Raw genomic sequence first — 60,948 nt, 5'->3', positions numbered from 1 at the left:
GACGGAGACATCAGAGAGAGGGAGAACTCAGAGTGAGGGAAGGAGAGAGAGGGAGACCTCAGAGTGAGGGAGAGGGAAGGAGAGAGAGGAAGACCTCAGAGTGAGGGAGAGGGAAGGAGAGAGAAGTAAACCTCAGAGTGAGGGAGACCTCAGAGTGAGGGAGAGTGAGAGAGACCTCAGAGTGAAGGAGACCGCAGAGTGAGGGAGACAGAGGGAGACCTCAGAGTGAGGGAGACAGAGGGAGGGAGAGAGAAGGAGACAGAGGGAAGGAGAGAGATGGAGGCAGAGGGAAGGAGACAGAGTGAGGGAGACAGAATGAGGGAGATAGAGTGAGGGAGGGAGACCTCACAGTGAGGGAGACCTCAGAGTGAGAGAGGGAGACCTCCCAGTGAGGGAGACCTCAGAGTGAGGGAGACCTCAGAGTGAGGGAGAGGGAAGGAGAGAGAGGGAGGGAGAGGGAAGGAGGGAGAGGGAAGGAGAGTGAGGGAGACAGAGGGAATGAGGGAAAGGGAAGGAGAGAGAGGGATACAGAGTGAGGGAGAGAGAAATAGAGTGAGGGAGAGGGAAACAGAGTGAGGGAGAGGGAAACAGAGAGAGGTAGAGGGAAACAGAGAGGGAGAAGGAGACAGAGATAGAGAGGGAGAGAGGGAGACAGTCAGAGTGAGTGAGACAGAGGGAGACAGAGAGACAGAGGGAGAGAGGGAGAGAGAGGGAGGGAGAGGGAGAGAGAGAGGGAGGGAGAGAGAGAGAGAGAGTGAAAGAGAGAGAAAGAGGAAGAATGAGAGAGAGAGATCTGTGTGTATGCTGGGTCTGGTGGCTCAGTGGACGAAGTCGTCCGCTGCAGGGACCTGTGATCAACCTCATGGTCACAGTTTTGTTTTGTTGCTCTAGCCCCTCCCCCACTGACCCTGCCCCCACCGGTGCAGCCCTCGGACACAAACCACACTGTAAATTTGGCCCCCAAGAGAAGGATTGTGAGTACCCATGCTCTAAACCTAACCCTAAATTCTACACATAACCTAACTCTAACTATTAACATATTCTTATTGTCATAAACAAGGTATCCATTATTTATTACTTTTTAAATTTGTTTTGAAGTTTAATTTTTTACTTTTTTCCCTTCTTTTTTGGTAATCTACCCTTTATTGTATCTTTTTTTAACATAAACCCATAATCATCCAGTGACGCCACACACTTGCAACCATCACACTCTTAAATAGTTAAGGTTAAAACCTGACTTAAATTGCACTTGGTGGTCCACCCTTACAACCACAGCAAGCAGTGCACATGTAGAAACAATACGCACCCCTTTCCTTCTGAAATACAGCGCTTTCAGGAAGCAAAGAAAGTTTGCTGGGTCTTACAAAACCCTAAAACAAATAAATGCTGACCTCTGCGCGTGAAACATCTTGGTGAAAATCAACATCAAGTACCACTTCCTACACCAGGAGACATGCTAGAGTGCCTCGAGGCGCGCATGTGTAGTTTGCAGCCAGTAGTGACTCAACAGTGTGACCAGGGCCGGCTTTAGCACTGCTGGTACCTGGTTCGACAATCTTTTTTGGCGCCCCCCCATGTCCTCCTCCTCAGATCCTCTCACTAGCACCCGGCGAAAATGCCCATCTCTGATGTACATTTCATTGGTTTAAAAGCGCTGGTAAAGGCTGGCTTTACTAATTCACTCAACTATCCAGATAAAATACATATCTGTTCTTTGCAGCAGGCTATTAACCCTCTGTGCTGCTTTATGTTGAGTCAAAACTGTCACTAGACAAAATTCTGATCTCTCTCTAGCAGATCACAAGAGTTCTCTTTACATTTTTATTGGTGCCTGGAAGCTGGATGCACAAGGAGCTCCGCAGCAGGTGCTTTTAAATCGTAAGTTATTGCCCCTTCCTACTCAGCGCCCACTGCGGCCACACCAGGAGCACCGCCCTAAAGCCGGCCCTGAGTGTGACAGACATCAACTGGTGAAGTAGAAAAGGAACGAACTTAACGTTGCTCTTTGGCAACAGCTTCCAGCATCGTCTGAATATTAAGCTCCAAACATGGTTTGGCCACGTTTCTTCCTCGACGGATTGCTGAAATCACCTTTCGCTATGAGGAAATTTGCATAACTGAACTTCAGCCCTAGAGGGATTACGACTTTACTTCCCCTTTCTGCAGCTGCCGCCTCCATCCCTTCAGACGTACTCCCGAGAGTGTGGGGTCCACGGCCGGGATGGAGCCTGAGGTGACGTACGCGGAGCTGAAGTTCCCTCCGACAGCCCCGCCGCCAAGGAAAGGACAGGGGGCCGCGGTCAGGACAGCAGGTAGGGGGCGCTGCAGACAAGCTTTCATAGGGCCTCTGCATGAGGACTTCTGTAGAGGGCCTGCCACAGAACAGCTATACGGTCACAGCTTTAGGATTTCTATAGGGGCACTGTAGCAGATATTGTGTGGTGTCGCTCATGATTTCTGTAGGGTCGCTGCACCCTTGCTTATGTAGGGTCACTATAACATGGCCGCCGTCTATGAAGTTATCTTCATTCAAATGGCTGGAGTTGCTTTTTCAGGGTGTATGAATGATAAAAGAAAGAGCACATCTGTAATGTCACAGCTGCAGCTCTTCTGAGGGTAACTCAGGTAGTTCTTTAAGGGCACTGCAACTGGTCTTTTGTTTTGCCACGGCAACAGTACACCTCTTTCCTAGTTCTTATATTTGACAAAGGTTTGAAACAGAAAGTCTTCTTGACTCAATATTCTTCTGGGATGTGTTAGTACATTTCAAACTTAGGACCTTATTATAAGTTTGGGGGTGCGGGTGAGAAGGACCGCCCGCTCCGCTCCCGCACTACCAAACCCATGTTTGAACCGCCCGCCAGATTAGGGGTTTTCTCTTGTCTAGTTCTTTGGCTTTATCACAGCAGTGCTCATGACATAGGCACCGCAATGGGAACGTCAAAATCAGTACCTGCGTCGGACTGCTGCAGTCCATGCCGTTCAGGTACTGGTGGGCCTGCACACAGGGGGGCACATGGTGTAGGGCCCCATTTGTTTCCTATCCGCAACTCTTTTCATGGTGGTCAGACCACCATGAAAAGTTTGGCGGTAAGGAAACTCTTAAAATGCTTGGTGGGCTGCAGTGGCCGGCCAAGCATATTGCGGCCTCAAGACGGCCGCAACCCTCCCAGGAATCTTTGATCCCTGTAGGTTCCAGTGGTCCGGGGTGGCCCGACTGCCCTGGTCCTAATAAGGCGTTCGGGAGACCGCCACCGCCATGCTTCCGGGAGTCTGGCAGTCCGTGGACCACCAGACTCGTAATAAAGCCCGTTGCGTAATTGTTGAACAGCACTGACAGTGAGGAGGAGATGTGGCTAGTAGTGACTCGAGCGGTCGACATTGGAACATGGGGAACCAGGCTCAATTCCTGGCGTCGGCGCAACGTTCTGCGACTTCAGGCAAATCACTTAATTTGCCAGTGGCTAGATTAACAAGCTTTGGAAATGCAATAGGTCTCGCATTAGGAAAGTTTGAGCTATTGGTATTGTAAATTACACTTTTTTTATTTATGTGTTGGTTTTGAAAGTAGCAAAATTAATAGCTTTGTCAGTTACAATGCCAATAGTTTTAACTTTTGCAAATGTGTCACCTATAGCATTTGTAATGCAATGTGTGTTGTATTTACATGACTTAGATGTCTTGATATTACAAATAACAATGACTTTTCATTTTGTGACTAATTAATACTTAAATAAAAGTTATTGTAATTTATAATGGCAATAGCTTAAACGTTTGTAAATAACTTTTGTGAAGATTATGTTCAGTGTATTTTATTGTGACGAAAATCCAAGAACATTGCATTTGCACCTACACACACACAGAGCCACACACATATAGATGTGGTGGTGGTGGATCTGGGGGATATGGTGGTGGTGGATGTGGTGGTGGTGGTGGTGATGGTGGATGTGGTGGTGATGGTGGTGGATGTGGGGGTGGATTTGGTGGTGGATGTGGTGGTGGTGGTGGATGTGGTGGAGGTGGTGGATGTGGTGGTGATGTGGTGGATGTGGTGGTGGTGGATGTGGTGGTTGTGGATGTGGTGAAAGTGGTGGTGGATGTGGTGGTGGATGTGGTGGTGGAAGTGATGGTAGTGGGTGTCGTGGATGTGGTGGTGGTGGATGTGGTGGTGGATGAGGTGGCGGATGAGGTGGTGGATGTGGTGGTGGATGTGGTGGTGGTGGATGCGGTGGTGGTGGTGGATGTGGTGGTGGATGTGGCGGTGGATTTCATGGTGGATGTGGAGGTGATGGTGGATGTGGTGGTGGATGTGGTGGTGGATGTGGTGGTGGATGTGGTGGTGGTGGTGAATGTGATGGTGGATGTGATGGTGGATGTGGTGGTGATGGTGGATGCGGTGGGGGTGGTGGAAGTGATGGTTGTGGGTGTGGTGGATGTAGTGGTGGTGGATGCAGTGGTGGATGAGGTGGTGGATGAGGTGGTGGTGGATGTGGTGGTGGATGTGGTGGTGGTGGATGCGGTGGTGGATGTGGTGGTAATGGTGGTGATGGTGGATGTGGTGGTGGTGGATGTGGTGGAAGTGGTGGATGTGGTGGTGGATGTGGTGGTGGATGTGGTGGTGGATGCGGTGGATGTGGTGGTGGTGGTGGATGTGATGGTGGATGTGATGGTGGATGTGGTGGATGTGGTGGTGGATGTGGTGGTGGATGTGGTGGTGGATGTGGTGGTGGATGCGGTGGTGGTGGTTGAAGTGGATGTGGTGGTGGATGTAGTATTTATTTATTATTTATTTAATGGTTTTGTAAAGCGCGTAGTAACTCCGAAGAGCATCCCAGCGCTGATCTGCTTCTCCAGGGGTTTTAGCCAACCAGTGGGATTATATTTGCGGGAAAAGGAAGGTTTTTAGGGTCTTTCTGAACTGGAGGTAGTTCGGTTCTGGTGGTGGTGGTGGGTGTGGTGGTGGTGGTGCATGCGGTGGTGGTGGATGCGGTGGTGGTGGATGTGGTGGATGTGGTGGTGGATGTGGTGGTGGTGGATGTGGTGGATGTGGTGGTGGATGTGGCGGTGGATGTCATGGTGGATGTGGAGGTGATGGTGGATGTGATGGTGGATGTGGTGGTGGTGGGGGTGGTGGATGTGATGGTGGATGTGGTGGTGATGGTGGATGTGGTGGTGATGTGGTGGATGTGGTGGTGGTGGATGTCGTGGTTGTGGATGTGGTGAAAGTGGTGGTGCATGTGGTGGTGGAAGTGATGGTGGTGGGTGTGGTGGATGTGGTGATGTTGGATGCGGTGGTGGATGAGGTGGTGGATGAGGTGGTGGATGAGGTGGTGGATGTGGTGGTGGATGTGGTGGTGGTGGATGTGGTGGTGGTGGATGTGGTGGTGGATGTGGTGGTGGATGTGGTGGATGTGGTGGTGGTGGATGCGGTGGAAGTGGTGGATGTGGTGGTGGATGTGGTGGTGGATGTAGTGGTGGACGTTGTGGTGGTGGTGGATGCGGTGGATGTGGTGGTGGTGAGGGATGTGGTGGTGGTGGATGTGGTGGTGGATTTGGTGGTGTTGGATGTGGCAGTGGTGGATGTGGCAGTGGTGGATGTGGTGGTGGTGGATGTGGTGGTGGATGCGGTGGTGGATGTGGCAGTGGATGTCATGGTGGATGTGGATGTGATGAAAGTGGTGGTGCATGTGGTGGTGAATGTGATGGTGGATGTGGTGGTGGTGGTGGATGTGGTGGTGAATGTGGTGGTGGATGTGGTGGTGGATGTGGTGGATGCAGTGGTGGTGGTGGATGCAGTGGTGGTGGTTGTAGTGGATGTGGTGGTGGATGTAGTGGTGGTGGGTGTGGTGGTGGTGGTGCATGCAGTGGTGGTGGATGCGGTGGTGGTGGATGTGGTGGTGGATGTGGTAGTGGTGGATGTGGTGGATGTGGTGATGGATGTGGCGGTGGATGTGGCGGTGGATGTCATGGTGGATGTGGAGGTGATGGTGGATGTGATGGTGGATGTGGTGGTGGTGGGGGTGATGGATGTGATGGTGGATGTGGTGGTGATGGTGGATGTGGTGGTGATGTGGTGGATGTGGTGGTGGTGGATGTGGTGGTTGTGGATGTGGTGAAAGAGGTGGTGGATGTGGTGGTGGAAGTGATGGTGGTGGGTGTGGTGGTGGTGGACGCGGTGGTGGATGAGGTGGTGGATGAGGTGGTGGAGGAGGTAGTGGATGTGGTGGTGGATGTGGTGGTGGATGTGGTGGTGGTGGATGCGGTGGTGGATGTGGTGGAAGTGGTGGATGTGGGGATGGATGTGGTGGTGGATGTGGTGGTGGTGGTGGATGCGGTGGATGTGGTGGCGGTGGTGGATGTGGTGGTGGTGGATGTGGTGGTGGTGGATGTGGTGGTGGTGGATGCGGTGGAAGTAGTGGATGTGGTGGTGGATGTGGTGGTGGATGTGGTGGTGGTGGTGGATGCGGTGGATGTGGTGGTGGATGTGGTGGTGGTGGATGTGGTGGTGGATATGGTGGTGGTGGATGTGGTGGTGGATGCGGTGGTGGATGCGGTGATGGATGGGGTGGTTGTGTATATTGTCTAGAAGCCTTGTATCAGCAGAGCTGGGCATTATTGACATAACAGCAGTGGCACACAGGTTGGTAACATGCACGTGACCTGGTGACCCTGGAGGCGTGAGTGGTAGGACATTGTTACACCCCTACAGTGTGCGTCTGTGTGGTGTGTCCTGGTGCGTGTCTGTCCGTTTTCACGTGCATTTATTCTGGGAAGGTCTGTGTGTCTCTGTCAGTGTTTGTTAGAAAATGGTTAAAGGGACATCTGTTGTAGAAGTGTTTGTGTGTTTGCGACTGTTTTCATGTGAATGCGTGCCTGCGGGTGTTTATCATCATCTGTGGGAGTCTCTTTGCAAAACGACATGTATGTTCGTGTGTATGTGTGCTCGCACGTGCCTGCGTTAATGTGAATGTGCGTGCTATTGTGTGTAGTGTGTGTGTCTATATGCGTGCGAGTGTGTTTCTCTGTATGTGTCTGTGCGCCCGCGTTTGCACCATTGTGTGCGTGTCCGTGGGCGTGTGTGCGCAGGTAACGGCTTGCTGTGCACACGGTACACACTAGAACAAGTGTTCCCCTGGAGTGTAAAATAAATATGTGTACACTCTTCGCAAATATCCGTCCCGTTTGTCCAAATGAAGCCCGCTATTCGGGTGTATTTTGGGAAAAGGACGTTTCCTGGGCACAGTCTGCAGACGTCTCCCAACAATAGCCCCTTTGCTTTAAAAGAAGACAATGACAGACGCAGTGCTTATCAGGAGAGTAATGCTGAAGGTAGACAGGGGGACGATCCATATGGCTGAGTGTGCCCTGTAGGACATGCACCAACTTACCAGACAGAAGCCCACAACATGGGAGAGGGAAAAAAGAGGGAAGATATTCTCTCACTGAAATAAGAAAAGCTAAAATACAAGGTCCAAGCTCCTCTGGTGTGGTCACTTAATTGTGCACTTCCCACCATATGTTCCCAGAGTAAAGATTACCAGTTAAACAAATGTTCCGCAAAGCGGACCGCCCAGAAAAGCCTGCTGAGCTTTCCTGCTACTCTATCTACCCACAGCTCATTGGAGATCCAGCCCCATCAAGGAAAATCCTTGGAAAATATGTCACTCATGAAAGCGGATTTTCTGGATAGCTTGGCCACATTGAGGAGAGAGCTTAAGGAGGACCTAAAATATTAACTATAGGACCTGAAAGACGACCGAATCCTACACTAGAAAACTTCAGAATGTAAGTAGATTTATTGAGAACGAGGATAACTACCTGGGAACTGAGATGGAGAACCGCGTCTCAGGATGTCACGCTACGGATCATGAATTAAAAAGGCTAGCAATGACTTTGTAAAATGTGCTAATAAAGCGTTAAGAAATAGAAAACCACTCATGGAGAGAGAACATTCGCAACAGAGATTCAAATTAACAACAGCCTGCTGGAAGCGCATACTATTTGAAGACTCGGGGCTCCCGGACACTTGAGGCCATTGCTGTGGGGAGGGGGGAGGAGAAATGCGACATGGCGGGCAGGGGAGGAGGCGGAGCGGGGAGAGGGTGTGAAAGCAGCAGGGGCCTTTGAAGTGAAGCTAAGCTTCACTTCAAAGGTGTGGGAGGAGTGCGGCTGACGGAACAGACGGCGATTTGGTGGTGTGCACGCGCATTTTAGGTCAATGCGCTTGCGCATTGACCTAAAAGCCACGGGCACAGCACCAAATCGCCCAGTTAGGTAAAGTCTGTTTAAGACGGTATAGTCTCGCCTCTTCAATGCGCTTGCGCATTGAGAGGCGAGACCTAAAAATGTGTAATGTCTGGTTCTCCACTAAAGCGCTGTAATAACCTCAGGGCCAGTTTTGAGATACAAAAAAGAGCTCAATATGTTAAGGTGTCTTTTCATTGTGGGTTTATTAAATCATACAGTAAAAATAAGAAAACTATCTCAGCAATATTAATCTATATCAGATTCTCTTTCTAATGTTTCACTGTGCGTGCTAATAATAATAATGCATAGGCATTAGTGTGTTAGTATCAAATTGTAAGAATCTCACGCATATCTTTTAGCCATCCTGCACCATGGTACTAACTGTTTGATTAATAATGAAAACCCCGAATGTACATTTTTTGGGAAGTAGCCACAAGAGCTGGCTATCAACTTCTCTTTGTATTTCCTGTTTAGATTGGGTTTAAAGTTCAGAATACAATGGGGCAGTTATACAAGAAACGAATGCAGAGCTGTGCTGTGTTAGTTTCGAAGCACGGGATGCAACATATTTACAACAGTATGTCGCATCTCTGTGCTTCCCCCTGCGCTGGCGCACAAACTGCTGCCATGGGCCAGCGCAGGCACCCTTGAACCATGGTGCAAGGATGACTGCGTCGCGGGGAGATTGTTTTTGTGCAGGAAGAGGCTCCTTCCTGCACAAAAACAATCAATTGAGGTGATTTCCTCTTCCAATGTGTGCTGTAGAATGCAGCGCGCATTGAAAGATGAACAAACGAGGAGAAATGAAAACATTCCTCCATGTTGCACCTCGCTACACCACCCCTAGGGTGGCGTAGCATTCTGACGCATTTCCAGATTTACAATTTCTCGTAAATCTGAAAATGCGTCAGTGGACATGGGTGTTGCGTTGGAACACCCACAACAACACCCATGTCACACCCCTAACACGCAAAGTGTTGTGTGAACAGGGGTGATATTTACAAGCACAGGTTAAGTCACGCAGGGTGATTTTACCTGTTCTTGTAAATATCACTTAGCAGGCTGCGCCTCTGGTGCGTCACGCAACGTGATGCACCGACGGAGCAAGGGGCTTGTAAATCTGCCTCCATGTCTTTCATCTCATGACTTTCCCACAACTACTCAGGAGACATTCTGTTGGTCCTTGACCTGTAGGGTCATTGTGAGAGCAAGGTCTACATGTGTCATGTTTATGAAGGAGCAGGGACAGCTGACACATGTCACTTGCATGCCTACATGAGTACATGTTTAGAGGTGTTGTGTTCATGGGCACATGTTTCACATGAGTAGTTAACGTAAGTGTAAATTGGTAAACCGCACACCAGGCTAATCCCAGTTGTTCACATAATTTCTCATTTCGGAGTGCGATCCTGGTACATGCTCTGTCCAGTGCCACTGAGGAACATTCCATAGTGAAGATGAAGCATCAGTCCAAGGATGCAACCACCACTAATTCAGATGAAAGAATCATCGTAAACCAGAATTTATGCAATTTAAACCATTTTATTCAGTTAATCCTCGTTTTCTTGTTTATTATCCAGAAATTAGTCATTTTAATTTTCAGATGCGTGTACAATGCTAGTCCATGCATTTTCAACAGCATGTCAAAATTACCAGTTCATCAAATAACGTGTTATAAACACAATGCATTCCAGGCATTTCGCTTTCCTCAGAGGTCCTACCAACAGAACATCCTAGTTTTATTGAAAAACTGTGAAGGGATGGTTAAAATATTTTAAAGGAACATATGCCAATCCTGTCCTACTCAGGTCGACATGTTTCAGCCCTCAGTTGGCCCACAAAGGAGTCTGGATCTTTCCTCAGCACCAAAAAACCCTATGTGACCCTATGTAGTTCCCTTAATCAAAATGGTCATACACGCACTCCGTGCCCACACATTCAATGCCAGATCACTAATATCTGGTTACGTCAATCAGGAAGCTTTTCCTTCTCAGTAAAGGGTCCCTAGCTATGGGAATCTAACACCTTATGGAGGATTGGAGTGGGGAAGCCTTGTAGTCACACATGGAGTGATTGTATCACCATTTTGATTAAGGGAAATACATATGGCCTATCAATAAAACTAGGGTGTTCTTTTGGTTGGTGACAGAGATTTTTAAGTAGATCCCTCTGACTCTCACTATACTTTCCCTCAGTTTGTTGGCAAGGGTCTGCCTTCCCATCAGAAAATGCTTTGGCGGGGGCGGGGTCGCCAATGATGAAGCCCCCGGAAGGGAGGGGGGGGCTGTAAAGCCTTTTAAAACATATTTATTTATTTATTTAGTTATTTATGGGATTTTTAATGCACAGCTAATACCCTAGGGTGTCTAGGCGCAGTAAGATACTTTAGGATACAGTGATCAGCACACAAACTTATTGATTGAAGAGCCAAGTCTTCAAGGCCTTACGGAAGCAAATAAGAGTTGGGGCGGTTTTGATATGTGAGGGGAGAGAATTCCACAATCTGGGAGTTGCTACCAGGAATCGTCTGTCACCCCAGGTGGTAGTTCTTGTTCGGGGAACAGATAGTAGACAATTAGCTGCTGATCTTAAGTTCCTTATAGGGGTGTACACCTGAAATATGTCTGTTGGGTCCCATCAGTGGAACTCCGGGATATTTGGTCCACCTGTAATAGAGGAATTTCTCATACGGCAGGGTGGCTCAGCCTCAAGTGAGGGCTGGTCTGACGAGGGCACATGAATTTTTTGGTTTTTGGCTGTTGCAAGGGAGAGCATGAACTCCTGCCCTATAATCTGCCCTACTTAATTGAATGGGCACGCGCATTAAGAGGATTCTTTATAGGCCTGTTGTGGTTAGATATGGGATTAGTCTCCGTTTCGTAGATTTCCTCCTTCGCTCGCCATCTTAATCCTCCTCACTAGCTCCCGATAGCTAAGGGAGTTCTCTTCAAATCATTTTGCATTTACCATTCCTCCTAACATAGTTTAGGCCTGCTCTATCTTCCGAATCGTCTTCATCCATATTCATCAGTCAGATCCATCCTGTCCAGAAATTCCAGATGTTCCAAAGCCTTAACAATCCTTGAACTTGTACTGGCGACCACTCATTATCCTAGTTGCTGACCAAACATTAGAACTCCCTTCTTCTCAATCTTGAAGCCATTACTAACCATCTTCTCTAAAGTCATCAACTATAAACTGTAACACTTCATCATTCGTCAAGCAACAGCTTAGGCTCCTGGCTTTCCAGATTACCCATGTTATCGCTCTGTTCTGCATCTTCCTTTGGGGTGGATGATGTCGGGTCTTCACCCAGCCCATCTGAGTGCAGTCAACCACCAGCGGCGGGTGCTAGGCGGTATGAGGGAATATTTGGCCTTGTGACTTTACTCCAAACCTGTGCAGGTGAAATGTGAATTCTCTGTGTGTTGTGCTTGTGCATTTCTGATTGTGTGCCTCCAGTTGTCCATATTTATTGGTTGATGATGTGGCTGCATGACCCTGTGTTCCCAAACCCCTATGTCTCCCTATTCCTATGTGTTCCTGCTTCTCTGCCTCCAGTGCTCCAGATTGTGCAGTCACATGGATTCTATGTCTCCGTTTCATTTGCCCCTATCCGTTTTACACCTACCACTATCCACCTCCTATCACTCCATTTCATCTGACCCAAACCGTCACCATCACTGAGTTCTAAGTCTCTGTATCCCTATCCTGATCTTTGTCTTGCCATGTCACATGGGGCCAGATGTACAACCCTAAATTGCATGCGCAAATGGGTTAGCGACCAGTAAGCACATTCAAAAACAAATAGGGCCATGCACAATTCCTATTTAGCGAGTCGCAATTTTTTTGTGTGTCGCTAAATAGGAATTGCGACAAACTATTAGGAAGGGGCGTTTCAGGGGTGTCTCTTCTTAATAGCGAGTCTCTACCTCATGTATGAATGTTTTGCGTCCTCAATTGCGGTCGCGAAACACTCTCAATTTACCGCCCCCTTCAATAGGGTGGTAAAGCACTTACAAATGGGAAGGGGTCCCCATGGGACCCCTTCCCCTTTGCAAATGCAGGGGGTAAATATTTTTTAGGGGCAGGCAGCGGTCCCAGTGACTATCTGCCCTTAAAAAATGAAACAAATGCTTCCAGTTTTTCAGGGCGTTTTCCTGGGCGGGGCTTGGCCTCGGTCAGACGCCATATATCAGACGTGCCAGGCTGAGCTCATTCCCCTTCCCGGTTGCACCAACCTGGCACGAGTAATACGCCCTTAAGGTAGGCACTGCCACTGACACGGGATCTCCGGAGCCGGTAACCCCCTTGTTTTCCACCACCTGCTCATTTCGTTTGTTAAGCTCCTTCCAAACGCTGCTCAGCAAACTCAGACTTTCATTCCGGCCGAAGGGTACAGGGCCGGGACTACTATTCTGAGGTTTTTTACTTTGAAATTGTGACTGTTTGTGTAAAGCCTCGCCGCCTCTCCCTACAGGGGGCATCCAGTCATATATCACTCCTGGCCAGCTCCAATACCGCCTCGGCCTTACATGGCTCGTCACCACGGCATGGTGGTACCCTGTATGCACGAGCATCCCGTAATGCACCTGCACCTCCCAGCATATGTGTGGGTAATTTCGCTCCATTCCTCTTTCTTCTGACTGTTAATAACCTGGTCTGGCACAATGCATACATACGTACCTCCTCTTTGCCTCTAACCATTCAGCACCGCTCATGGTTTCCTACATGTTGAACCAACAGGTGCCTGTCCTGCTTTCCTTTGTACCGTTGTCTATTACAGGACCTCACCTCCCTGTGCAATCGCTCTGATCTGGGCTGGAACCAGAGTTCTGAGCAGTGATCTGCTCTTCACCAGATATATGCTCTTTTAGCATACATATTCAACTCCAATTCAGCTGTATTTCTATGTATATGTATGACTGCAAACCAGGGTCAACCTTCCTAATATAGGGTTTGGAAGCCACCTCGAGTGCATGGGCCGAGGGTGAGGCGCCATGAGCTCCCCCGACAAAACGGGTAACCATCACAAATTGATCATTTGTATGAATTGCATAGCCACATTTACACTGATATCACATACATGTGGCACTTAGCTGAAGGAGTGTGTGTGGAATGTGTAAAACGTTATGTTTTTAACACTTGTCTCTCTGCAGGGATGACGCTGACCAGCAGAACATTTATTTTGTTCAATAACCTACTAGCTGGTTGTATCCTTTAATAACCGTCTACTAGATCAGTATGTGTGGTTAACTCACTTAATTTTTGCACTTCGTTTTGGTCCTGAAGAAAGCCACGTACCACTACGGAGGGCATCAAGGCTGACATACCAGGGAGTTCGTTTAAACTTCACTCCCTCCACACCCGGCTCATCTGAAGGTTTTAGAATACCTCTTAACTACATTGATAAAACATCCCTGAGCTCCTCCCTCTCAGTGAGGGGGTTGTAGCCCCCACTACGACTAGGTTCGCAGTACGAGGAGGTTACCAATGATGAAGCATGCCACCCACGGGTGGGTGAAAGAAACCGTCCTATAAAAGAGCACTCCCCCTCTTCACTTTATACCCAAGGATGCTTTTTTTGTGTTGCTATATAGATTAAGAAATATACACAGAATTACGAGAACCCGAGCCGAAGTCCGGACTCGAACCTGGCTCCCCAGTTCTAAATTCGGTAAACTGGGAGGTGGAACAAGATTACGCACAGGTGTGCCATGGGCATGAGGTTAAAAGAGTTTCGAGGAACCCTAAAATCTGTTAATTTATTTACCGGTGTTTTAAAGGTGTGACAATCTTTTTATCACTGGGATGACAGAGCTTCTGCCCTTGAAAGGCAATCTCTGCCCTCTGTCCACAATCTGGATTGGATATCGAAATAGAAGGCAGATAATCTTAAATGAAATGTTTTTCTTTTTATTAAATAGATTGTAGTGCCTTCACTTCCATCAGGCAGTTCAGCCTTTTCTGCCAACATTGTCATATCATATGGGTTTTTTTGTGTGTGATTTTCTTTTACATTTTTTTGCAACATTTCTGTACATATTTTCAAAATGTCTTCCAGGGATATTTCATAGCTCCCTCATTCAAGGGGGTGTTATATCAGGTCATAACACCACATGTTAGAATAAAGCAGAACAGCACGATATTACACAGCAGAGTATAATATAATGGAGCATCATATATTTCGAAGGGGTACTAAAATGTGAAAACTATAAGTGTCAAAATCAAATAACATTAAAATAGAATTAATTGGACCAGGCACTAACAATGCCACGTTTCACACCTTACAACCTGGGCATCTTCGCCCACCCTGCTGAATGTAGTATATCAACTAGTGAAGATAGGTCAAGAAGGGCAACAATGTCCCTAAAGAGAAAGGAGAGGGCCCGAAGATCTGAAAAACTTGAGTAAGTGTAATGACTTGGGAACTCATGGGTACATCACTAGAGAGGGGGGTTACAGTTGGTGTGTGCAGGTAGGTTGTGGGTTTCTGCGAAGGGATAGGTAAAGAGACCCTCTGTGGGTATTGACCATCCGTTGAATCAATTCTCCACAAAGACATCTGGGTTCACTACGTACTGTTCAGCAAGCGTCAGTGAGCATGTGTGTGCAGTCAATGGGGGTAGAGACATCTTACTAATGTATAAAGGTACATGCCCCGTCAGAAGTGTGTAGGTTCGTTAAGATGGTAGAGGTTGATGAGACACACTCAGGTTGGTGAAGAAGTCAAAATATCAAAAGGGAATGGATCACTTGTCCTTGCAATGTCTTTGTCGATAATCAATAAAAAATCTCTCATTCGGGGGCGTGGCCAAGATGGCGGAGTGAGCGGGCGCTTCTTCCCGCAGCTCCTCCGGCCCGACTAGGCCCGAGCCCTTTTTCGGCAGCTTCTCTCCCCCCGCTGAAGCTCAGCGGCCGTGGGACGGGTGGCGGAGACCTTGGTGCATGCACGGGTGTTAAAATTGGGTCCCGAGTGCCGTTGTAAAAGACTACCTGAACGATGGCGAATTGACTGCGGAGCATCACTGAGCTAAGGCAGCGCGAGTGGCCGGAAGCGGGGTCCTACAGCGAGCCCCGGCACGGGGGCTTCGGCTGAACAGCGTGGCGTCTGTTTGCCACTTTGCAGCGGTTCTGTGCCTTTGAAGCTGGTGAGCCGGATGAAGAGCCCGCGAGGGACGCTGCGGGGAAGAACGGTCGCTGACTGGGAATAGCGACACTCGAGACCGCGGCTGCGGCCTTGAACACCACGCGCTCCCCGGTCCCGACTGAAGTTTGGGGAGAAGTACGGAACGGTGGGCAGGACAATTGGCCCTACTACGGATCGGGAGACCCCGGAGGGGACTCATTGTTGTAGCCCTGAGACTGTATGCAACTCGGGCAGTGGCCATTGGAGTCGGAAGGTCTTCTTGGAGACGCCTAGCCGCCATTTTGTCCCCGAGAAGACGACGGAGACGAGCCCCTGAGGTAGCGGCCTAGGCTACTACGCGCCCCCCCGGCCCCGGACGGAGTGTCCAGCAAAGGTGCGGTTCGGTTGGCGGTGCCACGGACCGGGAGATCTCTGAGCGGGCTCACTGCTACAACCCCGGAACTGGCTGGCGGTCTGGACATTGGTTAGAGACGAAGGAGGGTCTATACAGTGGCGCCCGGCCGCCATTTTGTTCTTGAGGGTACGGAACAATCGACGGCCCTGCTATATCGGAATCTTACCTCGACCACATTTGGCCCACTAGTGGAGACCCAGCGACGCCGGGACCTACTGTTGGCAGTCTTAAATTCCCTCTTCCATTGGGCGGTGTGCTGCGGTCCACGGTGTGCAAATGGCGAGCGGCCGGAACGTGAAGAAGGGGGATCGCAGGCTCCCGGACATGCTCAGCAGGGCCCAGCAACAGCGTGATAAAGCACAGCCGTCCCCGAGCTCTTCCAGAAACTCAGGAAAACCGGCTGGGGGGGAACCCCCGGTCGCAAGATCTTTCATGGAGGCCCTGTTTAGTTCGCTCAAAGAGGACTTTCAGACACTAAAGCAGGAAGTGGCCAGCTAGGTGCGAGAGGTTCGCAGTGAAGTGGAGGGCCTTGGTGAGCGGATGGAAACGGTGGAGACGGCGGCCCACCGGAGGGATGAGGAGATTGTCCACCTGCAACAGGAGGTACTTCGCCTCAGGGAACAGCACGTGGACCTCCAAGCGCATAATGAAGACCTGGAGAACAGGTCGAGACGGAATAACATACGGGTCCGGGGAGTCCCGTCCGCTGAAGAGGGTGCTGATGTTGCTGGCTACCTGAGGGACATGTTCAGGGAGATCCTGGGTGAGCCAGCGGACTTCCCAATCCGGATTGATAGGGCCCACAGGGTTGGCCGTCAGCGACAATCGACGGCGCCTCCACCGGACATTTTGGCCTACCTTCCTGATTTCCTTGTAAAGGAGCGCATAATGGCGGAGGCCCGCAAGAAGCAACCACTAACCTTCCGAGAACGCCCCGTCGCGCTGTTTCAAGACTTGTCTGCCATCACGTTGCAAAAATGCAGGGCCTTCAAGATTGCGACGGACTTTCTGAGGGAGCATGAAACACTGTATTCTTGGGGGCATCCCTTCCGTCTCATCTTTCGCTGGAACGGCGTGATGCACCAATTGCGCTCCTTGCAGGAGGTCTGTGGGGTCCTGGGTCTCACAGCTACGGAGGAGGACGAAGCGACGCCGGGCCGGAGACGCTCAGAACGAGGAGGACGACGGAGAACGGCGAGAAGGAGATTGGTGGCTAGCGCCGGGAGGCCGGATTCACCTATCATCAGAGCGGAAATGGCCAACGCGTTGAGAGAGGCGGCCAGGGACTCTGCTGCCACAAATGGTGTAGCCTTGACGGCGTAGAAACGCTGCGGGGGGAGAAGGACATAGCTTCTGATGACAGCAGGTTTGGGGCTGGAGGGAGGTTGGAGGGGAGGCGGGAAAAACGAGTGGCCGGACGTCCACTTTAAGTTCTTTCTATGGACTTGTCCGTTCTGGGACATGACTGGGACATTGGGTTGTTCGAGTTTGGGTGGGGAGGTGGGATTGTTGGCCAGTTGCCATGGGGTTGGTTTGGGGGAAGTTGGGGGGAAGGGGGGAAATCGTCCAGTGCCTTACATAATATTGCATTATTTCACTTTAGCACCCCTGCGCTACCGCCCCGTGCCCTACCCTGCCCGATTGGGTGCCCGCAGCTTAGCGCACACTGGCCTTCACGAATATGGCGACACTTAAAGTAGTGACCCTTAATGTTAAGGGATTAAACAATCCAGTTAAAAGAAGGGCAATCTTGTCTCTGTTGGAGGGGACACAAGCGGACATTTGTCTCCTGCAGGAAACCCACTTGTTAACACAAGACTGTCATAGGCTGCGTTCTCGCAAGTTTCCCACACAGTTCTTCTCTTCCACTACCTCTAAGAAAGCGGGGGTGGCCATATTGATAGCAAGTTCCTTCAGGGGGGAGGTGCTGTACAAACTCGCAGAACAGAAGGGGAGGCTGTTGGCGTACCGCCTCAAGCTGGGGGATGTGGCGTTTACTATTGGCTCTTTGTATAGCCCGAACGACCACCAGGAGCGCTTTCTAGACTCGGCGTTGGTGGACGTGACTGCCTCCCCGGACAGACATATCATTTTAGGGGGGGGATCTGAACATGGTTTTTGATTCCGCACTTGATAGATCCGTGCAGAGACACCCGCAAACTGGGGAACTTTCACAGGCAGGAAAGGCTCGGCTCGCTGATCTGGACCTGCACGACCTTTGGCGCACACTGCACCCCACGGATAGAGACTATTCTTATTATTCACATGCACACCGGACATATGCGAGGTTGGACCACTTGTTGGTCAGCGGACCGATGTGTGCCTCTGCTAAGACGGCAGACATAGGGGTCCTCTCATTATCAGATCACGCGCCGGTCGCGGGTACATTTGTGCTGCCACCGGTCTCCCCCTCCCTCGGTGTCTGGCGTCTTAGGGACACTCTATTACATAAAAAAACTGTTGTGAAACACATTGAGGAGTCAATCCGGGAGTACCAAACACATAACAATAACCCAGACACCTCGCTAGCGACACAGTGGGCGGCGCTGAAGGCGGTCCTGAGAGGGGAGTTTATTTCTATCTCCTCGGCAGAGAACAGGGAGAGACAGCGCAAGAGGGAGGAGTTGACTTCCAAAGTTAGAGAACTGGAGCATGTACATCGCCGTACGGGGGCCCCTAGGATATGGAAACAGCTGAAGGCTGCTAGGAAACTCTTATCGGCGTTAGATATGGACAGGGCCGAATACGCGGCGCTGCGCCTGAAACACGCGTTTTACACGGGAGGGGACAGGTGTGGAAAACTCCTGGCGAATAGGCTTCGTGTGGCGCATCAGCGTAACCTGGTTAAGGAACTGTTGGATTCTGATGGGGTGGCGGTCTCTGAGCACGCAGCGGTAGCGGAGGTGTTCCGTAGGTTCTATGAAGACCTCTACACAGGGGAGCCCCCTTTGCCGCAAGATACAGCGGACTACCTGGAGTCGGTGGCCCTCCCGGCACTGGACCCAGCGCAGGCGGAGCACCTGGAACGTAGTATTCACGTAGAGGAGGTGATAGCCGCCATCTCCAGGCTCAAGCATGGGAAGGCCCCGGGCCCGGACTTTTATACGTCCCTGTTTTATAAGACCTTTTGCCCGGTTGTGGCACCTATCCTTGCCCGCCTATTCAACTCCTTCTCTGCACCGGGGGCCATTCCGCCGGACCTATTAAGAGCAACGGTCTCGGTAATTCCGAAACCAGGGAAGGACCGGACCCTCTGTGGCTCGTACAGGCCAATATCCCTCCTGAATGTTGACCTAAAGCTATATACGGGGATTTTGGCATCCAGACTGGCTTTACATCTGCCGGGCCTGATAGAGGCTGATCAGGCTGGATTTGTCCCAGGTCGACAAACAGTCGATAATACCAAGAGAGTGGTGCACGTCTTGGAGAAGGCCTCACGGATTCCAGGAGTAAGAATGCTGCTGGTGGTGGACGCGGAGAAAGCATTTGATCGCGTTCATTGGCCCTATCTTGAACAGATGCTCCGGAAGATGGGTATCGGAGAGAAGTTCTGTTCGATGATTTTTAATTGTTACAAGTCCCCATCGGCTACAGTTAGAGTTAATGGCTGTAGCTCCCGCAGCTTCGAGATAGAAAGGGGTACTAGACAAGGGTGCCCGCTTTCCCCACTTCTCTTTGCCCTATACATGGAGCCGTTTGCCCAGAGGATTCGCCAGAACCCGGATGCGATAGGGGTTAAGATGGGGCGATATGTCCATACGGTTAGTCTCTATGCAGACAATGTCCTATTGACCCTGGATGACCCGATGCGGGCCCTCCCGGCATGCATTAAGGAGCTGGATGATTTCTCGAAAGTGGCGGGCTTCAAGATGAACATGGTGAAGTCAGCGACCCTGGATGTGTCCCTGGCAGTGGATACAAGACGAGACCTGCAGAGGCTTTTTCCTATGCAGTGGTCGTCATCCCTGGTACCTTACCTGGGGATTCTGTTAGCACCGACGTTACCAGCAATGGTGACGGCCAATTACGCATCTCTGGGCAGGAAAATCAAGGAGGAGTTGGCCCGCTGGGGTAAAGGAATGTTGTCCTGGCTTGGCAGAATAGCTGCGGTTAAGATGACGGTCTTGCCCAGATCTTGTATCTCTTTCGGGCCTTGCCGCTCCAACCGCCTACGGGATGGATTAGACAGACGCAAGCAGATAGGGCGCATTGATGACCTAAGCACTGGACGTGGGGAAGTTGGGCGGGGGTTGGGGGGGAGTTGGGGTGTTGGGGGAGGGTTAAAGGGGGGAAGGAGGGTCGGCTTCTTGCTTTTCCTTTCTTTAGCCTTTCAGCTTCACCGACAGTGGCAAACACGTCAAGCCTTTCTTCAACTGAACTTTATCTGCGGTTGCCACTGTCCATCACCATGCTCTGACTACTCTTGCTTTGATGTTTTTGTTTGTAATGTGCATACCCCTCCCTTCTTTGTCCCCTTCTCTCCTATGTTTTGCCTTAATAAAAAGCTTTAAACCTAAAAATCTCTCATTCACATACACAAGCCGTGAGGCGGTATATCTTGGTTCTCCGCCCTGTTAAGAACGTGACAGCATCATCATTGGGTTTCTTTTTTGTCGTATGCTTTCCTCTATCCGGAGGAGAACCACTGGTTATTAATGTAGTTATCAACGAAAAAAAGAGAGGTGAGCGTGCTCAAGTGATCTCAGGTCAAGTGATCCATTCCCTTATGATATTTTGTGTTACTGCAAGGAAGCTGAATGGATTACAATCCCTTATTTCTCCCTCGTCTTGATTTAATATATGGTGAAGAAAACAGACATAAGAGTCTGATACTGGTTGGTCTGTTGCATGGCAGATGAGATTGGATATGGGATTTATATAGCACAAACTTGGACCAAAGGCATTAGACCTTTTTATATGAGACTCACCAATGTTACAAGACAGACATATTTTGTGCATATTTAATTGGACATGGGGAGGTTACGTGATTTGTTCAGAATCAGAAGATGTAAAGCTGGGGTTGGATTCAACCCTGGTCCACCATTTCCAGAGTTGCAGCTCTAGCCACTAGCCCACATCTTCTCCCCTATAGCTGCACCCACCCTTGTAGCCAGCTTGAGGCAAGGAGTACATTAAAAAGTTTTGGAAGATGCTTGATTCCCACATATACATGTCACACTGCACATCACAGATCCATTGCAGATCATTGCCAGAATCCAAACATACCACTGGAGGGAGTGGATGGTAGCAAATAAGGGATGGCTGGCTACTCCATCGAAAGAGTTTACCTCTTCCTACACATATCAGATGTCCACTGCCACCAGCTCTAAATCAAGTGCATACATTTGGGCAGTCTTTCTAAGTCCTCCGATGTTTGCTTCCCATTTAACCCTAAATCAGATCCATGGTGTCCAGATAGCGTAGAGAGGCAGGATAACCATACCTACCAGATGGCTGTTTACTAGCAGCTGTAAGTGGCACGCTTTGAGATGAGTCACAGCAAAAGTGAGCGGTCATGTCAGAAGCGCCAGGCCAATCTGAGAAAGACCAGGAGAGGGTCACCAGGATGCTCCAATTCTGCAATGCATCTCCCAATGCCAACAGCATAACACCACATGACTGGGTGCTCCTGTGCCCTCTTGTCTCACAGGTAGAGTAATAATATTATTTGTATTACAGCTGCCTTTATATTTACTAAGCACATGTCTACCTAAGCACCTTTGCAATAGGAACAAACGAAAGGAACCATAAAGAAATTAAAAACCAGTGAGCAAGAGGACAAAAACACTGCATTTATTTTTCTTAATTTGTTTCTTTTATTTTATTTGAAAAGATTTATATAGCGCTGGCTAGACCCGGAGGTATCAGAGCGCTTTACATGAGGTAGAATATTGTTTCAGAACATTGTTACATAGTTACATCGGTTGCTGGAGCGTCGCATAACATAGAAAGGGAAACAGTGTAACATAGTTACATGAGTTACCAAAGCATAGCATAACATAGAAAAAAAACGTCAAGGGGGAAAGAACTTCAGGGGACAAAGAAAAGTCAGACCTGAAAAGGGGGAGGCAGTCAAAGAATCAAGGAGGGAGGAGACAGGGGAGGGAAAAGAAACATAACGGTGAGACGAGGAACACAATGTCCGATGTCCGGCTGGGTAGGTGAAGGCCGAGTGGTGAACCAGAGCCAAACTCCTCTATAGCTGCAGTGGACAGCTCCACCGGGCATCGGCCAAGGGTGCTTGAGTGTCTGCATGTCTAGGACAGAGCCTATAAATAGATATGTTTATAGGACTTGGGCTGAAAGCCCCTGAAAGGTGTGGGACCTCTGCACCACAGGGGCTGCTGATGACACTGTTACCGTTGTGTTATGTGCTCTGGGGCGTGCAAGCACAGGCAGGGATGCATGACTGATGGGAAGAGGTGTAACTGCTCAAGAAACCACAAGACAGCCCACACCAATCACAAATGACTCATGCTGTCAACACGTAGACTGGTGACATGTTCCTTCTTTCAGTGACCACGACTGGAAAGACACCTGTTTCTTCGCCAGCGTCTACAAAGTTGGTGTGGACTCTGGCCATTTTAACACTCATCCTGCTGGTGCTTGTGATCACTCTCTCAATTCTCTGTAAGTATTTTGCAGAATATTATTTTGCCATTTCAATAAGCATTGTTCCAAAGCTTACTTAAAAAACATGGGTCTTCTGCTGCTCTTTGGGTTGGGCCTCTGATGGCCACCAGGTGTCGTGATATTGAGAGTGCCCCGGGGGCATAACTGCATGAGTGACAGCTTTTTGCGCCCCTGGGGCACTTTGATATTCTGGAAGGAGTCATAGTCACCTGTGCTGCCCCTTCTGTAATGCAGATCGCGTTGGCGCAAAATGTGTGCAATTGCAATCTCTAAGAGACTTTCCCTCATTTGCTTGGGATTTTGGTTCCAGGGGAATGAGGGAACCTATTCCTTTTGCATCAGCGCAATATTACAGACATTGTGGTAGGTGCAAAGAATCAGTCAAGAGACACACCGACTATGTGCCAGATAAAGGTAGTGCACAGTTAGTGCAACCCTATTGGTCACCCTTGGTAAGGGAGTGACATGGATTAGCCGGGATCCCAATGTAGGCGCAAAGGTAAAGAGTCAAGCAAGAGGCACACTGACTATGAGCCACATAGAGGAGGTGGACCTTCAAGGTCACCCATGGGAAAGAGTAGACATGGATTACCCAAAGATCCCCATGTATATAGTGCAGTCACTCACTGTACCTGCCTGCAGGAGGAGTTCTGTCCTCTTTGAACGGAATGCTGGTTGTTGCCAGCATAGTGAAAGTCAAACAGGAGGCTTCGAACAGCTGGTCTGTGCTTCGCTGATGAGCTGTTCAAAATGAAAACACAGTGGGACTGTGTGCCTTATCTATAATGTAGCCCCTTGTGCACCATATGTGTAAAGTGGATTTCCCTATGGCTGTTAAGTGTCCCACCATATTTTGTATGATACCTAACCCTGGGCGGAGTTCGCGGAGTTGCACTACGCGAAGTGCAAAAATAAACTTGTTGCACTACGCGGAGCTCCGCAAGCTGCGGAGTACGGTAGAAAAATGCCATTTGCGGTGATTGCACAGTGCTGGATGCTAGTCCGCACTGTGCAATCATTGCGAACAGTGCAATGCACAGCGCAAGCTTACCTTTTTGCTGCTCGAGTAGATTTTTACTCAACTGACAGCTTTCTCAATGCGAACAGGCACTTTCTCAACGCGAGCGGGCTCGAGCATAAGCGACCACCCGCAATGAGAAACCTGACCCCCCGCCCCCCATTGAGAAATCTCGCTGGGAGTTTTTTTTTCCACGCTCGCCAACTTGATGTTGGCAAACGAGAAAAAATCTCGCCTGGAGGTGGATTTTCCCCGCTCGCATTCACCAACTTGATGTTAGTGAATGCGAGCGAGGAAAAAACTCTGCTCCGCTGCGCAAAGTAGAGTTTCTCGGAACTCAACATGCTCCGAGTAACGTGGAGAAAGGGAAACTCCACAAACTCCGTGAGCGGAGCGGAGTTCACCGCCCAGGGTTAATGATACCTACTTTTTGCGTTCCAGAATTCGTAATTTTAAGGTTGTCATTATAAGTGGGCTTAGAAATCCCAGCATGCAAAGTGACATTGGCTCATAAAACCAAGAGTAGCAGAAGGTGTGGTGTCATGCATAAGTTATACCATCAGGCAGGTATGCTTCCTGTGTGATGTTTCATTGTCTATGTTAAGTTTAATCCTCTCACACTGCTCTTAATGTGAGGGCTGCACTGATTGCTAGGGTGACCAAAGCATTTAATGGTATCGCTGACCTAGGTTTCCTGTCCTAAGCATTTCATCTACAAATCAATGTTATCCATTGTATTCATCTAATTAGTATTTTTGAAGCACACCAAGACTACAATACCCAGAATGCCTTAGGTTTTTATACAAAGGGCAAGGCCTGGAATCGTGTCAGTGAAGAGATAGTACAGAGATGGCCAACCTACTGATGACCCCAGTATTAACCTTAAATTTCATATGAATGTCTAACCTGATGTACATTAAGGCACCAAAGGAGTTAGCTAAAAGACTTTTCAGGGGTGTCATTTAAGGGTAGGTGTGGCTAGTAAATCCCAACTCTCTGCTGTAGTTTCTCTCCCATGTCATTTTAATGGCAAGATATGTTTTACCATCAATAAGGCATAAGATGAAAGCACTCCTTGGGGAATTGTAGCAGCACTTGGACTGGCTGGACTGGGACTGCTCTGGCTCGGAAAGGAAGACATTGCAACTAGCAGATGCATTTATAGAGTGTGAGAGTGTTTCTGAAAGACAACTGAAGACTCAAACTCCTTGTGTCTTCTTAGAAAACGTTTGTGCCATCTCCTAATGGTCAGCTGCTCTTGATACCAATCCATGATTATTACACGTACAAATTGCCTCATGCCCGATTGAATTTTGTGACTCTGTTGAAGTCATCTTTCATGTGTTCCAGCCATGAGGTGGTCCAGTCAACTGCAGGAGATGACAGCGGAAGTGATGCAATACTCTGCCAATGCCACCCTTTTATCTGAAGAAGTCATGTATTTCTCCAAGAAGTGGGACACCGCCCAGCAAAACCTTACCCAGTTGCTAGCCGAGTACGACACAATGACCTGGCTATACCAAAATATGTCTGTATCCTTCCAAAACACTAACGAGACACTCCAAGGCCTGCTGGAGCAGCAGAGGCAAGCAGATGAACACTGGACACATATGTGGCAATGGCTGCAAGGACGAAACCTTTTTCAGTGTTCGAGGGAGGACATGAGCGGTCATACAGGTGAGGTCATTTGTGTGAGTCCGATAGCTTGGCAGCGATATAGTATTTGAATCTTGCAATAGTCACAAATGAAGTTCTGCATTTATGGCTTGATCTGTATGTTATGAGGTTGTCATCAGTCAAAAATAATTCCTACGAATTAGGTATATTCAGACGTTGAAGTATGATGCTCAAGCCCTTCAGCCACATAATGGAAGATATCTTGCTGTGTTTGGAGGAGATCAGCTGAAATACCGTTTTTGCAGACTTTTTAGTTTGAGTTAATATTAAGTCTTCTAAGATTGTATGTTCTTAATGGTCTGTGTACAAGATGTATTCAAGAGAGGAAACTTTAAAGTGATGGTTATGATATCTGTGACAGAGATCTCCCCCTGTGGTTAAGTACAGGGGAAAAGTAAAAAAGTGTATTAAAAAGTGTGTTCAAAATTCTAAAATGAGTATGAATACTTTTATGTTGAATAATTTTGTAAATTAACTTTATATATTGTAAATGCAGAACACCATTTAAAAACGAACTTAATTCTAATGTAAATGTTAATTATTTGAAATATATTAAATTACATTAAAAAGTTTGAAGTTTAAATTAACAAACAACAAAAAACATAATATATTTTATGTATTATAAATTACTTAAAATTATCTGTAGAATTAATTAAAAGATTCATTTTAAATAACATATTAAATATGTTTTATTTTTAGATCTATTTTATTAATGTAAATGTATTTTTAACTTGTTCAAATTATTTTATTTTATTTACCATTATTTCCTATGGGATTGTTATTTTACGTCCCTGCAGCCATTATTTTCTGTGGACGGGTTCTTGCAGTGCCATTGGTTGGTCATGTGTGGGCTGGAATTATTCCCCATCTGCACTGGAGTACATTGGCTACTGTTTTGGGTCCAACCATAGAAATGAAGTTGGTGAATTGCAATAGGCTTATTCTTTTGGGGGAGAGTGCATGTCCCTCCCTAAACCCCTTGCTAATGCTCTCCAAACCTATCCTTACACGTCCCTAAAACCCTCTCATGTAGTAGTAAACTTTTCTGCCACTCCCCATGGTGGCTCCCACATTTACTACTAAGGGGACGATTACGAATACGTTAGGAAAGGATTCCCCCCAAATCGTGTTGGGAATGCTTTCCGTATGAATCGCACTCTGGGAGTCCCACCGACCGAGTATGATGTGTCCGTATGTGTATGGACTCAGTTCGGTCAGACCCCCATTGAATTCATGGGGAGCCTGTGTACCCAACATAAACACAGGCTACCATTGAAAAAAGGGGTGGGGGAAATCGTACACCCTGTGGTGGACACCCCATGGTGTCCGCCACACTGTGCATGTATGGAAAGGGGGGACCCATGGCTACCCCCTGCAACTGATTAGGAGGGCCCCGGGTGAAGGGGGGCCAATCCCGATTCCCACAGCCATTTCATCTAGTCGAAATCGATTTGATGAGACTGTCAGAATCGGTCATCGTACTCGCTGGTTCAGAAACCGTCACCATTGCGCTGCATGAATCATCTCAGAACGAGTCAGACTGCCTAGATGGCATTTGGAACCGATCCGGTCAGTGCGGATGGCTTCCTCGCGTCGTACTTGGTCGTTCGGAAATGGTGACGATTCGTTCGGAAACATAGGCTCCGAATCGGATTTACTTTTTCGGTATCCAGTTTGTAGCCCTTCCTAACGAGATCGTAATCGGCTCCTAAGTAGTAAACTTACATGTGTGAGGACCTTATAGCAAAAAGATAGGCAAGGTGAAGGTAAGTATTTACACTCATAGGTTTGTGAATTGCATTTTGTAGTATTTAAGTAGTCTACCGTAGAAATACTTTACATACTACAAAATATAGTTTGTGAACCAGGCCAATAGATTCCATAACACACTTGACTGTTCAGTGTGACCGTGATGGGCTTGGCCTGCCAGACCTACTAGCTAATGAGGTTTCCAATGTCAGTGTCAGAACATAGAGATGGGCGACAGGTAAGGAGTCATTTGATGGTGTAATGCCCAACAATGTTTGAGATCTGTATGGCCTTGTTGAGCAGGAGTTTAAAAATCCCCGACAGCAGAGATCTGCTAACCAATTCCAGGACGCACAGTACCGAAGATACTCATATGCTAAAGACGTTCAAACAAAATTAAACTGGAGTTCCTCTAGAATTGGAAAATCAAATAATTTATGCTTAATCAGCAAACATGCAATCATATATATATATGTTGAGTATGCAAAATCCATTCATGGTTTTATGCACTTCATCTGATGATCAGAAAATAAATGTCCTCAAGACATTCCAATATTCAAAGATGTCGAATCTCCAAAGTCTTTTGGGTCATAATAACCCATTGTTAGGGCAAACTTTCAACACAGTTTGTGCTCGCTCAGGATCTCCTGCCAATACCAATGGTGCTCTCTCAGAATCTCCTGCCAATGTTAAAAAAATTACCATTTGAGATTTGATTTTCCAAATTCTGGTTGAACTTCAGTTTATTTTGTTTATGGGCATCTTCGGCACAGTGCGTCTTGGGACTGGTTAGCGCAAACCTCTCCTATCAGCAATTTTTAAGCTCTATTTTGAGGGATTTTTTTTCTAAAAGGACTGTTTTTAGAACTATATTTTAAACTTGTAATTGCTTTTATGGTTGTTTGTACATGCCCAATAAAGCATATATTGAATTGAATTGAGTTCATTGGACAGAGAACACAGCAGAACACACGCCCTGTACTGATAAAGTCTTCTTCACACAGATTGATATAGCTGAGTGCATTTTTCAGACTCAGCATTGATTCATGTTGAGCAGAAGGAAATTGTGCGAAGTTCAGATAACCATGAGAGTAACTTTGGTGGGGACTGGCAGGTACCTGCCCCTGTTACGTTAGCTGGAAGAGGATGCTCACAGCTTTCAGTGTATAATGTGTCTAGGCCTGAATAAATAGAGTTGTCCTTGTGTTGACACTGTTACCAAATTCAGTCCATGACTTTGTCCAGTCCATGGACTGAATGTTCTGGGGGATAAAAGTGAGGATTTGATGTAGCTGGATAGAGAAACTGTGTTTTTCAAGAACCAAGGTATAGTGGAAGAAGAGAGCATTAAAATGTCTGTCCAAATAATCTGGGCTCCGGAAGGTTAGTTGGTCAAAGTGCCTTTTATCAATGACCCAGGTCTCAGGGTTCCTTCAGCCTGACCCATGGGTGGGTATCCGAATAGGAAATCCAGAAGAAATGGCTTGAGACAGTAATTGATGAAATAGACGTAAGCGGAAGAGAAAAGATTTGTTTAAAGAATAAACGGGAGCAGATGACATGGCGGCACCCCGCAGGATAACTGTCCAACCGCCTACTCCTCATCATAGTCTTCCACTTCTTTCTGGTCTATCTTTGCTAATGTCTCACACAGCCTGATCCAGAATCTTGGGAACAGAAGGATCCGGGAAGCTGAAGATGGACTGCTTCTGAATGGTCACAGGTCCTGCCAGGTTCCAATAGATGGTTTCCTTAAGCCACCAGTGCAACTGTTGACACCTTGATAATACTTAAGCACTTAATTTCTTCCCAAAAAAATCTGAAAATCTAACACGCTTACAACATCCACTTTGAGTTACTAAGGATCACACAAATGAACCAGCAATGAACTGTCAATAAACTATATCAAACGTTAACGACACTTGCTTCCTCCCCTTCCCACCCTCTCTTTTCAGCCATTCGTTGTCGGTCCTGCCAAGAAGATTGGACGTTTCAAAATCTGCACTGCTACTATTTCTCCCAAGAACGCCTGAACTGGTTGGCCAGCCGACAACAGTGTATGTTTCATAAATCCCAGCTAGCGTCAGTAAACAGCCGGGAAGAACAGGTGTGTAACTTCACTTTCTGGTGGGATCACAGTCCTGTAGGCAGTAGATTTTGATTATTAACATCTTACAAGGTCTGAATCCAAAATTTGAAATTTACATGGGAGCAAACGAAAGTCTTTCCTTTTCAAAGTCTTGTCTTCCCTTATCCAAAGTGTTCTTTCTTCGCAATGGTTTTCTCACTCTATCTAACTATGCAAAGCACTACTTAATTACGAACATAACTCAGTGTTACATCAGGATATTTGTTGTCCTTATAAGGAAATGGGATGTGTCACATCCATGCCCTATGTTTTAGGCCATTGATCAGCTTGTATGAGTGACAAAGCACGACTGCATTGGTAGTTGTGGAATGTTGGCTGCATGAGTGATGAAGCATGAATGGAGTGGTAAGTGTGGAAAGCTGGCTCTGTGCTAAAGCGCGAATGGAATGGTAAGTATGGCATGTTGGCTCTATGAGTGCTAAAGCGCGAATGGAATGGTAAGTGTGGAATGCTGACTCTATGAGTGCTAAAGCACGAATGGAATGGTAAATGTGGAATGCTGGCTCTATGAGTGCTAAAGCGCGAATGGAATGGTAAGTGTGGCATGTTGGCTCTATGAGTGCTAAAGCGCAAATGGAATGGTAAATGTGGAATGCTGGCTCTATGAGTGCTAAAGCGCGAATGGAATGGTAAGTGTGGCATGTTGGCTCTATGAGTGCTAAAGCGCAAATGGAATGGTAAATGTGGAATGCTGGCTCTATGAGTGCTAAAGCGCGAATGGAATGGTAAGTGTGGCATGTTGGCTCTATGAGTGCTAAAGCGCTAATGGAATGGTAATTGTGGCATGTTGGCTCTATGAGTGCTGAAGCGCAAATGGAATGGTAAGTGTGGCATGTTGGCTCTATGAGTGCTAAAGCGCGAATGGAATGGTAATTGTGGCATGTTGGCTCTATGAGTGCTAAAGCGCGAATGGAAATGTAAGTGTGGAATGCTGGCTCTATGAGTGCTAAAGCTTGAATGGAAAGGTAAGTGTGGAATGCTGGCTCTATGAGTGCTAAAGCTTGAATGGAATGGTAAGTGTGGAATGCTGGCTCTATGAGTGCTAAAGCTTGAATGGAATGGTAAGTGTGGAATGTTGGCTGCATGAGTGATGAAGCATGAATGGAGTGGTAAGTGTGGAATGTTGAATACATGAGTGATGACGAGTGAATGAAGTGGTAAGTGTGGAATGCTGGCTCTATGAGTGCTAAAGCGCGAATGGAATGGTAATTGTGGCATGTTGGCTCTATGAGTGCTGAAGCGCGAATGGAATGGTAAGTGTGGCATGTTGGCTCTATGAGTGCTAAAGCGCAAATGGAATGTTAATTGTGGCATGTTGGCTCTATGAGTGCTAAAGAGCGAATGGAATGGTAATTGTGGCATGTTGGCTCTATGAGTGCTGAAGCGCGAATGGAATGGTAAGTGTGACATGTTGGCTCTATGAGTGCTAAAGCGCGAATGGAATGGTAATTGTGGCATGTTGGCTCTATGAGTGCTAAAGCGCGAATGGAATGGTAAGTGTGGAATGCTGGCTCTATGAGTGCTAAAGCGCGAATGGAATGGAAAGTGTGGAATGCTGGCTCTATGAGTGCTAAAGCGCGAATGGAATGGTAATTGTGGCATGTTGGCTCTATGAGTGCTAAAGCTTGAATGGAAAGGTAAGTGTGAAATGCTGGCTCTATGAGTGCTAAAGCTTGAATGGAAAGGTAAGTGTGGAATGCTGGCTCTATGAGTGCTAAAGCGCGAATGGAATGGTAAGTGTGGAATGCTGGCTCTATGAGTGCTAAAGCGCGAACGGAATGGTAAGTGTGGAATGCTGGCTCTATGAGTGCTAAAGCTTGAATGGAATGGTAAGTGTGGAATGCTGGCTCTATGAGTGCTAAAGCTTGAATGGAATGGTAAGTGTGGAATGCTGGCTCTATGAGTGCTAAAGTGCGAATGGAATAGTAATTGTGGCATGTTGGCTCTATGAGTGCTGAAGCGCGAATGGAATGGTAAGTGTGGCATGTTGGCTCTATGAGTGCTAAAGCGCGAATGGAATGTTAATTGTGGCATGTTGTCTCTATGAGTGCTAAAGAGCGAATGGAATGGTAAGTGTGGAATGCTGGCTCTATGAGTGCTAAAGCGCAAATGGAATGGTAAGTGTGGCATGTTGGCTCTATGAGTGCTAAAGCGCGAATGGAATGGTAAGTGTGGCATGTTGGCTCTATGAGTGCTGAAGCGCGAATGGAATGGTAAGTGTGGAATGCTGGCTCTATGAGTGCTAAAGCGCAAATGGAATGGTAAGTGTGGAATGCTGGCTCTATGAGTGCTAAAGCGCAAATGCAATGGTAAGTGTGGCATGTTGGCTCTATGAGTGCTAAAGCGCGAATGGAATGGTAAGTGTGGAATGCTGGCTCTATGAGTGCTAAAGCGCGAATGAAATGGTAAGTGTGGCATGCTGGCTCTATGAGTGCTAAAGCGCGAATGGAATGGTAAGTGTGGCATGTTGGCTCTATGAGTGCTAAAGCACGAATGGAATGGTAAGTGTGGCATGTTGGCTCTATGAGTGCTAAAGCCCGAATGGAATGGTAAGTGTGGAATGCTGGCTCTATGAGTGCTAAAGCGTGAATGGAATGGTACGTGTAGAATGCTGGCTCTATGAGTGCTAAAGCTTGAATGGAAAGGTAAGTGTGGAATGCTGGCTCTATGAGTGCTAAAGCGCGAATGGAATGGTAAGTGTGGAATGCTGGCTCTATGAGTGCTAAAGCGCGAATGGAATGGTAATTGTGGCATGATGGCTCTATGAGTGCTAAACCTTGAATGGAAAGGTAAGTGTGGAATGCTGGCTCTATGAGTGCTAAAGCGCGAATGGAATGGTAAGTGTGGAATGCTGGCTCTATGAGTGCTAAAGCTTGAATGAAATGGTAAGTGTGGAATGCTGGCTCTATGAGTGCTAAAGCTTGAATGGAATGGTAAGTGTGGCATGTTGGCTCTATGAGTGCTAAAGCGCAAATGGAATGTTAATTGTGGCATGTTGGCTCTATGAGTGCTAAAGAGCGAATGGAATGGTAATTGTGGCATGTTGGCTCTATGAGTGCTGAAGCGCAAATGGAATGGTAAGTGTGGCATGTTGGCTCTATGAGTGCTAAAGCGCGAATGGAATGGTAATTGTGGCATGTTGGCTCTATGAGTGCTAAAGCGCGAATGGAATGGTAAGTGTGGAATGCTGCCTCTATGAGTGCTAAAGCTTGAATGAAAAGGTAAGTGTGGAATGCTGGCTCTATGAGTGCTAAAGCGCGAATGGAATGATAATTGTGGCATGTTGGCTCTATGAGTGCTGAAGCGCGAATGGAATGGTAAGTGTGGAATTCTGGCTCTATGAGTGCTGAAGCGCAAATGGAATGGTAAGTGTGGCATGTTGGCTCTATGAGTGCTAAAGCGCGAATGGAATGGTAATTGTGGCATGTTGGCTCTATGAGTGCTAAAGCGCGAATGGAATGGTAAGTGTGAAATGTTGGCTGCATGAGTGATGAAGCGCGAATGGAATGGTAAGTGTGGAATGTTGGTTGCATGAGTCATAAAGTGTGAAAGTAAGGGTCAGTGTGAGAATGTTGGCAGCATGATAGATGGAGGATGAATGGAATGGTAAGTGTTGAATGTTGGCTGCATAAGTGATGAAGCATGAATAGAATGGTAAGTGCGGAATGTTGGCTGCATGAGTTATAAAGTGTGAATGTAACGGTAAGTGTGGAATGTTGGAGTGTGGAATGTTGCCTGTCATTTGGGGTCTGAGTTGTCCTTGTGTTGACACTGTTACCAAATTCAGTCCATGACTTTGTCCAGTCCATGGACTGAATGTTCTGGGGGATAAAAGTGAGGATTTGATGTAGCTGGATAGAGAAACTGTGTTTTTCAAGAACCAAGGTATAGTGGAAGAAGAGAGCATTAAAATGTCTGTCCAAATAATCTGGGCTCCGGAAGGTTAGTTGGTCAAAGTGCCTTTTATCAATGACCCAGGTCTCAGGGTTCCTTCAGCCTGACCCATGGGTGGGTATCCGAATAGGAAATCCAGAAGAAATGGCTTGAGACAGTAATTGATGAAATAGACGTAAGCGGAAGAGAAAAGATTTGTTTAAAGAATAAACGGGAGCAGATGACATGGCGGCACCCCGCAGGATAACTGTCCAACCGCCTACTCCTCATCATAGTCTTCCACTTCTTTCTGGTCTATCTTTGCTAATGTCTCACACAGCCTGATCCAGAATCTTGGGAACAGAAGGATCCGGGAAGCTGAAGATGGACTGCTTCTGAATGGTCACAGGTCCTGCCAGGTTCCAGGTTCATAGAGCATGTTGGCTCTATGAGTGCTAAAGAGCGAATGGAATGGTAATTGTGGCATGTTGGCTCTATGAGTGCTGAAGCGCAAATGGAATGGTAAGTGTGGCATGTTGGCTCTATGAGTGCTAAAGCGCGAATGGAATGGTAATTGTGGCATGTTGGCTCTATGAGTGCTAAAGCGCGAATGGAATGGTAAGTGTGGAATGCTGCCTCTATGAGTGCTAAAGCTTGAATGAAAAGGTAAGTGTGGAATGCTGGCTCTATGAGTGCTAAAGCGCGAATGGAATGATAATTGTGGCATGTTGGCTCTATGAGTGCTGAAGCGCGAATGGAATGGTAAGTGTGGAATTCTGGCTCTATGAGTGCTGAAGCGCAAATGGAATGGTAAGTGTGGCATGTTGGCTCTATGAGTGCTAAAGCGCGAATGGAATGGTAATTGTGGCATGTTGGCTCTATGAGTGCTAAAGCGCGAATGGAATGGTAAGTGTGAAATGTTGGCTGCATGAGTGATGAAGCGCGAATGGAATGGTAAGTGTGGAATGTTGGTTGCATGAGTCATAAAGTGTGAAAGTAAGGGTCAGTGTGAGAATGTTGGCAGCATGATAGATGGAGGATGAATGGAATGGTAAGTGTTGAATGTTGGCTGCATAAGTGATGAAGCATGAATAGAATGGTAAGTGCGGAATGTTGGCTGCATGAGTTATAAAGTGTGAATGTAACGGTAAGTGTGGAATGTTGGAGTGTGGAATGTTGCCTGTCATTTGGGGTCTGGAGGCTAAACAAAAATGTCGTTGCTAATTTAGGGGTGTCTTTTTAACCAATATTAGCAATTAAGTCAACTCCTTTGTTTGAAGGGAACGGGTGACAAACACGGAGAAAAACACTGAGATATGGGAAGGGAAATTGCCAGTACATGGGACAAGGCGGACAAGCCATGGGGAAGGGTATCAGACAATAACTGGGAGTGGAGGAGGCGACGGTGTAATTCTAACCTTGGAAATAAAGCAAAGTGAGATTGCGTTACAGTGTGCGTAGCGATATCATTATAAGCAAAAACGCATTATGCACAGCGGCGCTACAAGTGTCCACGGTCTCGCAGTGCTTCATAAATGTTAAAACAAGAAGTGCGCGTAAAGTATGGTAGTGGGTACATACCATACGATGGTCGAGTAGATAAGTTGGGATCACTGTAGTCGGTGTCCCGTCAACTGTTATCTTCACCTCCTTGGTAAGGGCCTGGTCCTAAAATGCAAGAAGTAAATGCTAAAACCGAGGCAAAAATCCGGGTGGCACATAAGAGCGGAAGAAACCCCAGGATGAGATGAGAACCGCCCAGAATAACGTTCCCTTAAGCCGCTGGTGCCTGGAATTCACATAGAGTGGGATACCACGGAACCCAAAGGACTGGGCCGTGAGTATGGAAAGGGGCGACCACTCGGTCCCCCGAACGTATGGTGGAGTACCCCGATCCCCCCGGGAAGCCATTTTGGGCGGGAGGCGAGTTTCGGCTGGTATGCCCGAAGCGGCGTAGCCGGGGCGCGCCTTTTCCCGCCCAAGAGGAGGTTGTCCTAGACACCAACACCGCTAGCCACGCCCTTGAGGCGGATTGGAGGTGGGTACACGCCCGCCCGAAGAAGGATAAAAGGAGCGACAAGCCAAGGAAGCATCCTCTTGTTCCTGTGCTCTGAAGCTGCACCTCCCCGTTGCACGTGAGCTCGAGACGGAACGAAGAGCCATTTTTGAAGAATTAATCGTGTGTTTTCTTCTTTCAGTCCTTTGAGGAATATACGTGGACGATGCCTAGCAAGAAGGTCGGAAAGAGGATCGGGACCGATCAGATGCTCCGTATGCTGATGAAAGACATGGCGGATATGAAAAAGCAGATGGCGGTAATGAATGGTGTTGGGGGGCCTAAGAGAGTCATCGGGCCGGCATTGCCGGGAGTAGTCCCTAGCGGGAGAGGCAGAAGGGCCAAGAAGGGAGCGTCGGGGGGGGAAGCCCCGGTGCCCGAAGTACCCCCTGCGCACCCGGTCGCCCCGATCGAGGCCTAGACTCCGGTCCCAGACGTGGGCCAACCCATCCCTGTGGTAGTCACTCCGGTGAACGGGGAGGATATGCCTCCTGAGCTGGCTGCCCAGTTGGCGGCATGGTTAGGCAAAGAAAACGAGGGGGCCACGGCTGAGGAAGCCAGGGCAATAATGAAGCAGTTGCGGCAATCGAAAGATGCTGCGAAGGCACCGTCTCCTTTTGTTTCCCCGCAGGCTCCCGTGGAACAACCAGGGTCGGGCGTTGGTTCGGCAGGAACTACGGTCACAGTGGCCGGTTCAGGTAAGCAGCCATTGCCGATTGCGGGGGAGGGATCGGTACCTTCAAGGAGGGAAAAAGTTGTTCAGCACATCCCGATGGATGTAAAAGAAAGGATATGGTCTGATAAATATGTGAACATGTTTTCCTTGTTGACCGATCATTATGAGATTGAACATGTTAAAAATCAAAAAGAGTTTCTGCATACTAGTGTATGGCGCGCCAAGATGGCCGCTTTCAGGGTGGATGAGTCGATCGACAATTGGGGCAGAGCGTTTGGAATGTTCATTGCAATTATGGGGGAACGTAGACCCGAATTGTTGGTGGGATTAGCCGTGTATCAGACACGTATCATGGAATTTTTTGGGACATATGGTGGCAATCAATGGTTGTATTACGATAGCATATTTCGTAAGTCCAAGGAGCACGACTCATCCCTGACGTGGGATTGTTTCGACTCCATTTCCTGGCAGAAAATGGAGAAGTCACGCTCGGCGAAGTCGCCATCTTTAGGGGGGGGTATGGTCGAGTTTGCCCGCCATTCGTCTGGGACGCCCTTTCGGGCAGGATCGAGCAACGATCAGCACACAAAGAATAATGGCAACTCAGGTAAAAAGGGGGTTTGCTGGAGCTTTAACAGAGGTAAATGTACTAGGCCGCAGGGATCTTGCAGGTTTAGGCATGAATGTACTGGGTGCGGGCAGTCCTCTCACCCCGAGATCATGTGCAGAGCCAAAAATGGTGATCCGGGAAATAGAGGGGGCGCCAAACAGGTCTGAAATAGTCCGAGGGGCGCCTCTCCCTACCCCGATTGATATCATGGCAATGAGTCCTTGGTTGAACGAATATCCGGATCATATCTCCACTGGGGTGTTGCGAGATGGTTTTTCATATGGTTTCCGCATCCCGGCGGGGGATTTTCAGGGTAAAGCACAATGCAGGAACCAACTGTCGGTTCTGCAGAATACGGCGGTGGTACAAGCTAAGATTGGGAAGGAGGTGACCCGGGGTCGGGTTGCCGGCCCATTTGACATGCCGCCTGTTGCTAATTTTGTTTGTTCGCCTCTGGGAGTGGTGCCCAAAAAGGACCCAGGGGAATTCAGGTTGATACATAATTTGTCAGCCCCAAGGGGTCTCTCGGTGAACGACGCAATTGACCCGGGAGTTTGTTCGGTGCGGTACGCATCTTTTGATGAGGCTGTCGCCATGTTGAATCGCCTGGTGCCCGGAGCGCTGATGGCCAAGTCGGACATTGAGTCGGCGTTCCGGTTGCTCCCGGTACACCCAGATGATCAGCGTCTCCTTGGTTTCATGTTTCAGGGACGCTATTACATGGATAAATGTATGCCAATGGGTTGCTCCATTTCTTGTGCGTATTTTGAAAAATTCAGTAGTTTTTTACAATGGGCGTTCACAAGAACAACAGGATTTACACATGTTATGCATTATCTTGATGATTTTCTATTTCTGGGGGCAGCCGGGGACATGGAATGTGCACAGGCTTTGAATGAATTTTGTAATCTCATGACCCGCTTTGGCGTGCCATTGGCACCAGGTAAGACAGTGGGCCCGGCTACTTCGCTCGAGTTTCTTGGAATAGAGCTCGACTCCGAAGAGGGTGCTTCCGTTTGCCTAAGGAAAAGGTAACGAAGTTTAAGACATCACTTGAAACATGTATTGGTGAGACGAAGGTTAATTTACATCAGTTGCAGCAAGCTGTGGGTCAGCTGAACTTTGCCCTTAGAGTAATACCGATGGCTCGCCCCTTTTCCCGCTCTATTGCTCAAGCCATGGTCGGCCTTAAAGAAGGACACCACCGCACAAGGCTCTCGGCAGAGGTCCGCCAGGACATGCGCATATGGTTGGCATTCCTGGCGGATTTCAACGGTCGTGTCGTGTGGAACAAACCAGCGGTCTCCTCCGTGGAGCTGGGGTTGTGGACGGACTCGGCAGGGAGCGTGGGTTTTGGCGCCATCCTGTGTAATCATTGGTCGGCACGAACCTGGCCGCCATGGTGGCACGAGAATGGGTTGACGGGTAACATTGGGTTTCTCGAACTGTTCCCTATCCTGGTGGCCTTGAAAACATGGCCTGAGGAGTTTCGTGATCGCTCTGTGGTTTTCTGGTCTGATAATATGACCGTGGTTGAGTGTATCAATAGTCAGGCAGCACGCTGCAAATGGATTTTGAGACTGTTGAAGGAAATTGTCCTGCTGTGTATGAGACTAAACGTCCACTTTAGGGCGAGACATGTGCCAGGGGTGTTAAATCAGGCAGCTGATGCACTTTCTCGTTCCCGTATGCAGGCCTTCTGGGGTTTTCTGCCCTCAGCGGACCCGGTGGCGGCACCATTTCCGGAAGCTCTCTGGTCTCTCGGTGCCCCGGACTACAAGACCTTGTGGGAGAGAGTTTAGCACCCAGGACAAGGAAGGCTTATGAAGGGGCGTTCCGTTCTTATTTGTCCTTTTTGGGTTCAGCTAGGGGGGAGCTGTGGGGCCAAGAAGAGTATGTCCTGAACTTTTTGTTATCATTACATCAGGCAGGCAAATCAGTGGCTACGACCAATAGGCACCGGGCCGCCATTTCTTTCATGGCACGGGCCCATGGCATACAGGATCCCACTGCGTCTTTCTTGGTGCAGAAGGCGTTGCGTGGGTGGCAACGCCGTGAGGGTTGCAGAGTGGATGAAAGACATCCGATAGGTCTTGAAAGGTTGGCCCTGTTACTGTCCGTACTCCCTGCGACATGTTCGTCTCAATCAGAGACAGTGCTATTCCGGGCCTCTTTTGCATTAGCATTCCATGGGGCTATGCGGGTAAGCGAGCTGGTAGCGAGGAACAAGCGGGATACGGGGGGAGGTCTGTGCCGTGAGCACATCCAAATTAAGGGGGAGACAATGGTAGTCTCATTTGTCAGGTCCAAGACCGATCAGAAAGCGATCGGGGACAGTGTAGTGGTTCAGCGGATTCCGGGATCTCCCATGTGCCCAGTAGCATGCGTTGAGGAGTATTTGGCGCAGAGGGCGGCATCATGGGAGGAAAGCTTGCTGAGGCACGCCGACGCCACCCCGCTGACTAGGTTTCAGTTTCCGCGGGTGCTAACGATGGCGATCGCAGCGGCGGGCTTGAACCCGTGCGAGTTTGGGACTCATTCCTTCAGGATAGGGGCTGCTACAGAGGCTACAGCCAGGGGTCTGAGTGTGGAAAAAGTGAAACAGTTGGGGCGTTGGTCCTCGAATTGTTATAAAAGGTATGTGCGGTTGCACATGTTGTGAAGCCTATGTCTTGTACTCACGCTTCTTATTTCTGTTTGGTTTACAGTGTCGCGAGCTTACGAAGCGGGGCGGACTGTGCAGTCGACCCGACACCTGGGAACCAGCGGTCAAAGATCACCGGCTGAGGAAAGAGTGGTGTGGGTCGTGGGCCACTCATACGTGAGGCGTGCCGCAGATGTATTCAAAGCAGGTGACATGATTCACATGGCTGGGGAATACGGGTACAGGGTGACCTTCTACGGAAGGGGCGGGCTCTGTATTGACCAGTTTCAAAGTTTTATCGAGGGTTTGTTAGGGCGGACAAGGTCACCGCCATCTATAATCATAGTGCATCTTGGGGGCAATGATTTGGTGACCACTGGTAGACGAATACTTCTCGAGTTGATACTATCCACAGTGAGTTGGTTGGCGAGAAGGGTTCCAGGGTGCACGATTGCATGGTCCCATATGATTCCACGAAGAGTGTGGCGGGGGGCTATTTCGGTGGCTGCTGTAAATCATTCAGTGAAGAAGGTGAATAACAAGCTTGGTAGATTGTTCCGTACTAGTACATTGCATTCTATTCCGCATGGGTGTATCAGGGGGGACCAAATGTATCTAGAGGATGGAGTTCACTTGTCCCGGGTGGGGAATTCTTTACTCATAGGAGACTTCGTAGCTTGGTTAAAGAGTTTGCAGCCATGACCTTTAAGTAGGAGTTTTTGTGGGGGGTCCGGATAGCCGGTCAACTATCCGGCCTGTGGCGGTAAGGTCATGATCGGTGAGCAGGAATTAGAAGATCCCTAGAGGTAGGGCGTCACCCATTATGGATGGGAGCGCCCGGGGGGAGGCGGCCATTGGCCCCTCAAACGGGGAGGCGGTCCCCTCTAAGGATGGGGACGCCGAAAGGGAAGGCGGCCATAGGCCCCTCCCTGGGGAGGAGGGGCTAGGGCCTCTCCTGGGAATTTCCCGGGGCCAGGACATCTGCGACGGCAGATGTGGTAAGTTGTGTGGGGTGGGAGGGGGGTCTACACTACCTTCTAGACACCTCACACGAGTCCTCGGACGACCACTAAAGATGGCGTCGAGTTATCAGGGGGCCCCCGCTAAGACAAGGGAAATTGGAAGTTGGCACAGAGGTACAGTCCTCTGTGCGACCGCCCCTCACAAGTGAGGGGGGGAGTTCTGGTAGTGGGGATCTGACACCGGTTACGACCTTGCCGTTGGCCCGTAAATGTTAGGATGTACAATTTCAAAGTTTGAGTAATGCATTTGCAGGATGTTTAGTATCGGCTAGGAGAACCTTTGTATTAGAGATGTGTTAAGGTCAGCCAAGAACATCGTAATGTGTAAATGAAATTGTACATGATATGAAACTGTTATTTTAACGTTTTAATTTTGTTTCATATTTTAATAAATACGGCCGGGAGGGTAACTCCCTCCCGCCTTCCACAAGTTCAGAACTGTTTCCGTCTTCCCATCCTTGGGGATTGTGTTGAGAGAGGGTGGCGGGTATCTCAGCCATATGGAAAGGGGCGACCACTCGGTCCCCCCGAACGTATGGTGGAGTACCCCGATCCCCCCGGGAAGCCATTTTGGGCGGGAGGCGAGTTTCGGCTGGTATGCCCGAAGCGGCGTAGCCGGGGCGCGCCTTTTCCCGCCCAAGAGGGGGTTGTCCTAGACACCAACACCGCTAGCCACGCCCTGGAGGCGGATTGGAGGTGGGTACACGCCCGCCCGAAGAAGGATAAAAGGAGCGACAAGCCAAGGAAGCATCCTCTTGTTCCTGTGCTCTGAAGCTGCACCTCCCCGTTGCACGTGAGCTTGAGACGGAACGAAGAGCCATTTTTGACCCGCCCACCAGCCCCTGATGACAGCGATTTGTGGAATAAAGTCGAGTGTCATGTTATTGTTTTTCTTACAGGTTGTTTTAAATAAAGTTGGTAACTTGGTGTGTAATAAAGTTGATAATTTTTCCTTTTCAGCATGTTTTATTCAGCAAAGTAGTTGCACCGGATGCTCGGTAGAGATTATACTTTGATTCGCTTAAGTAAATTGTTTTCTCCATTTTAGTCTTAGATTGTCGTATTTATTTTGGTCGGGCGGTAAGGTCATGATCGGTGAGCAGGAATTAGAAGATCCCTAGAGGTAGGGCGTCACCCATTATGGATGGGAGCGCCCGGGGGGAGGCGGCCATTGGCCCCTCAAACGGGGAGGCGGTCCCCTCTAAGGATGGGGACGCCGAAAGGGAAGGCGGCCATAGGCCCCTCCCTGGGGAGGAGGGGCTAGGGCCTCTCCTGGGAATTTCCCGGGGCCAGGACATCTGCGACGGCAGATGTGGTAAGTTGTGTGGGGTGGGAGGGGGGTCTACGCTACCTTCTAGACACCTCACACGAGTCCTCGGACGACCACTAAAGATGGCGTCGAGTTACCAGGGGGCCCCCGCTAAGATAAGGGAAATTGGAAGTTGGCACAGAGGTACAGTCCTCTGTGCGACCGCCCCTCACAAGTGAGGGGGGGAGTTCTGGTAGTGGGGATCTGACACCGGTTACGACCTTGCCGTTGGCCCGTAAATGTTAGGATGTACAATTTCAAAGTTTGAGTAATGCATTTGCAGGATGTTTAGTATCGGCTAGAAGAACCTTTGTATTAGAGATGTGTTAAGGTCAGCCAAGAACATCGTAATGTGTAAATGAAATTGTACATGATATGAAACTGTTATTTTAACGTTTTAATTTTGTTTCATATTTTAATAAATACGGCCGGGAGGGTAACTCCCTCCCGCCTTCCACAAGTTCAGAACTGTTTCCGTCTTCCCATCCTTGGGGATTGTGTTGAGAGGGGGTGGCGGGTATCTCAGCCATACGTGTAGGGCGCGCATTGGGCATGACCGTAAAAACAGTGGGGGTGTGGCATGCCCGTGTAAACCCGGTGGGGGTTAGCGCATTCCTAGTATGTCAAGAGACACAGGGTAAGCGCTGATAATGACGCTTTCAATTGCAAAAAACGTTATCAGCTATTGGGGATCTGAGCAAGACATTACGGCCTTAGCGAGATGCTATAGAAGGTGCTAATTATAAATAGGATTGGGTACCACTGGGCTCACGTTATGAGAGTATAAGGTGGGGGCGCATGGGTCCTGGCCATGACAGCAGCAAGGATGCGGTCAGCCCGTGTTATCAGAAAAGGGGGGGTGCGTTCCTGGTATAGCAAGAGACCTGGGGTGAGATCGCCTAAGGGAAGCCTTCGATTATTAACAAAATATCTGCCTAAAGCTAGAATAGGCTGCATTAGCGGGATAGAAGATTAGGCGCTGGTAAATACCTTGACCAGAGTTCTTCCGGCGTAATCCTTTCCAGGTAGAAGATGAAAGGCAAGTGGATGTCTCCAATCATGTCAATGTTATTCATTCTATTTATATTTTACCATTACAGCCCTGATGAAGTCCAATTGCCATTGGACGAAACGCGATGGCTGAAGGTTGTGTTATTTGAAATAAAATGACTTATCTCAAACCATGGAATTGACTTAATTGTAAGATTTCTACTCGCAGTCCCGCGGGGCACATCGACATATGCATGCCATTTGGAAGTGGGCCTGTCTTATTTAACAGATATAATTAAAATCCAACCCCTTCTTCTACGGCACCGCATTTGGTCTAGTAGTGAAACTACTCTCTGCCAAAGGTTCATACAAGATTGCATTTCCTTAGACAATGCCCATAAGATCGGATGGATTGCATATATTAGGAAATTCCTCAATGACATGGGTATGTTACAATACTATCATTCCCCCACTTCAATTGTTGTTTTGCCGAGAAAACTGTTTAAAAAAGCTTCTTTAGCTCATCTAGAATCCCTGAGGCTGTCTAGTGAGGTAATCAAAGTGACAGTCCAACACTCGCTACTAATTCAAACAACCATGACGGCCCAGCCTTACCTAACTTTCAATTTCTCAGGTTTTCAAAGATTCTTATTAACTAGGTTCAGGTTAGATATTTTTCATCATTTGGTTACTTTCCCTACAACTAATAACTGGGCAAAGTTCTTACAACCCTGTCCCTGCGATGACACCTCCCCCCAATCAACGACTCATACAATACTGTTTTGTAAATTCTACCACGAACCAAGGAGACGCTGGCTCAGACCTATTTTAAAAATCATGGGCCTACGAAAGTGCCGTCCCGCCTTTCTCGCCCTGCAATGTCTGGACGCGGAGTGTTTTGCCAAATCGATAGCAAAATTCTTGAGCTTAGTCGTTAGGCATAGGCAAGATTTGGATTAACATAGGGTGCTTATTTTTTTCTTTTTATCACGTCATGTTTTTACTGTTAAAGTTTGATATGATTTATTAGATTTTATTAGTATTTAATCATGCTGCAGCGAACGATTGCTGTTTTAAAAAAAAATTGTTTAATTACTGATCTTAAAACTAACATAATTTTCTCGCCTAAGCACCATGCACTTTATATACAGTCGTGTTGAAGTGTTGTTCTCCAGAGTCCCACCCTAAAAATTACTGTAATGACTTTTTTCCTGTTATTAGGAGAATTGCCGAAATTGCATGACGCCAAAATTAACTTGTTAGTTGTTATCCTTTCAACACTTTACCCTGAAGATCATATTTTTATATTGTGCTTTTATGTATTTGCAAGTACTTTTATGGCTGTTTGATACAACCGAATAAAGTTGAATAAATTGAAATTGAAAAATTGATTTAATTGCTATTATTGGATATAAACTTTCTGGGAGTGCACCGCTCCACATTGTGCTTAGCTTCTAACCTACGTTGCAGTTTGAATCTAACAGCGGCAGGTGTAAGAGTCGCAAGTGCACATCAACTATAGTTACTTGGAACCCACAACAATAGCAACTAAGCAGCGAGGTGCGGCCACTGTGATCCGCCGTTGGTCCGTTTGTAGTGTCACTTTACAACACTCTTTCACATGAGGAAAGAGTGATATATCTATGAGAGGCAGTGCAATTTCCATGCCAAACCAACCGAAGGAAGCCACTTACCAATCTACCAGCAGGTTGCCCCCAAAAACAGAAAGGTTGCCGAGGTGATTAGCGCCAGGTGGAGATCAAAATTACACAAACTAGGCTTTCACTACCAGTTGTGCTCAGTGGTATTTCTGTATGTTTTTCGATACCTCACTACAACAAGTTATAGGTGTGCTGAATCCTGCTTGGTATTTGCAGGTGAGGGTATGCAACTGTTAATACCACGCTTGACAGTGCAATCTGCTTTCCAGTTACAATTTCCACATGCTAACAATCTGTGGAGTAAGTGAACATAAAAGTGCAAGGAATTGGGATAAACATGTAATAATAGATCTAATATTACAGGCATGGGCATTATTGCCTATTCCCTAGAACAGTAATTGCCAGGTATTGAAATTGTATAAGCACCTGGTATCAGTAATACCTATTTTAAGTGGGTAGTCAATAATGAAGTCCCTAGAGGATACCAGTCCTGGTCGGAGACAGTAATGGCACCACTAATGAAAGAGCTAAAAGCCTCAAGGAAGAGGTGGGATCTTACAAGGATGAGGTGGGATCTTCCTGTGATAATACAAAACAACAATTTTGGGCGATGGCAAATATTTACTCCTAGCCGAAATCTGTAAAATGTTTGCAAATGAGCAAAATAGTTTCCCAAAGTTTTGGCAAACAGCCCCTATTATACAAACTCTGTAAAAATGCTAGAATGTTGTAATAACCAAGCCCAATTTATTTAAAAAGTTATTGAATAAAAATGTGTCAACTATCTATTAAAATCTATCCAGAGTGAACATTTTATATAAGTAGGGTAATCTCTTTATGTGGAAATAGATGATATGTTTCATTACAATCATTAAATAGAGCACATAGGGCCAGATGTAGGTAATCTCGATTTACCTACTCTTAAATACCGAATCATACCGATTCGGTATTTAGGAGTAGGTAAATGGGATGTAGGTAATTTCTCTTTTGAAATTACTGAATCGGTAAGAATCGGTAATTACCGAATCGGTAAATACCGATTCGGTAATTGGGGGAAACATTGAAGGGTGGCAGGGTGTCACTTTGACACCCTGTTGCACCCCTCAATCGTGTATGGGTGCACATGTTGCAGACATACATGCCCTAAGGGCATGTATGTCTGGATCATGGCAGCGTTTGAAAAGCAAAAAAAATGCTTTTTCAATGCTTTTCCTTATTTACCACCAATTTCTAGTTGGTGGTAAATAACAAATTCTTAAAGCCCTGTAGCACTGATTATGACTTACCAGGATTTAGCTGCTGATACAGTGTGGCCTGCAGTTATCTTTCCAGACACTAATCCCGCACTTAAATGTGGCTATGATGAGTTCATCCCCACAGACTAGAGACTTACTGGATTGACCTGATTGTTTTAGGTGGACTACAGAATTCCCAGTTCCATTGAGGATTAACGCAGAGAACCTTTACGAAGTACAAGACAAGAAGTGAATTTAGGAGTATTCAAGGAGCAAATGAGTCATGGGCCTGGCCCTGGAGAGCATTCTGTGTTCACAATGCCATAGGAGTAGGGGGTCCTACCTGTGCTGGTCTTGCAAGCCAAGCCTTTGTGGACTTTTTAAGATAGATTTCCCCCCTGGGAAAATTGACCTCGGGAGTTCCTGCAGCAAGAAAATCCTAGTGAAGGAACTCTGTGGCAGGTATAAATATTTATTTAGTACATATTTATTAATTGCATTGTTTGTGATTTCAAGAGGGGGCAGTAAATTGTAAAAGTACCTCAATTGTCTAGCAACACTGAGTCCATTTTTAGCTCTACAGAGGTACTCCTCCTTTTTGTTTTGATAATTAAAATTTGATAAAAGCTGGAAAAATTCCAATTGATTTTAACACTTTAGATGACTGCCCAATGCACCAGCCTCCATCTCATACACTCTGCCCCCCAAACTTCCTATTTTATTGTTTCCAACCGACTCAAAAAAATTATTAGGAATGTAAATGGAATACAGTCAAAATGTTTAGATGGCGTGTAATGTTGATGGGACAAATCAAACTCGGTTAATGATTAAATATGTGAAAAAATCCATATTGACAGTCAGGTGCCACAAAGAAATTTCAGCAGAATATTTTTGAGAGCTAATATAACATTGTGCCGCCCTACTGCTAAGCCTTCTTATTGTATTGTATTGTTGTTGCATTTAAACATGCTGGTTGTCAGTCATGCACACTATGGCAAAAATGTAGAGGAGCCTGGGTGTCCAAGCACCCCTAAAATGTATTTCAATCACCGGCATTCCATGGGAAGTAATAGCCTTGTATCTGGTCCATCCTTCCAGAAAGGGCTACAAAGGTGCATTTGTTTAAATTAACCCGTTGCATGCTGCCGCGATTCTGCGCCTGTGCGGCAAAATGGCGAGTGGGCGGGTTTATGACGGCCCCCAGCCGTCATCGGCATACGAGCGCCCTAGTGCAAGACGGATGGGGGCCGTCATCAGCATGCAAGGGGTTAACTAAATTTTCAGCTTACCAAAAGTGACATTCATTTGTCCATGATGAAAAATGTGCATCTAGCCATATTTATCCAACTTGGTTCCCAGAAGCTGTGACCTTCACCTCAAAGATCGATGGCCATGATTTTGAATTTGAACATAAATTCCAAAATGTTTTATATTGGTATGTGCAGCAACTGGTGAAGATAAAAAAAGAAAAACATCCAGACAACAACTCATCAGCTCCAAATGGGTGGTCTGGAGGAAACACTTTAAGGGGGTCATTACGATCGCGGACGGACTTGAGTCCGTCCGCGACCCCAGAGCATGAGGGAACGTCCGCATGGGCTGTGGCGTTCCCTCTGTGCAGATTAGGATGTGACCGCCAGGGTGGCGGTCACATCCTCTATTTTAACATTGCGGCGGGTGGAGCTTCAAGCTGCACCCGCAGCAATGTTAAAAATGCATGCACAGCATTTGCGTGCACAAAGCGGCAGGCACCGCGCGGTGCCTGCTGCATTGTGCACGCAAATGCAGGGGGTACCTATGGTACCCCCCATGTGCACCCCCCACCCCCACTACACCTAGGGGGCCCGCAACGGGCCCCCGCAGTGCAGTTACACATGCTTTTCCACGGCGGAAAAGCTGCCGCGGAAAAGCATGTTCCCAAGCACATCCTAATCTGGCTGACGGTGTCTGAGAGACACCGTCACCATTTTAGTGCTTTTCCGCCGCGGTTGTAAGCCAGCCACGGCGGAAAAGCTGCAGACCTAAACCATGACCCACCAGCCATCCTAATGTGGCGGTGGGTCCTTGTGGGTCCGCAGAGGATTTTCCGCATCCTCCGGGCCGGCGGTGGCTTCCGCCGGCCCGGGGGATGCGGAAAATCCTCCATCGTAATGACCCCCTTAGTCACGTCCTGAAATGCTTCTTAAAGACCTTGATAGCAAAGGGGAGAAATTATTAGAGCAGATTCTTCGTTGTTTCCCCAAATCACTTACTGGTTTTATCAGTCATGAGCTAGTACAAGGACAACAGCCCCAGGAAGTAATGACCTCCCAAAACATTCAGCATGATACAAACATGGGGTAAAAACAATGAGCTCACAAGACTCTGCTCTCTGGATTTTATGAAGATGAGGTGAAGGCTAATGATTATTTACCTCTGTTCTGATTAGGTATTACAAATACTGTGCATGAAGCCTTTAGACCAGGACCTCCATGTATAGATTTCAGACTTAAACAAACATCATGAACTCTTAACTTGGTGACACCTACTGCCATCCTTCTTCGCCCTTCGTCTGCACCTTCCACCATTCAAACATGCTTGGTAGTCGCCAAAGTGGGGAACACATCAGCTACAAAAAACAAATATCTAAATTCAGATGATGGAAAGCTAATTCTGGAAGAGAGTCTAAATTACTGTCCCTTCCTTCTCAGGCATGGAAGTGAGACTTTGGTACAGGGGTCTTCTAAGCCTTGACCAGTGCAATTAATTAAGAATCATGGCCCTAACTCTGGGCTACCAGAATCAGAAAAAATAGGCTTCAATTAACTTGTGACTTACATTTGCAATCATTAAACGAAGAGGCTATGCACATATGCAATTGCTTGGTCAACATTGAAGAAAGCTTTGCTTAGTGAACTGTGTTCTAATCATGGTGGCTCTGCGAAGTTGGAAATGGAAAGAATCATATTTGATGAGATAGGTCATTCATAAATCTTTTCTAAAATGGATACCAGCCCCTACCAACCTAGGTGGCCTGCTTCATCTTCAGGCTACTTGTCCTTCATCCCTCATCATGCAGAAGGAAGGGTTAAGGGGCTGTAAAGTAAAAGCTCTTAGGGGATATCATTTTAAGAAGTAGACTAATGGAATTTTTTTCTGAATAGATGTGCCTTCAGGTAAACTTAACAACTCATCTATGTTGGCTAGAGCAACATTAGATACACAAGGGTGGGACAGTAATACATGGATACTAATGGTCCCTTAGTCCTTTCAGGCATTTTGTTGAGAGGTACCAGTGTGGAGGGTATACTGTGTCTTGTCCTCTATCTCCCACTTGGTGTATGTAAGTGTCTAGTAAACTCTCAAGAAGATGTCTTCTGCTAGCACTTTATGGTACTGCAGGCAACATGGGGTGACTATGAAGTCTGCCAAAGTGATCTGATGCCACATTTCCCACGAGAGGTCCAGTTCTATTCTGAGCAGAGTGAAATCTGCGGAATGTTGATTGAGAACTGGGGTCTCAAGACATTGTCTCCAAGTGACACAAGATAGGGGTCCAGTTCTTCCGGGTTGGGGAGGCTCCAGTGTCTGCAACCCAGAGTTTATGTTCTTCACCCCAATCACAAATTACCTAAATTTGCTACAAACCACTCCATAAATTCATCAGCATAATCTCTGTCTTCATACACTGGACGCAACGCATTAATCATACTAATCCTTTAAAGGATACTAAGGCCCAGATGTATCAAAGGGTATTACCCATTCTGTGTCTATGGGAAAATGTGTTCGTACATATGGCCCTAAATCTCTCATCTAGAAGTGGCCACTAATACAATGGTCATGTATTGAATAACACCCGATCCAAAGTGGCCAAAAGATGAAGCCTTAGATCATCTTTTTGTCTCTTTGTGGATAGGCACAGTATAAATCACATAAAGTAAGCAGATAGATAAATAATTTTCTTTCTGTGATGCAAGCTAATTTCTGGAAAGACTTCATGTAGTTAACCTTAGATATAATGGTGATCCATGTACATCATTGTTCCCTCTTTTCTTTCAGTGTTATATTAACATCAAAGGAGACGGTGTGTGTGTGTGTGGTGGGTGCATTGCTGTTGTTGTGCTCATTGATTCCTTTTCTATTTCTGGTATTTTAGTGACACTAGAATAAAAGTTGGTGTTTGTGATATCATGCATTATTTGCGGTAGGATAGAAAACGGTAAGTGTATATTCTCTTGCGATAATTGTCTTTTGGTCAATTTTATTAATTGTAATAGAGGAGAAGTGATGATACTTGTGCACTTGTTTACCTGCATGCGTTGACAACCTCTTTTCTTGGATTCAGTGTTTTATTATCAATTTGATATAAGGTGGTGAGTGCACACTAACAAATTAATTCCTGTTATATTCAGGTGTTTATTAACAGCAGATCACAAAATCGAGACGATAAACTTTGGATTGGATATTCAGACTCTAAAAGGGAAGGCCAGTGGCTCTGGGAGGATGGTTCGTCTAACACCCTAAAGTGAGTTATTCCTTACATAATTAATGGCGCTTTTATTAATAGCTGATGTACAGCTTGTAAGAAATTTGGTTACTGGTTGAGGGGTTATGAAACCCCACTCAAGCAGGAACCATCTTGTCAGGGTGAAGTCACATGCAAGCCCAAATATTAACCTGTGCTCAGCCCCCTGGAGGCTTATCTCAGAGGAAATGTGTGGAGTATTTATGCAGCAGTTCACATACTAATAAAGTGAAAAAAAATGCAATAAAAATTCCAAACCGATTTAGAAGAATAGACGAACATTTTGTAAATAATTTAAGACCAAAATGACAAACATCCAAACAGAGAACTGGAGAAATGCAATTTTAAAGATTTAAGTGAAAACATCGCCAAAAAAACAGACTTAAGACAGACTAAAGTTAGGATTTTGTCTCAAGTCTGTCTTAAGTCTGTCTGAAGACAAACTTAAGACAAAATCCTAACTTCTGTGAATACCAAAAGTAGTAAGTTTAGGATTTTGTCGTAAGTTAGTTCTGTGAATCTGGCCCATAGATTGCTACACTGGAGCAGGTCCCACAAAGAAAGAAATATCCCCTGCTTGATTTCTGAGATCAATCATGCTTTGGGGGCAGGAATTACCCCCTGGAACCTTCGCACAGAAGTCGAGAGTACCGAGAGGGGAACAAGATGATGAGCGTGTTGACCACTTGAGCAAGAACTGTTGTAATCCTTTCACCAGCTTTAGGCCACACACTACAGACATGCAAAGAGAGTTTGACCTATCTATACCGCAAGTCTGGACGTATCCTACTTTTATACTCAGAAAAATGACAAAATGCGCACCTTGATAATAATGGAAAAGATTAAATGAAAGTTGACAAAAAATTTGAAAAAAAAGTCATAATTCACTTTTTTCATCATTGAATCATTGTACAAGTGAACGACTCTTCATTGCATTACTCCTTTTAGTAAAAACCTAGTTTGAAAAAAATCTCTAACCCTTCCTGCCACTCACCTGTCACCCACATGACCTGTTGGTGTCTGGAACTGTTAGTTTAAATACCAGTCACACCCACTAACCCTAGTTGTTAACTAGGTATGGGAACTAGAGGCACAGGGCCTAGGGACTAGCCTGCCTCCAATGTGACATATAAACACAAATGGGGCTGCTCCTAGTTGGAATTCCTACAGGATTTCTAGAAATATGTGTCCAGTGGGACCATTTCACAAAAAGTGAAAGACTGGCCTCACACACCACCTGTTGTCATGCTTCACCATAGGCCATCCTCGCCCTCTAAAAACTGAGTTTGATAGAGGGCATTTAAATACCAGCCGTTATCACATGAAAGTGTGCCAGGTGAGGAAGAGGGCACTTGTGCTGATGTGTCAGTTGGAGTGTAATTGCTGACATATATAATGGTGCAAACCTCAAAAGTGTAATTCTCTTCAATGACACCTAATAAATATGCCATTCTTATCTGGTCTTCTTGTAAGCCAGCACAAGGAAGGGGAAGGGATCTAGGGTTTAACTATTTTCACACGTGAGGCACCAGTACAGCAGGGGACCAAAAATAATAAAAATTAAGATGGTTCAACATTTGCTTGTTCAGCATTCATGAAAAGAAAATAGCCAAACATTTAGTGGGCTATCTTGAGGCTACGCTGACAACCTGCCGAAGTCCTTCCAACTTGGTCATCTGTTCCATTGCCATTAACTGGGGTTCCTTCGCCAGCCATCCTCCAGCAACCACTCTTCGGCCACCCAAACTCTCCTTCGTTCTTTCCTACTGCCAACATCTGCCTCTTAACATCTCAAGCCATCTCTGTGGTCCACTGTTCAGGTGGACCATACAAATGGGCTGTCGTTATGCTTGGAGTGTATGGTGACACTGTACATTCTTCATAGTTGGCTAATCTTTTTCTTTCTCATTGAATTTACTGTTATTGCAAATGGTACTCAACACTATACGAGTTGTCTTTTATCACTATTCTACAAGTTCTGTGTTCATTCTGAGGTGAAGTTTTGGCTACTCACTCCAGCGTTTGTGCGAGTGGCATGTTCACCAACAATCATCCACTGATAAGGGGTGTGAGAGGGGGAGTGGAAGGACATATGCCTCATGAAGCCCTAAGACCGAGCATTTGTACTCAACCCGATCTCCAGTCCCCTCCACCACACTTAGCTACTGCCTGCTGAGAGAACAGTGAGCAGGAAAGTCATGCTTGCTTCTCAAGTGCTCATAAAACTATAGAATTCCACTCTAAAGATAATGTAGTCATTGGGTGCTAATATGTTCTATACAATCTCTAACTGCAAATCAGAGAATGTGAAAATTCAAAGGGACAATGAAGGTGAAATCTAAGCAAGATATCTATTAGTACATGACCATTTGCCTTTATCTATACTCAGAATCCATAATGTGTCACTGGTATACCCTGTATTGTTCCATCGTTTCACCATAATGATGTCTCCGGAAGCTCTACATGCAACACATCTTTGTGATTTGAAGATCAGGATTTAAATTCCTCCAAGAGCAACTCTTAAATCTTTTCAAACTCAACAAACTGAATCTATCAAATTTGAGTAACACCAATATCTGTCCTTTTCACCTCTTAGAAACATCTAAGCCGCAGTATTAAGTACCCTTTAAAAAATAGATGATTACTATTTTGTGAAAAATGTTAGTGTTTTTAACTTAAGTATGATACATATTATGTTTACAACGCAAAATGCTAATTATTGTTACCATAAGACCTGATTTACTGTTAATTGAATGCTTTCATAATAGTAATACATGCAATACAATCGTATTATTGAATAATGATATTAAATACATTTTTACTGTCCCATTTTTTTCTAAACAGTTTTTGGAAACGGGGAGAGCCAGATAACTATCAACGTGTAGAAGACTGTGCCACAACTGAGCAGGCTGGAAGTCTAAATTCATGGAATGATGATCAGTGTATGAAATCATACAGATACATATGCGAAAAGGATGCAGACCAGGTGCTCTTCAATAGCACCGGTGTTTTCTCTTAAACATCTGCGACTAGTAATCCACTCTCTTGCTCTCGGCTTGACTAAGCCTCCTGATCGGTGTTTGGAGTCTACCTTCTCATTATTCATAGACACAATTACATGCAAGTCATATGATTCTATGTAACGTCATCAGTCCAGCAGCCAACCCCTATAAAGATCTCTGGAAAGGAATATGGATACAGCTAAAATGATCTCGCTCTAGCGTTCACTCTCTCACTGGAGTCCATTACGGTTGCGCTAGGAGTAAGAGAATGTATTGGATGACTTGGACGAGAAACACTTTGAACCCTAATGACAATTGCAATTCAGAGTAATGACTTCCAACTAGAACGAATATGGATGTAATATACGTCAAAAGATGGAACCGCGACTGAAGTACTCAGGTTGGAAATTGCCTATTGTGAAGATCAGCGTATGTGCTTGATGCAAGGATCTATGTCCCTCCTCTAAATACCCTTCTGCATATTGGATCGTGACATACTTCCGGGTGGCTGTCTGTGGAAACAGAAAAACCTCCAAAAGATAAACATGTTGATAGTTTTTGTTTCACATATCCCCCCAATCCTCCCAGATCTTAGAAGATCCTTCAATCATGTACTTCGGAAAGGATGAAAGCCTGCCTCTTTAAGCGGTACCTAATCTATGTTTAACCCTCATGGACACTTTCAGGAACCATTAAGTCAGACATTGACTCCTGTATATACATTGGGCTCTGGGCCTTCTCTTCCTGTACTTGGTCTAGGGCATGACAAAATGGATTTGAGTTGGGATTGGTTTACAGAATCCTGTTTTTTGTAAAGTGGTAGCTTGACAATCCTTGCAGGTTTCAGTGTTAGTTGCTGTCTTTCTTAAATAATCACTGTTGCAGGGATTCTGCACATACGGGTTGACCCTAATAAAAAAAAAAATTGGGTTTCAACTTTGTATTTTTTAATTAGCACTCACATGTAAATACACTTTTTTGTTTGAGCACTGTTACACTCAACACCATCCTGCTACGCTGTAATTCAGGCGTTGTAGCACGCTGGGGAGGCACTCGGCCACCCCAGCGGGGACCCGATGATGAAGCATGTCACCAACTAGTGGTGAGTGAGGGTCCTTTTTATAAGGAAAGAGTTCCTTCTCTTCCCTTATCGGCTTAACTGGGCTTAGGTTGCTCCCAGTAGCTGATGTCTCCAATTTTTGGTTTCACTTGTCTTGGTTAATGGTAATAATCATTTAAATTATGGTGGTTTTTGTTATTTCATTTATTTTTTACACTTAGTCACTCCTTAGTTGTTTACAAAAGTTTACTTGGGGTATAGGAGTGTCTACTCTAGCCCTTTCTCTCCTGTTGACTCTCGGTATATACAATATAATACTGTTGGTAAAATAACACATCAAACAGATAACGCTAAGGGGCTCATAAAATAGATACAAATGCAGTTATTCAAAATAGAAAGGGCGGATAATTGTTCTACCAATCACACCACCTTCCAACTCATTTGAATAGCTAATATCTTAATACTAATAAAAATGGCCCATCATCACATAGCGTGAAAAAGCAGTTGCACAGTACAAATTGATATAGTCTTTTTCATTTAGTCATTCAGACTTGAAATATTGCCTCTTGTTTTCATAAAGCCCATAGTGGGCAATAAGTATGCACCACATTTCTAAAGTTCATATTCACCTTAAAAAGACAAGCCTTCTCATTAAATCTAAAGTGCAAAAAGTGCCTTAAATGTGCAAAAACCACTAAAGTACAAATATTAAAAAGATTTTTTGATTTTTCCAAACTATGGGGTCGATTAGGATCGCGGACGGACTTGCGTCAGTCCGCGACCCCAGAGCAGGAGGGAACCTCCGCATGGCATGCGGAGTTCCCTCCTGTGCAATTAGGATGTGACCGCCACCCTGGTGGTCACATCCTCTATTTTTAACATTGCGGCGGGTGCAGCTTCAAGCTGCACCCGCGGCAATGTTAAAAATGCACGCATTGCATTTGCATGCAGAAAGAGGCAGGCACCGCGCGGTGCCTGCCGCTTTCTGCATGCAAATGCAGGGGGGTACCATAGGTACCCCCCATGTGCACCCCCCACTCCCCCTTCACCTAGGGGGCCCGCAACGGGCCCCCGCAGTGAAGTTCCGTATGCTTTTCCACGGCGGAAAACCCGCCGCGGAAAAGCATAATTTACTGGCCATCCTAATATGGTGGACGGTGTCTGGAAGACACCGTCACCATATTAGAGCTTTGGGTCCTGGTTTCCGTCCGCAGCTTTTCCGCCGCGGTCGGATTACAACCGCGGCGGAAAAGCTGCGGACGGAAACCAGGACCCACCAGCCATCCTAATGTGGCGGTGGGTCTTTGGTCAGTCCGCTGCGGTTTTTTCGCATCCTCGGGCCGGCGGTGGCTTCCGCCGGCCCCGAGGATGCGGAAAAACCGCAATCATAATGACCCCCTTAGTACATATTCATTTTGTTACACATTTCATCTATTAGAAAGCACTAGCGGAGACAGAGACAACCTTACTGTTAGTAATCGGGATTTAATCAAATCCCTAGATGGTAAAATTACATTCCATTGCTCAACCTGTTTCTATCCCTGAACTTACAACATCCTTACAAAAATCTTTCTTAAAAGAACCCTCCTGGACAGGCATTTTCTAAAAGGGTTGATTCTAGACTTTTAAATGCAGGTATACAGGTCTTCCCTGTCATTCAGTCCTTTGGGATTTTTACTGTCCAACTCCAATATGAATCTTGTTTCGAGGAGACGTAGTTTAGCCTCATGGTCTCCTCCTCTTTTAGATGGAAGAACTATGTCTATAACATAATATTGGAGATGGGCTGGGTTTTCTATATGTTTAAGTTTGAAATGCCTGGAAACCGGGTATGCCTGATCACGTCCTGTGATTGCCCTAATGTGCTGGAGTATCCGTTTGTGGGCGGGTAACTTGGTGCTACCAACATACCGCAACCCACACGGACACTCCAGCGCGTAGACTGCATAGTCAGTTTTGCAAGACAGTCTTTTGGTAATGGCAATCGGTTCTGATTTAAAAGGGCTAGTGCAATGGGTTTTGCTGATGCTGAAGCGGCAAGTTTTACATTGGGGACACTTTGTGAAGCCTTTGCTCAAAGAAAACCACATAGTGGAAGTTTGTGATTCCAAGTTGTTGCTGACTAAAGATTTAGCCATGGATGAAAACCTTCTAAAAGTTAATACCGGTTTATTTGCTACTTCGTGACCGATAACAGGGACACTCTTTACTAAATTTCAGTTTTTATAGAAGATCTTTCTAAGTTCCGCGTGTTGTCGATTGTGAGAATTACACGAGATGGTATACTGGGGTCTTTATCACTTACTTTATTTTGCTTGATTTTTGGAAGCAATGCCTCCTGCCTTGTCATGTTTTGTGTGCATCTACTGGCTTTATTTAGAACTTGATGTGAATATCCTCTAGCCAGGAAATGCCTCAGACTATCTTCTTGTGCCACTGAACACTCAGAGTCAGAACTGCAGATTCTTCTTATCCGCAGCATCTCCCCATGGGGATCAGATGTTGTGGATGATGAATAGCCGCATGCAGGACTGTATTGCCGGGTGTGGGTTTCCTATAGAGTTTAGTGGCTATAGCGTTGTTCTCCACATAAACCTCTACATCCAAGAAGCAGAGGGAATTAGCACTAATATTGGATGTGAAATTTAAATTCAAGTTGTTGTTATTAAGCTCATCAATAAATGCTCTGACACTGGATTCTGAACCCCTCCAAATAAAAAACAGGTCGTCTATGTATCGCAGATATAGGAGAATGTTGTGTAGGGCAATTACATGGTGTTGCCCATACAGGACCTGCACCTCCCACAGCCCCATGTGCAAGCACGTGTACCTGGGGGAGAAGCAGGCCCCCATTGCCACTCCCCTAATCTGTTGGTAAATTAAGTTATTGAAAATAAAGACATTTTGTTACAAACACATCTGTATGATCCTCAATAACATTTTGTTGTGGGTTGCAAAATTCATTGGACACCTGTTTAAAAAGAGTTCAACAGGTTTTAGTCCATCACAGTGTCTTATTGACGTATATAGGGCGGAGACATCCAAAGTCATTAAAAGCAAATTGGGTCCCCAAACAACCTGCTCCACTTTCCTTAAAAAATCGGAAGTATCTTTGACATAAGAATCTAATGACTTGACCCAGTCCTGTAAAAAATATGTATTTGGACACATTTTCTGTTGAGCTATTGATGGCTGAAATAATAGGTCTTCCCGGGGGTCTATCTGTATCTTTATGTACTTTTGGGATCAAGTAAAAGGTGGGAATGACTGGATGTTCCTTTTTCAGGAAATGGAATTCCTCCTCTGACTACAGTCCCCCACTTCTCCAAGCCTGGAGTTTCAAATATTGATCCGTCCAGGTAGATTTTAAAATTTGGATGTTGCTTCTCCTGTAGCATGATGTATCTCCCAGGTGAGACTCTCCTTCCTCCAAATACATTTGGCGGGGCCACAAGACGATATTCCCGCCCTTATCAGCTTGTCTAACTATTATGTTGTGATCAGACTCCAGTTTGCTAACCAGTTGTTTATAGCACCAGTACTGTTTGCTTATGCTATACTTCCTCTTGTTGGTGGTGGTATATAGTTTTTTAACAATATCCTGGTATACATCCAAATTGTCATGGACCATAATTGGCTGAAAAACAGATTTTGGTTTAAACAAAGTAATACATTGGCCTAGATCTATAGCTATTGTTGGTTCAGATACATTGGTAGACTCCCCTCGCTCATTTTGTAATGCCCAAATTTCCTCCAAGGACTCACGGTCTCCAACAGACAATATTGAGGGACTAAAGATGGTGTACGGTTGCATTTTCTTTTTCGGTTGCAGCCGATAAAATTTACAAAGCTCCATTTTGCGGGTGAATCTGTGAATATCCATTCTTGTATCTGCATAGTTTAAAATACAGGGTGGACAGTAAGACAGTCCTAAGCCTTGGACCGATTTTTCTCCCACAGTCAGTTTTAGATCCGTCAAATTGATTACTGAGTTGGGCGTTTTTGTTGTTCCACATTCCGATTCTGGAATCGGTTCCAGCGTCCTCGCTTTGCCTTTTTGCCTCCATTTGTATTTGTGGCTGTTGCACTTGCGACGCTGGCTCCGCTTGAAATTTGCTCTTTGCCTTTTGTGCCAGTGGGTATTTGTGGTCTCAATATTTCCCGGCGACCCTGGCACAAGTAATTGACTTCTTGTGCCAATAAGAGCTTGATAAACCCCAAACTCGGATCCCTAGTTGTATCCCCCTCGGGATCACTTTCGGCTGCTGAGCTTAAATCCGAAGCGGATATCGATGTGACAGAGGTTTCACTAACTTGTCTCAGAGATGGTCTATTTGCTCTTGCTCTTGCTTTAACTGCATCGTATCGACGAGCAAACGTGAAGACCTGCCCGTTCTGATAATCCGCTCGGTCCCTCTCAAACTTGAAAGCCTTTCTTTTCTTAATGGCTTCTTCATCTTTATTAAGTCTAAACATCATCTCATCCATCATTTTCTTTATCTGGTCATTCACTTCTAGTTTTGCAATTTCTAGTTTCAAGGCATCTATTTCCATTTGCAATTTAGCCTGATCACTTTCGGCATATTTCACTAAGATGTTCATTAGTCATAAAGCTCATCTTATTATTATTCCTAAAAGTAAGGAAGGTTCAGCAAATCAAACAATCAATCACGGGAAGAAAGCCAATCTCTAGGAGGAAATCAGGGAAAGTTGGAAAGGGATTCCTTGTGTAGTACTATTCCCCATTTCCCTCCCACTTATCTGTACTCTTTCCAGGCTAGTGTGGCACTTTTTGTACAGTTTGTCATTGTTTTGGTCCTTGATTTGTACCTCATAAATCATATATATATATATATATATATATATATATATATATATATATATATATATATAATATATATATAGTGCATGGGCATCAAGGCGGAAACTGGAGCGTAGCAGTGACCCTGCACATGCCTAGCACCGCCACAGTACTTGCCTGATTTGGAGCCTTGACAGGGGATCATACGGATTCTGAGGATACCGGATATATACCACTCCTTCTCCACGTTCAGACGTTACTGTGGCAGGCGAGGGGGTGCGAAGTGGGTGTTTACCAGCAGCGGCACAGGATCCCTGACGAGGACTGCAATACGTGCAATATTAAAGACAGCATACCTGTTCCAGAAGACACCGCGGCATCAGCCCAGCCCGCTGAGGGCGTGTAATGTATTCAAAGCTGGACTCGTACCTGACACCATATGTGTTGTTCGTCATTTCCCTGAGGAAGAAGGAACAGAACCTTCGAAACGCGTCGGAACAATTTGAGACGAACCCTCGGCTTCTGAACCCTCGGAGGCTTTCTCATGGACCCTGAAGCTATTCAGCAGGCTGCTGCAGAATAAACGCCTGTCTCTTTCTTACCCCCGTGAGTGTGGCGTGTTTTGTGAACACAGGAGCTTCAATATATATATATATATATATATATATATATATATATATATATTCCAAGAACTCCATTGTGTCATCCAACCATTACAGCCAGGATAAGAAACGAATCGGACCCATTCAGGTAGATTTGCAAGTTTTTATTTGTGCGTTTTTCTCTCCGCCATGACGTGTTTCGGGCCCTTGAGCCCTTGATCACATGAGATGGTTAGCCTATTACCACAATTTATTTAGTGTAAGGTCAGCTGACCACCGGGCCTATAGACATAAAAAACATACTGCTGCTTAGTCTCAATACCTTTGTCATTAATAAATATCACACTGATCTTCCGGTGACATTAATAAATATCACATTGATAGTATATAGTTATATACATCTTATTTTCATCAATTTTATTAATTTTACAACCCCTACCCCCTTCTCACCCCCCCGGCATTAAAAAACGAAGTATGTACGTTTTTTTGCTGCGTTTCTCATTTCAAGTAAACAGGCAGAGTGCAAATATTCGCAAATAATTAAATAAATACATATATGCATATAAATATTGCTAAAACCAATTCATCATACCTAAAATGTAAAATTCATGGTTTAATTTGTTAGTGCAAATCTGCTCATAGTGTGCAAATTTCGCAATTAAATAAATGCTGACGTTTTTTTAAACGAGAATGGGGGTTTATTTTTGGGTGGTTTTAATAATAGTGCCCAAGTGGGCCTTGGACTGCGGTGCTGAGAAAACTGCATCTACACTGTCCTTTGTATTGTGGTCAGCCCTTGTTACACTTTTAAAGGAATGAAACACCCATAGATCGGGGTAAAGAAAATTCCCCCAAAATGTTTTGCCTCTCCATCACCCTTTGAAAAATAGATATATATAAAAAAAACAATGCAATGACTCCCTTTCTCATATTGATGCCCCTTATTTTTTTGAGCCTCATATATTTGCTTAGTTCAGTTAGATCTTTTACAGGCAAGTGTAAAGGTCTTCGGTGGCGTTTAACCCATGCGGTGTCTTCGAATTGAGCTCTATGATGCATTTAGTTTCTAGGACTCTCAAGCCGGCCTTCCTATTGCCACCTCTGCGTAACGGTGGGACCATATCTATGGCAATATAGCTTAGACTTCCCAGATCTCCATTGTGGCAGGAGATTATGTGTCTCACCACCGGGTAAGCCTCATCACAAATGCTGACCGCCCGCATGTGCTGGAGTATGCGTTAGTGGACCTGCAACTTGTACTGCCCACATATTGCAGGCCACATGCACACTCCAGCACATATACGACAAATTCAGACTTACATGTGATTTTCTTAGTGATCGGTATTGGGATTTCACTAAATGGGGTCATGTATGAAGTTTTATTTTTCCCCATTTTACACGCCTTACAACTTGCGCATTTTATGAATCCTTTGCTGGTCTGCAGCCACGTATTAACCACTACTTCTGGGCTGCTTTTCATCAGCATGTCACTCATTGATCTTGCAAGGCTGTATGTTATTGCCGGTTTATCTGCAAGTGATCTACCGATTACAGAGTCTCCCTTTACTATGGACCAATTTTTGCGTATTATTTTTTGTAACTGCTTATGTTGTCTACTATAAGCTGTTATTAGTCTGTGTTGGCTCCTTTCACTGTTTCCCATATTTTGGCCTTTCCCTGATTTGTCCTCTAGATCTTGATTGTTACTCTGCTTGTTTGCCCTCATCATGGCTCTTTCTATTACCGATACTGAGTAGCCCCTCTTCAAGAATCTCTCTTTGCGGTCTGTTTTTGATTGCGCACAGGATTCCTCTGTGCTGCAAATTCTCCTGATCCTCAGCATCTCCCCATAGGGGATGCTTCAGATCAGGTGCATTGGGTGGTGA

The 60,948-nt window shown here is 46.4% G+C and overlaps 1 protein-coding gene across 1 annotated transcript; it reads left to right on the top strand.

Annotated features, from left to right (window-relative positions):
* The first annotated feature begins 2,178 nt into the window (after positions 1 to 2,178).
* Positions 2,179 to 53,534, top strand: LOC147673372 (uncharacterized). The gene is made up of 6 exons (XM_086947231.1): positions 2,179 to 2,312; positions 22,308 to 22,421; positions 24,793 to 25,119; positions 28,824 to 28,975; positions 49,485 to 49,597; positions 52,442 to 53,534. The coding sequence occupies exons 1-6, from the start codon at positions 2,222 to 2,224 to the stop codon at positions 52,614 to 52,616; spliced, it is 972 nt and encodes a 323-aa protein (XP_086803357.1). The 5' UTR covers positions 2,179 to 2,221; the 3' UTR covers positions 52,617 to 53,534.
* The last annotated feature ends 7,414 nt before the right edge of the window (positions 53,535 to 60,948 follow it).

This window comes from Lissotriton vulgaris, chromosome 12 (genome assembly GCF_964263255.1).
Source record: "Lissotriton vulgaris chromosome 12, aLisVul1.2, whole genome shotgun sequence".
NCBI lineage: Eukaryota > Metazoa > Chordata > Amphibia > Caudata > Salamandridae > Lissotriton > Lissotriton vulgaris.
Note: the sequence above shows the minus strand (reverse complement) of the source record. Positions and strands in the feature narration are given on the sequence as shown.

Bases quoted from the DNA above. Each gene is read 5' to 3' on its own strand.
- LOC147673372 (XM_086947231.1), top strand. From the start codon at position 2,222: ATGGAGCCTGAGGTGACGTACGCGGAGCTGAAGTTCCCTCCGACAGCC. The intron at 22,422-24,792 runs GTAAGTATTTTG...CATGTGTTCCAG, and splicing joins GATCACTCTCTCAATTCTCT to CCATGAGGTGGTCCAGTCAA. The intron at 28,976-49,484 runs GTGTGTAACTTC...TGTTATATTCAG, and splicing joins TAAACAGCCGGGAAGAACAG to GTGTTTATTAACAGCAGATC.